A 71,827-nucleotide genomic window follows, 5' to 3' on the forward strand; every position below is an offset into this window, starting at 1 on the left:
GTGAGTAGACGTTGAGCTACCGGAGGAGCCCCAGTACCAGTACCAGGAGCCATCTTCTGAGCAGTTTGAGCAGCAGGAAAAGTTTGAGGAAGGCAAGTATAACATGAACAACACCTATCACCTTTAATTATAATTTCATACTGCATTTTAATACTGTATGCCTATAAGGAATTTCCTAGCCACTTTATATCCTTTATATATATCCTTTGAGTTGCATTTTGGTTAGTTGTGCTAGGTGCCGCGCTATAACACACTTGGTCCTTTTTAATTAATTTGATTAATGGTATATGCAACTTAATTCTGTGAGTGTCCCGTTTGAGGGGCTCACGTCTTGTTAAAATTGGTTTTATTAGAAACATGGTTTAGGGGGGCCAGCATGGTGCTTACTGCTTGGTTGTCCACTCTCCATAAGGACCGGTTCATAGAGCGACAACCTGGGACAACAGTGCTACCACAAGACTGGAATGGGACGGTCTTGACTTACTAATTAGGTCATTTTGGTTCAGGAGTAACTTACCGACGGGGCAGGAGGGGTGGTGAGCTTCAATGGTCCCCAGGCTACGAGGCTTGGTCCGTGTACCCCTCGAGGTGGTCACCATCGTTGCAGAGCCTGATTCCTTAGCGGTTACACCTTACCAACGTGATCCTTTGTAACGGCCTCGTAGTGAGTTTGCTAGTCATCTCACCTAAGGAAGTGTGATGAACAACTAGCGTAGCTCACGACTTGTGGGTAAAGATGTGCAACCTCTGCAGAGTGTAAAACTGGTATACTAGCCGTGCTCACGGTCATAAGCGGCCCAGATCCTTCTTTTGATTAGTGGGGTTATCTTCCTTTGACGAGGCAGGTTTCCCCGGGTGGCTTGGCTCGGTTTGGTTCTCAGTAGTTCATGATCAATTTTGATTAATTACTATGTAACTGTGCTATGGTAATTCATCAACTTGTAGTAATTAGCTTTAATAAAATTTTGCCAAGACTTAAAAGCTAATGCAGTCAGTCAGCCAACTTTAGAGCCTCATAGTTTGTGTTATACTTGTTGAGTACAAGTTGTGTACTCACTCTTGCCTACTCTACTCTTTTTCCTCTTGGGGATACTCTACTGCTGCTCAGTTCCTGCCGACGCGAGGGAGTTCACCCAGAGCTACCAGGAGTATGAGGACTTCTAGGCGTTCGTCTCCCAGTCGACGTCCCTATGGTGCCCAGCTTCCGAGAGACTTCGTATATGTATTCTACGCTTCCGCATACTCTATATCAGACATTTTGTCATTAATATAATAAATAACTTTCGTACTCGCTTTATTATGTCTTTTTACGTGATATGTGCTGTGATATACTGTTCATTCTGTTGTATATACGTGTGACTTGATCCTGGCATGTATATGATTGCTCGGTTTATGTCTTTTTATAAACCGGGTGTTACAGCCTAGGACAAGAAAGCTCTCGAAGAGAAAAATAAGTGGCTGCAAGAGATACACAAGTCAATCACAAAGAAATATAAAGGTAATATCCTTATCCTGTTGTCCTTGTGTTGAAGTAGTCGAACAAAGTTCTCTCCCTCATTTTTGGTTGCTTATAGTCCGTATGTTCACGCAGAGCTCAAAACTTTGTTAGTAACTAAGTTAGAGCTGGTGACTGACTTAAAGAACCTCGTGTACCGTCATACAGATGAAATGGATAAATTCAAAAAAAAATTGAGGGATACTGACAAGCAGCTCGCTAAGTCTCTGCAGCAGATCAAAGATATGGCTGAGGAGAAGGATATCTGTGAGAAGGAGCTCGGTGAGCTGAAGGCTGCCGCGCATGCTGATGTTGATATGGTAGATCCACCTAAGGAGGGTACTCAAGAAGATCGAACTCAGGTGGAGCGACTACATGGAACTCCACAGATGATCATGAGGTACCTCTCGGATACAACCCGAGAGTATGTGTCTCACGTACTCGGGTTGGTAAAATCCTATTGGCCACTGGCAAACCTCATCCCCCTTGGAGAAGGCATGACAGAAGAATGTACCGAAGAAAAATTTGCCATTCTTGTGGAGGTGGTGAAGCTAGTGGCTAACAGGATTGTGGATATCCTAGAGCAGGAGCCGAGCGCGGAGCCATGAATAGCTTATATCAATTTGAGAAGTCTTTGTACATGTTTGATACAATGTGACTTGATTGTAATATTTTTTCTGTTGGGATAAATTAGAAAACTCAGCTTAATTTCTGTGTATCTGATGTATATATCCTTTATTTTTCGCTCATGTGCTCTTTTGTGTTGCTTGTGGCATGAATACGACGTGCAACTTTCCTGAATAGGCGTAAACACAGTGATGATGCGAAATTGAGGAGTAGTCTGAAAAAGTTCCAATATGGCGATTCCTTAGAATCAAATAGACGTGGTGGTCTAAGGTCACTCTTTTGTTCTAATACTTCCGTGCACAAAGAATTTTAAGAACTTAGAGTGATTGATCCCCATATGAGGATAAACTCAGGTCCCTAGGGATTGAGCAGGCATGATGGCCTAAAAACTACTCAATTATCCTTCTCTTCCTTTGAAAAGCTGGGAATTCAGGTAGTTGTTGGCGCCTACCAGCGTCACCACCGGGAAACAGCAATGACGCCCGCAGACGCCAATTGGGGTGGCAGGTATTTCATGAACCACGAATAAATCCGCAAGTGCACGGAATACCGTAGTAGCATTTTACCCGGGAGTATACCGGGGTGTCATTTATATTTCCGCAGGAAAGGCGTGATGAAGGAGTATAGACTAGTTAATGAACTTTATCTAGATTGGATATTCTCTTGCATAAACAGGGGTAAGATATATAACATGGTAGGAGGTAGTATGACACACACAACTACCCTCATGATAAATAAAGAAAAAGAATATGCTATAGGTCGGGAGCAAGGGAGAAGTTAGAGCTCGAGTCAACTATGCTAGGCTAGCTATATCTATGCTATCTTATGGTTAGATCATCAGAGATTAAACTACACAACAGGGAGACTGCTATCGAAGCAACGAGAGAAGCCCGTACACCCCAGCGGCTTTATGCACCTCCTACCCCCCATACCAAACATGGAGGATTACTAGGGCTCGAATAGGGCTGTCACCACCTGCCGGCTACCTCTACAAACCGTGGGTATAGTTGACATCCAGCAACTCTTAGCTAATCTAGACACCATATCTACACCACGCGGAGCCCCTCCCTCCGGATGGATAGACATCACACCAGAGCAAACATATAAATACTGGAGCAGTTGATAGAGTTCTAAGGCCGATATATTAACCATCGCAACCACAGGACGATCATGCAATGCAAGCATTAAATAATAACACAACCAGATCAAGAAGCATATATTCGATAACTCAGAACATACTTCGAGCAGATATCGGTAACCATAGTCTAATTCTATTACATACGACCGAATATTACAAGATTGAGCTAGAGATGAACCCATACTAGAACTCCCGAGTAACTCCGGCGACTCGATGACTCCTAGACTTCTCCTAAACTCCACTAGGCCTAAAGACTATGCAAAATGTACTTGAGAAGAGGGGTGTGTGTGTGTTCATTCTCTACCGCTTCCCCTTGTATTTATAGCAGGGAGCCACTGGGTTTCTGCAGCTGATCCTCGGTGAACCGCCATTGGGAGCCAATGCCAAGCCTCCACGTGGTAGGTTGAGGCAGTGGGGCCCACGGGCCGGGTCGGCCGACCAGGGTGGTCGGCCGACCGGCCCATGGCGCCAACCGCCCCTAACAGCCGGGGGCAGGGCTGTCCTGGGCCTCCTTTTGTCTGATCATCGGGGCTTGCCTTGTCTTGACTGGATTTGAAGTGGTTCTTGGGCTACACTTTGTCCATTTGAGCCTGAATCGGCTTTGATATTTTCTATGATTTTATGTCGGGCCAAAGTGTGCTTGCAACCTGCATATTAGCTGAAAAACACATCTTGTATTTTCTAGAAGGTGAAGTGTAGTTTAGGGACTTTATTGGATAAAGATGTGTGTAAGAATTAAATACAAACTCTCATAATTTTCTGTTCAAGTTGACGCCTGGAAATGGTCGTTAGTGAGCGTCAACAAGATCCCCCAAGGTGTCATTTGCTCTCCCGAGCAAAGTAGGACAAATCAGGTTATTGATTAGAAAATCACTTTGACTCGTACTTACCTGTCATGTCATAGTCTGAAGCAGAGATGTTCATCTATAAGTTTAAATAAGTTGGCTATCATACCTTTGCACAAGTACCTTACTTCTTCATGGGGCTTCTTAGTTGTCTCCTCGGCTTGGGCTGTTAAGAGTTAGAATGGTGCACAAAATAATACTTACTTGTTCATAGATCTGAAAAGTTCCCAAGATGATTCTCTCGAAGCACTCAACTTTTATTATCCTCACCAGGGCAGTATCTGCCTTCAGTCTTTCCTACTACTACAAAGCTTTTGTGGGGCTCAGGGTAGGATGAGAACAGGGCATACTTGTATTCTATATATTGTAAAGTGAAAGAGAGGATCCATGAAAAAACAAGTCATGCAATCTCGATCAAAAGGTGCAAGTGTATGAATGGTTGGATGGATGGATATGGTTTACTCCTTAAGGTATTGGTTCTCTCTCTTGAATCATCCCCCTTTTTTGAGACATGGCTACCCCTCCTCTTTCTTTCTTTTTTTTTGGGTCATACTTCTTCGGCATGCCATCTTTTCTCTTTTTGGAGCAACCATAATCTAACTTTATTTTATTTCAGAGATGTTCTACAAGAGAGATTACCAAGACATGGAGCATTTATTGATGGAGAATGGATGGATAGTGGTGCTAATTCCCAGTGTAGGAATGTCGCAAATGGATGGGACGTGTACGTGCTTATGATCGAGAAAGCATGAAAAGCATCTCACTAGGGTCACACAATTTGACAAAACTCAACAGAACATCAAGCAGCATATATGTAAGGTTTTTCATGGAATGGAACATATGGCAGCCATGCATAAGGAGGAAATTTGGCATGCACTCATCCCTGCATGAGGGGGTCTACATGTCAATCATCCAGCCAAAGGAGAGGTCGGTGGGCCACTGGGCCTGGTCGACCAACGGCCCAGTGGGCCCCACCGCCTCTACCCTCCACTTGGCATCCCCTTATTGGCTTATTAACTCGGTTCCAGGAGGCATGGTGGCTGCAAGACCCCGGGCTCCCTCCTATAAATAGTAGAGGAGGAGGTGAGAATAGAGACACACCACACACAACACAACTCACCTCTCTTCCTTTGGAGCTTGGAGGTCCTCATCCTAGATGCTTTAGGCAGCCTAGGAGGTGTAGAATGGTTAGGAGGAGAGTGAGGAGGAGTCGGGGGAAGTGCCGGGTTTGTCGGCACTCTTCTCCGCTTATACCTCGACGGATGCTTATTCGGTTGTAAGTGTTCGAGACTTCCTTATATAGAATTAGAGTTTCGTTGTAAGTTATTTTTTCTACCTTATATAAGTTGAGTGTATGCTTAGAGTAGCATTTGATCCTAACTTAAGACTCCGGATAGCGAAGGATAATCTTGGCCAGGGTTAGGATCAGTAGGAAATAGCGTAGACGTGGTGTCTAGGCTAGATTATACCACTAAGTTGTCTGATAGTCTCACGGTTTGTTGAGGTAGCTAGCAAGTGGTGACAGCCCTATCCGAGTCCTACTAACCCTCCACGTCCGGATATTAGTTAGAACATACGACTGGAGCTATTGGCTTGTATAAGCCAGTCAAAACCGGTAGTTCGAAGTATAACGGCGAAGTATCTCTTCCTCTAAACATAGATTCTAAATCTTAGGAAGTCCTCTTTGTCCTATCCCTCCTACACCAGTGTGTGTCCTTGGATGAGTCTGAACCTGTAGATAGTGTACTCATGTTCCTCAATGGATATGATACCCCAGAATACTCCTGGGTGAAAGCTACAGCGGTATCCGTGCGCTTGCAGATTTTATTCATGACATTACAAAGTACCAACAACTATACTCAGTTGCACGCTGATGCTGGAAGGCTCGCTTCTGATTACGAATCCTGCGGTGTTCGTAGAGATCCACCTCATCTTGCTCATCTTCCAATTTGACGGTAACCATGACATTTGGCGGAGCAGGAGGAGGATCGTGGCTGATGGTAGTCTTGATCTCCGTTGTGACTACTGGAGTGGTATCCATGTGTAAATCCTTTTCCAAATAAATAAGAAAAGTATTTACTCATTAGCATATTTTCTAAACTATAGTTCTGGACTATACCGGCTAACTTTAAGATTACCTGTCATCCTCAAAGGAGCTCGGAGCAACATGCATGCCATCAGCAGATAGATTGAAAGAGCATATAAAAAAATTAATGTAGTTTAGTTTTCTCTTTATATGATTGCTTCATGAGATTATGTGTGACATAATCATTATTGGTGCTTCATGATATTATGTGTGACATGGCTCTGCTATTGTAGTTGTGCTCGGTAGAGATATACCAGCATGTTAAATGATCATTGCCCCTCTTTGATAAATGCTGCAACATGTTTCTCACTAGAGAACAATATGGTATTCATTAAGCAATAGCATGGTTTACAATAGACAATAATATGGCTCTCATTAGGCAATAACATTGCTTTGTGACAGTCAATGTTGTTACTAGTTAGGTATAAAAGTATTGCTCTCTTCTCTATGAGGCATAACACTATTTTTATTTTCTTGCATATTTATTCTGTGATATTTATGTTGCTTGCACATTTATTCTAGGGTGCTCGTGAGTTTACTTTTAACTAAAATGCTTACTACTGTAGGAGAAAATCTAGTTCTTCCTCATCCAACCTTTAGCTCCCTTACTCTCCACTACATGCAAACACATTTTCCTCTTTTTATGGCAGGTCATAAGTAGCTCAACATGAATGCAAATATGAAGTACAATAATGTTCTAAGAAGCAAATATGATGTGTGTTCAAGTATTAAGAAAGGAAGCAAATGTTGTATCTTACAGCACTATAAACAAGTGCTAAGAGAATAATACAGCCAATATTTACTAGGGTTTTCTAACCTATATATAGATCAATAGATGTGAACTATGTGCATCTTTTCTGAAATACTCCCTCCTTCAACTTTTATAAGGTACATATGCATATCAAGATTCAAACTTTGTAATCTTTGACCAATAATTTGACTATTAATTTTTTATTTTTATAATATAAGCTTTATATGACTAGATTGATAATCAAATAGCTTTACCATGAATATAAGTTTATAACCATGAGTGATATAAGTTTATAACCATAAGTGATATAAGTTTATAACCATAAATAATAGAAACATGCCATACAAAAGAGAGAAAAATACTAGAGGCCTGTTGCGTTAACATTATTACTGCTTTGCTGCAGTTTAATTTAGAAGAGGAACAAAAACAATCAATAAATAAGATTTTTGCGCATCCGGGGAATCAAACCCCGGTCAGTACCGTGGGAGGGTACTATGATACCACTACACCAGATGCGCTTGATTTATTTTGATATTGATAGTTTCTAAATGTTGATTTGCATACTGCCTCACATGCGCACAATGGCACATAAACAGACCCAGGGAGATGTTTCTAATTATTCATAGGAAAATGAGTCACCGGGTCTGAAAGAGACCGACTGCGACTTTCTTCACATGTGGAGCAACTTATTACTATAACCAGTGGCGGACCAGGGATCGGAAGGATCTGTTGTGAAGAAAATTAGATTATAGTGATCAATTTTTGTAATTAATTAGAGATTAATTTCGAAAGGGCCACCCCGAAGGGGCACTCCGAAGGGGCCATTACACGAAGGGGCCACTCCCGAAAGGGCCTGTCCTTTCGGGAGTAGACACCCTTTCACCCTTGTACATATAAATTGTATGGTCTAAACATCAATCAATACAATAATCATTCATTCTATTCTCTCTTTCGCTTTTCACTCTCAACATGTTATCAGTCACGCAAGGCTCTCCATCGAGCAATCTGTGTTCGGCGAACTCACCGAATTCGGCCTCCCAGGAACTCGGCGACAGGACTCGCTCCCCTTCCATGTTCACGCTGCTTCCCTGGGCACAAGTAAACGGCAAGAACAGAACTAGGCTACGAGGATTACACTTGAACGAGTAAGATTGGACTCTGTTATCTTCGTTTTCTATGCACCCAGAGGAGGAACGTACCGCCGTTCTTGAGGCCGACGGCCTCCTCGCTGACACCTTCTTGGCCGCCATCGGCGGACGACCCACGCCAGCGGCGCTAGCGCCTCCATCGCCATCATCGACGGCGCCCGCATCAGCGGCATCGGGGCCTCTGGCATCTTCATCCACGGCAACAGCATCGTCGACTCCTCCATGGTCGCACCACCGGCAGCCTCGGCGACAGCCTTGCCGATGCAAGCATCCCCGCGCATCAGCGCCTAGTGCTTCACTGCGGCCCTACTTCACCCGCCCGTGTCCTCCGTTGCGGGGTGGCCACGGACCACCATCCGAGCCTTTGGGGCGGGATGGGCGATGGCTTCGCCGGCGCTCGCATCTCTGCCATCGGCGGCGGACGCTTCTCCTCCATCAAGGACGGCGCCCACGACGCCTGTTTCTCCACCATGGCCGGCGCAGGGGGTGAGGGTCGAGGCAAGAAAGAGAAAAAAAAAGGGCGGCACACCCCAAACGGCTCTGGAGGACGACGACAGCGCCGACAAGGCACGCCAGCGGCGGCACCCATAGGCGCCAGCGGTGGCACCCACAGGCGCCAGCGGCGGCGTATCTAAGCGCTAGGCATGGCAGCGGTCGGGGCCGAGGGGTGCGACGGCGCTTCGGGCGAAAGGCCTCGGCTACGGCGGTTCCAGGGGAGGCGACGGTTTGGGGGCACCACTAATCGCCCCCTCTGCCCTTTCACTTGGGTCAAACCAGGCCGCCCGCAGGCGGGCCATGACGAGCCGAACGGGCTGCTCACAGGCCGCGAGCCAGACCAAGCCGCCAAGCCCATCGCCCCCTCTCTCATGCAAAATTGCAATAAGGCCATCAGAACTTTATTTATTCTCGCTTTTTAGCATTTTCAGTTATGTATATTTCTATTTGAGGCCTTAGATTGTTCTGTTTTAGTCCTTAGACTATTCTAAATTTGCATAATTGTTGTAAATATCTATCTAGACCATCAGATTCGGGTTATAAGTACCATTGTAATCTAAATATTACGATTAATGCAGTAATTGTACATATGTGATCCGTAGATTTCACATTGATTATGCAAATATTATTTGAACAATCATTGTATGTGCTATTTATTTTATTTGTATCATTACAAATATAGCACTTGATTCATGTTCTACATCATGTAGAAATATGCAAAATTAAAATTAAGGTATTTAAATCTGAATTTTGGAAAAACACAAGGTAATGGAGACCTAGGCATTGGCTGCGATGAATTCTTTAAGAATTTATTTGCCCTGAGACCACGCTTTTAGGCAGCAAATTATTTTCCCATTACTAAAGGTCTACATCTTATGATGATTATCTATAATGTGTATATCCAAAATATTCTGTATAAATAAATTTGTATATATTAAGACTATCAAGTTATTTATTCCCGCAGGAATATTATAAAAATAGTTACTCTATTCAAATCACTATACCTTAAATTATGATTCAAGAATCATCTTGATTTCATTATTTTGCATAAATTTACACACATAAAATTTGATTTACATCAGTAAATTAATCCAATACATGATCTTTCATGTAGAAAAATGGTTCATCTAGTAAAAAAGGATTTCATAGATTTCACAACTATCTGTCCTGGGCTATACATGTTAAAATATTGCTAACAAGCAAAGGTCTTATTGACAGCATCAATGAACCTATACACAAGCCCGTATTTCAAATATACCAAATATATAACATCATAATTCTTGAGACATCATCTTTACCCTATCTCAAGATATTGGAAAAGGATCCACACAAACTTTGGGTTGCACTCAAAGAATATTATGATTAACATAGGGCAATATTTTTCAAGCATGGCGCAAGTGGTCCCCACTTCGCATTATGAACTACAAATCTATCGCAGAATTCAATTCTGTAGTGCCCAAAATTTGTTGCAAACTTCAGTTTTGTGATCAAATTATAGATAATGCAGAAATAATCAAAAAACATTATCTATATTTTCCCTTTCAAATAGGTAATTGCAACAGTAATACCGTGGGCATAACAATGCCAAATATTCTGATCTCATACATGACCTACTATAGGTAGCAAAATATGATGTGCTCTTAATCAAGAACCATCAACTTCGCCCCGCAGGGCTCAGCACTACTATCAGAAAATAAATATAATGATCAGAATATCAAAATGAAATTTGGCGGCACGAAATTCAAAATGAATTTCAAGGAAACACCACGAAATATCACAAAAATAAGGGTCCTAGCATAGGCAAAGGCATTTTTTAGAAAAAATACTCAACATGACAACTTTCAAGTTTGTCAAATGTTGTGATTATCACAATCACATCACTGTTGACGCTCACTAACGACCATTTCCAGGCGTCAACTTTATCAGAAAATCATGAGAGTTTGCATTTCTTGCACGCACTTATATTCAATAAAGTTCCTAAACCACACTTTACCTTCTAGAATATGCAAGATGTGTTTTTGAGCTAATATGCAGGTTACAAGCACACTTTGGCCCGACAGAAAATATCAGAGCACCGATTCGGGCTCAATTGGACCAAAGTAGCCCAAGAACCGAAGCAAAACGAGTCAAGACAGGCCAACCCCAGCATGGCTCAGACAAGGAGGCCCAGACAAGCCCAAACCCTAGCAGTTGGGGGCAGTTGGCGGCCAGGGCAGGCCGGCCGACCTATATGTCGGCCGACCAGGCCCGTGGGCCCCACCGCCTCAACTTCGCCACGTCTCGCCTCCAGGATGCTCCTCTAGGTCGGTTTGGGGTGCTACGGCCGGTGGCTCCCTCCTATAAATACAAGGGGGTAGAGAATAGGACACACACACATATCTCATTTCACTCATCTCTCTTGCATTCCTTGCATAGTCTTTAGGCTTAGTGGAGTTTAGGAGAAGTCTAGGAGTCTTCGAGGCACCGGAGTTGCTCGAGAGTCTGGTATGGGTTCATCTCTAGCTCTCTCTTGTAATATTCGGTCGTTTGTAATAGAATTAGACTATGGTTACTGATATCTGCTTGAAGTATATTCTGAGTTGTCGGTTATATGCTTCTTGTCATGGTTGCATTATTATTCAATGATCTCATTGCATAATTGCCCTGTGCTGGAGATAGTTAGTCTTTAGTTCTTAGAACTCTATCATTTGCTGTATGATTGCTCTAGTGTGATGTTTGTCCATCCGGAGGGTGGGGGCTCCGCGCGGGACACTAGAGTATCCCTTACTAGTGTAGACATGGTGTCTAGATTAGCAAAGAGTTGCTGGATGTCAACTATACCCACAGTTTGTAGAGGTAGCCGGCAGGTGGTGACAGCCGTGTCCAAGCCTTTTCGTAATCCTCCATGTTTGGTATGGGGGGTAGGAGGTACATAAAGTCGCCGGGGTGTACGGGCTCCTCCCGTTACTTCGATAGCGATCTCCCTGTTGTATAGTTTAATCTCTGACAAGCTAACTAATGAGAAAGTGTAGATATAGCTAGCCTGGCACAGCTGACTCGAGCTCTGACTTTTACCTTGCTCCCGGCCTAGAGTAATCTTTATTCTTTTATTCAAGAGAGTAGTTGTGTGTGTGTCACACTACCTCCTACCATGTTATTATCTTACCCCTGTTTATATATGAGAATATCCAATCTAGATAAAGCTCACTAACTAATCTATATACTCTCTCACTCACTGCCTTCCCTGCGGAAATATAAATGACACCCCGGTATACTCCCGGGTAAAATGCTACAGCGGTATTCCGTGCGCTTGCGGATTTATTCGTGGTTCATGAAATACTGCCACCCAAACTTGGCGTCTGCGGGCGTCATCGCCAGGTGACGTTGGTAGGCGCCAACAAGCATTTTTGGCGCCGTTGCCGGGGAAGGCATAGAGTGGAATATATAGATAAAAGTTGTGAACAAAATCGAGATTGGCATTCGCATGCTAAACAGGCTAACTTGGCTTTGTTTTCTTGTCTTCGTTGATATGGAAACAAGGTAGTGTATGACCGGTTTCAACGTGCCGCAAAACTTTCATTCCAATCCAGAGTTATTTTTTAGGAGAGTTCGACCTCGTATCGTATCTCCTCAGATCTCACTCTCGGCAGTTGATCCAGTCATCGCATTGTCGTCAGCTCCTAGAGCTATGGCCCAGGAGAGACTTCGTGATTATTCTGCTTCGTCTGCTAGCCAGGTCCCCACCGGACCCGAGGTTAACACCGGAGGAGAGAATTTCGAGATCAAGATGGGTCTCATTACAATGGTGCAGGCCAGCCCATTCTGTGGCAAGGCCAACGAGGATGACAGCGCTCATCTCCGGCAGTTCCTGGAGCTCTGCAGTACTTTTGTTATCAAGGGTGTATCGCAAGATGCTATCCGGCTCCGTCTGTTTCCGTTCTCTCTCTTGGGGAGAGTGAAGCAATGGTTTTATGCTAACAAGGCTACTGTGGATACTTGGGACAAATGTGCCAAGGCGTTCCTCTCGAAGTTCTTCCCGACGGGCAAAACCAATGCTCTTCGTGGTCGAATTTCGAACTTCCAGCAGGCATCAAATGAGTCAATTCCAGAAGCTTGGGAGAGGCTTTAGGAGTATATTCTGGCGTGTCCGCACCATGGAATCGATAATTGGCTCATTCTACAGAACTTCTACAATGGGTTGACGCAGTCATCCCGTGATCATGTAGATGCCGCTGCGGGTGGAGCTTTCTTCTCGCTGACCATTTAAAGAGCTACATCATTAATCGAGAAGATGGTTTGCAACCAAGGTTGGAGCGATGATCGCCTCCAACCGCGCTAGCGAGGTATGCACTCCGTCAAGGAGGCCGACATGCTCGCTACGAAGATTGATCTCCTCCTCAAGAAATTTGAGGATTATTCCCAAGATAAGGCTCAGATGCATACACTTCAAGCCTTGGAAACTCGCATGATGTGCAAGGTCTGCGGGAATGTTGGACATTCAGACGATAATTGCCCGGAAACCCAAGAAGAAGCTTTATTCCTCAATAGCAACAATGGGTTTCGTCCACAAGGAGGTCAGGGGTGGAATTAACCACGCCCATATTACCAAGGAGGTAATGGGAATTCGAATTCTTTCGGTCCTAACCAGCCTACCTTGAGAGATCTTGTCTACGGCCAAGCGAAGATCAATGAGTCCCTTTAGAAGAAGTTGGCCATTATAGACAAATCTATGGAGACTATCCATGCCAAGATGGACGGATTCTCCACGGCTATGAAGAACCAGCTGAGTTTCAATAAGACGCTAGAAACTCAATTGGCTCAATTAGCTGCTGCTACACCTGCTGCTGAACTAGAGAAGATTCCAGGGCAACCCGAATCAACTCTAGAGAGTGTAAATGTCATCAATGCTATGTGGAAAGAGCCACTTAGCAGGACACCCCTCAGGTATGCAGAAAAGCTCACACGCCCAAGAAGAGGTGCGTGGGGCGAGTTAGCAGCCACAATATGAGAAGATCCCGGAACCCCGGTGATCAGCTGCTCAATCTTTGATTATGAATTTGATCACGCCCTTTGTGACCTTGGAGCCAGCATCAACATCATGCCCAAGGTGACTTTCGAGAAGCTAGGCTATCCATCAATCTCCCCTACCACTATGTGTGTTCAGCTGGCGGATTCCACGATAAGATATCCAGAAGGAGTTGTGGAAAGGTTAATGGTAAAAGTCAAGAATACCTACATATTAGTGGACTTTGTAGTCCTTGATATGGAAGGAGATCTTGGAATTCTGCTCATACTTGGGCGACCATTCCTCAAGGATACAAACACCAGAATTGATGTGGGGACAGGAAGAATCAGCCTCCGTATCATGGGAAAGACCATGAAATTCAAGTTCCAGAGCAAAAGGGAGGTATTCCTGATTCATGAGGATAGTGAGAAACAAGGGCTATGGGCAGAGCCCGGTTGGGATGATCAAGACTATCACCCCTCTTCCAAACCAGCTTGGGAGGATTGGGAAATTCATACTCCACCAACCGAGCCAGTGGAAGATGATCAGAAAATCCCTAATTTCATCACCAATACAGTATGAGAAGATCTGAAGATCGTCTACCCAGCATCCGAGGATCCTTTTCCTGCGCCACCTACGCCACCGAAGAAGACCAAGAAGGTGTGGCGCAAGAAGAACAAAACGTCATCGACCGCTACTACTTCTCCAAGTACGGATGAAACGACATCAACCTGATCAGGTATGGAGAAAGGTCCTGCTTTTCGACCCTAACCAAGAGCTAGCTTGGGGGAGGTCCCCTCCCCTAAGTCAATTGTATCTCTTTATTTGCTTTCAATAAAATCTGGTAAAAACTTCTAAAAACAAAATAAAAATTTACTACTTTATTTCCCATTTCCATGATGCGCGGTAAGAATGTTTTAACTCCCCTTGATAAGTTGAAAGGATGAGTTTTACTTTGCTCTATCATGTCTGTTGTGCCTAGTTTGAAAATAAGAATTCTCTTGAGTTTATGTTCGTTGGTTATACAAATATCGTGCCAATAAACCTGAAAGTTCCGTGGGTTGCATACGCTTGATCTGAGTCTAAGTTGTTGTGAGATTAGATATGGTAAATAAGGTTATGAAAGCTTGTTCTAGTAATGCTTGAAGTCTGGAGTTGTTTTCAAAAATAAAATTTAAAAAAGGCAAGTTCACCAGCGATATGCAATGTCCTACCAGAGCCATATTTCATACTCCATGAAAAACCCTTATACATATGCTACTTGATGTTCTGTTGAGTTTTGTCAAATTGGGTGACCCTAGTGAGATATTTTTCATGCTTTCTCGATCATGAGCACGTACATGTCCCATCCATTTGCTATATTCCTACACTGGGAATTAGTACCACCATCCATTCCACATTAATAAATGCTCCATGTCTCGGTGATTTCTCTCATAGAAATAAAGCCAGATTTTGGTTGCCCCAAAAAGAAGGAATAAAAGATGGCATGCCAAAGAAGCATGACCAAAAAAAAGAAGAGAGAAAAAGGGGCAACCATGTCTCAAAAAAAAGAGATAGGGATGATTCGAGAGAGAAAAGACATCACCTTAAGGAGTAAGCCATATTCATCCATCCATCCATCCACTCCTACACTTGCACCTTTTGATCAAGACTGAATGACTTGTTCCTCCATGGATCCTCTCTTTTACTTTATAATAAATAGAATACAAGTGTGCCCTGTTTTTATCCTACCTTGAGCTCCACAAAGACTTGTAGTAGTAGGGAAGATCAAAGGCAAACACAACCCTGGTAAGGAAATACAAGATGACTGCCTCGAGAGAGTTATCCTGGGAGCTTTGCCATGTTTTCAAAAATCTTTCAAAACAAAAGTGTCTCCAGATGGATTGCGGATCTATGAACAAGTAAGTACTACTTTATGCACCGTTCTAACTCTCAACAGCCCAAGACAAGGAGACGGCTGAAAAGCCCCATGAAAGAGTAAGGTAATTGAGCAAAGGTATGCTAACCAACTTATTTAAGCTTATAGATGAACTTCTTTGCTTCAGACTAAGTCATGGCAGGTAAGGTACGAGTCAAAGTGATTTTCTGATTAACAACCTGATTTGTCCTACTTTGCTCGGGACGAGCAAAGGGCAGCTTGGGGGATCTTGTTGACGCTCACTAACGACCATTTCCAGACGTCAACTTGATCAGAAAATCATGAGAGTTTGTATTTCTTGCACGCACTTATATTCAATAAAGTTCCTAAACCTCACTTTACCTTCTAGAATATGCAAGATGTGTTTTTGAGCTAATATGCAGGTTACAAGCACAATTTGGCCCGACAGAAAATCACAGAAAATATCAGAGCACCGATTCAGGCTCAATTGGACCAAAGTAGCCCAAGAACCGAAGCAAAACGAGTCAAGACAGGCCAACCCCAGCATGGATCAGACAAGGAGGCCCAGACAGGCCCAACCCTAGCAGTTGGGGGTGGTTGGCGGCCAGGGCAGGCCGGCCGACCTATAGGTTGGCCGACCAGTCCCGTGGGCCCTACCGCCTCAACTTCGCCACGTGTCACCTCCAGGATGCTCCTCTAGGTCGGTTTGGGGTGCTACGGCCGGTGGCTCCCTCCTATAAATACAAGGGGGGTAGAGAATAGGACACACACACATCTCATTTCACTCATCTCTCTTGCATTCCTTGCATAGTCTTTAGGCTTAGTGGAGTTTAGGGGAAGTCTAGGAGTCTTCGAGTCGCCGGAGTTGCTCGAGAGTCTGGTATGGGTTCATCTCTAGCTCTCTCTTGTAATATTCGGTCGTTTGTAATAGAATTAGACTATGGTTACCGATATCTGCTTGAAGTATATTCTGAGTTGTCGGTTATATGCTTCTTGTTATGGTTGCATTATTATTCAATGATCTCATTGCATAATTGCTCTGTGCTGGAGATAGTTAGTCTTTCGTTCTTAGAACTCTATCAACTATTGTATGATTGCTCTAGTATGATGTCTGTCCATCTGGAGGGTGGGGGCTCCGCGCGGGACACTAGAGTATCCCATACTAGTGTAGGCATGGTGTCTAGATTAGCTAAGAGTTGCTGGATGTCAACTATACCCACGGTTTGTAGAGGAAGCCGGCAGGTGGTGACAGCCGTGTCCAAGCCTTTTCGTAATCCTCCACGTTCGGTATGGGGTGTAGGAGGTACATAAAGTCGCCGGGGTGTACAGGCTCCTCCCGTTACTTCGATAGCGATCTCCCTATTGTGTAGTTTAATCTCTGACAAGCTAACTAATGAGAAAGTGTAGATATAGCTAGCCTGGCACAGCTGACTCGAGCTCTGACTTTTATCTTGCTCCCGGCCTAGAGTAATCTTTATTCTTTTATTTAAGAGAGTAGTCGTGTGTGTGTCACACTACCTCCTATCATATTATTATCTTACCCCTGTTTATGCATGAGAATATCCAATCTAGATAAAGCTCACTAACTAATCTATATACTCTCTCACTCACCGCCTTCCCTGCGGAAATATAAATGACACCCGGTATACTCCCGGGTAAAATGCTACAGCGGTATTCCGTGCGCTTGCGGATTTATTCGTGGTTCATGAAATACTGCCACCCAAACTTGGCGTCTGCAAGCATCATCGCCAGGTGACGTTGGTAGGCGCCAACAATCACTAAAAATTCAACACTGTTAGATATTTGGTTGACTTATTCTTGAAATCCATTGGTAAACAAGTTCAAGGAAACAAGTTTGAAGCACACTTCAACACTCGACCTACTAACAACAGTTGCTCCAAGATGTTCCTACGGAACACAATGAAAATGTTCTACAGAACAAAATAATGAGTAGATTCCACTATGTGGAACAACCTATTGACCACTGACGATATGATCGTAGAATTTTAATTCAACGACATATTTAGAGAAAACTTAATCTCTATAATTCCCAGCAACTTGATTACCAAGCCATATTTATATTGTGTCGTAAATATTTGTTTTCAAGGATTATCCCACAGGATCAATCCAAATAAAGAAGGAATTTATTTAGTGGACATGGTCCCACTAATAATATACTCAGGGAATTAAATACTTCCAAACTCTCATAAAGAGTAAAGGAAATTTCACACAAATCGCATGAAGCGATATTGTGATTATTGGTTTTGGTCGAGCCATATTAATTCGCCCCATAGTTATTCAACTACTGATCGAGGATGCGTTCTTGTATCCAGATTCGACTCATACTTTATTGAGTTATAAAATATATGTCACAATGCTTTCTATGTGGAAACTCATAATGACAACAATAATGAATATAAATTCATCATAAAATTGATAGATATATAAAGCAAATGCTTGAAACAATTCTTTCAGTACATCAAACTCATAAAAATATTGCATACAAGATAATTTTCAGAATCTTGATATCATCAAGATAAGGCATTATCGCCTTAATCATCCTAAAATTTGGATGACGTCAAAATTATCAGCAATTCAATTGGTCATCACATAGATAATTCAAAATTTCCCAAATCTTCAGATTTTTTTGTGCACCGCATGTGCCATGGGAATTGGTATTAAGAACCTCTTATCTTAAGATCAAGGTTGAACCACTACAATTCCTTGGATGCATTCAAGCAGTGGTCAATCCATCCATTAGCCGGACCATATTGCTACTTCATAGTACTTATTGATGCATCAACTAAACGGTCTCATATGTGTTTGTTATCCACATAAAAATCATGCCTATGCATGATTCATTTCTCAAATTATCAAATTAAGAGCAAATTATCCGGAATACCTAATAAAATCCATCATGATTGATAATGCCGCTAAATTCTCCTCAAAAGCCTTCAATTATTATTGTTTCGCTATAAGCATTAATGTGGAATATTTTTATATCATATATACATATACAAAATGGATTAGCTAAATCTCTTATCAAGAGATTAATTGACAGACCATTATCAAAGAATTGCAAATCACCAACATCATGTTGGGATCATTCGGTCTTACAAACCATAATTATTTTAAATTCATCTTACTGCAATCATAACGGCACCCCTCGTTACAGTAATTACGTGGAATCTGGCCTCAGCCAAATATTTCTCATCTGCGTGTCGGTTATGTTTCACAAATACCGATATCACCACCGCAGCATACATCTATGGGCATTGAGGATCCATACAAGATATTTATCCGTCATTCATAAAATATCTTGGATCACTCACAAGGGATTTATTCATTCATTTAGAAGTCCGTATGCTGATTACATTTTGAGGACAATTCCAGGCATTAGGGGGAGATTAATACCACATATAGAGAATGCCAGGAATTATAAATTATAGAAGAGTGTTATCACATTTGATCCTCATATCCACGTCTACACAAATAACATCTGAACCAATAGTTCAAAATATATTATATTTGCAATACATTGCAAATAACCTGCCAAATGCATTTACTCATCAGAAGTGTCATCAAATAATATTCCTACAAGTAAAGTGCCAGAAAGAAGTGAAATGTCACTCAACTCCCATAAGAGGGGGAGAAGTATGGTCACAAGCTAGGAATACAGCTTATTACAAGCATCCGCGGGAATAGGGGAAGACATCCTCCAAGACAATAAATGCAAATCAACATTATAAATATTGTTAGACACTTTATTTATGGATTTATTCGAATCCAAAGCCTATGAATGTTTTGCATTCAAAAGCCCAGTATATGTGCATGTAAATTAGGCACTGGGTCGTGGAACGCCCTAATTCTATAGTCGTGGGAAATGACATTGAATTTAAAAGGGTTAATTTCTCACAACTTATATATTGATTCTGATCAATCATATTAAGACTACAAATTTGTCGACATATACTCCTATTGAAAATTGCAATGCACCTTTAACTGGATCCAGACCAAAAAGTCCTAGGCAGAGTGTTAACAAACACTCAAATTGGGTCAAATCAAAAGGTGGCAATTAAGGAGAAGTGCTCTCATTTTCACATAAGGAAGTATCATCTACTTCTTATTATAATTTTCTTCAAGAAAATATGGTGGTGAGACAACGAGAGCTTGTAGCATATGGTTTCATGCAGAGACCGAGAAACATACCATCATGGTATGTGTGAGAATTATGTTCCCATATTCAATTATTGGCAGATCAATTAAATTTGATACATTTGGATTTATATATCCCTAGAGGATTTTGTATTCTAATCCAAAATGAAAAATCGCAACATATAATTACGTACAAGTCACCCTATGACTTGAGATAGTCAGATTGATTGTGGTACAACTGACTACATGAGTATCTCCTATAAAAAGGATTGCTCTAATCACTATGAATGCATATGTGTGTTCATAAATAAATTCCAAATAGAATTAGCATCATCTCAACACACAAACAACAAGCGTTCATTTATGACAGAATTCGAGATGAAAGTTGGCAAGACCAACAGATATTTAAGTTTTCAACTTAACCACATATATCAGTTTGTCAATATTCAATTAATATTAAACAATCGTATCCATCAAACACTTGTGTTCATTCAATCCCTAAAAATGGATCAATATCCATTTCGACCCTGGGATAGAAACTGAGTGCCAAAGCGCTATAGTATCGTACAAATTACAACAGGCCTGATATTGCTTTTGTAGATACTTTGCTAGTTAAAATTAGCGCAACTCCATCAATACCATACAGGTAGGAGTCAAATCAGATACACAGATATCTAAATGGCACAACAGATCTTGATTTGTAACTATCAAACGGAACACGACAAAAGTGGGATATCGAGATACCGGCTAACTAATCCCTATTTTACCAGAATATAAACTGATATCAAAGTACTAAAGTTTCATATGAATTATCAAAATAGATTCTAATGAAAAACTTTGGTCTATCATTCTGAAGCATTACATAAACATAAGACTTCTTTGAATGATCAAATTATGATTCCATCGAATCACTAAAACATTATCTATAATGATAATGGAGCTTGTAAATTTATTCGCTAAACATAGCATAGCTCCAACAAAATGCCATTGGACGTAAATTAAGAATATCTTCAGATATTTCCAAGGTATAATTGATCTTGGTTCTAGCCAAGACAAAACCATTGTTGGTTACACTAAAGCTGGCTACATGTCTATTCCCCACAATTCTAGACCTAAACAGGTTTTATGATTTTATATGGTGGAACAACTACATCTTGGAAGTCATCAAAGCTGACTCTTGTAGCTATATCCACTAATTATTCTGAAATAATTACATTATATGAAGCTTCACGTGAAATCATATGGCTTCATAGAATGATCACCCACAAACAACAGTCATGTGGCATTGGTTCAATCATGAAAACAACAATTATCTATCAAGATAATTTGCTTGCATTTATGCAATAGAAAGCAAGCTATATAAAGGGCAATATCACAAAATATATTGCTCCCGGAGAAATAGAAACCTTGCAAACCAAATCATGAGATTTGTAAGATTCAGGGGGGAGATTCTCTCTGAATCGTAACCAATACAACCAACCATAATCATCAGATTATATAATTGTACTCTTTTCCTAAATGAGTTTTTCCTATCAAAGTTTTTCTCATATATAGGTTTTTAATGGGCAATATTTAATGTCCTATCTCTAATTTTCCCCACCGGGGTTTTTAAAGGGATATTCAAGACATATTACATATATCATATCTTCAGTTTTCTCAGCAGAGTTTTTAAGAAGATATTCAAGATATTGTTTCTCCTCATATTTTCCCATCGGGTTTTGGGGGAGAATAAGTTCAAACATGATCAGCAAATCATAATCATTCAAACTTGCTATGAGTTTTCCTTTTGAGATTTTTCTCGTGTAAGTTTGCAATCAATGATATTCCATATCATTTTCTCCTTATATTTTTCCCACTGGGTTTTAAAGGAGTTTTTAATGGAATATCAACGCATATATGTCATATCAATATTTTCTCCTATTTTCCCAGAAGGGTTTAAGGAGTTTTTCCCATGACATATACATACATACATCTCCTAAATTTTCCCATAGGGTTTTACGAGGAGCTTTTCGATTGATTGCAAGACCACAAGAAGATCAAATTGATTAGAAGACCACAAGAAGAACAAATTGATCAAGGAGGAGTGTTGTGAAGAAAATTAGATTATAGTGATCAAGTTTTGTAATTAACTAATTAGCGATTAATCCCGAAAGGGCCACCCCGAAGGGGCCACTCCGAAGGGGCCATTACACGAAGGAGCCACTCCCGAAAGGGCCTGTCCTTTCGGGAGTAGACACCCTTTCACCCTTGTACATATAAATTGTGTGGTCTAAACATCAATAAATACAATAATTATTCATTTCATTCTCTCTTTCACTTTTCACTCTCAACAAGATCCTGAGGAGAAGCCGTCAACTAGCTTCTAGCCTTCCTTAGCACCCTTCAAAGAAAGAACTGGAGCCACCGGCAGCCTTTCCCCCTTCGGTAACGCTTTGCTCAATCGTCCGGACACTCCATCTCTCGTCGGACGCGGGATGCAACCTCGTTCAAGTGTTAATTTATTCTTCCAAATATTTCTTTTTTTATCAGAATACTAGCATAGACCGCACGTGATTAAAAAACCTAATTACTTTTCAATTCGAGAATGCATTGAATGATATATTAATTAAATTAATTAAATGGTTGAGGTTCAATGATATAGGAATAGGGATTAAGCGATTGAGATTTTCAGACATGAAGGAGGGATGACCCGCGGCTGCGGCAATGAGGCCTGGACTGTGTGGAGGAGAGGGGAGGGAAAAGGACTAGGGGTGAGCAAACGTATGCCATAGTGGGAGGTATGTGCGGGTGGGTAAGAGTAAGTGAAATATGTATGTGGTGAGAAAAAAATTATTTTTTAGCACAAATGTTTTTGAACATGCGATTTGCGTCTACTCTTCCTCCTACATCCCTCTACCCTAACACGTGAGTCAAAAAATAAAAAGTTTTTAGCATAAACGTTCTTGAACTTGCAATTTCTATGGCCCTACATTGGATCCTAACCCGTGAGTAAAAAAATCGCTTTTGCTGCTTCTTTTTTTATCCAAATTTGCAGCTTCTCCATATTTATCCTGTTTAGACTTGTTTCGACTAAAAATTAAACTTGCTTCGTCGATGTTGTGATAGGACACGGACGACGCGAACGAAGAGCGTGTCAGAATCTCCTTCCCAAACGCTACAACACAGGACTCGCAGCTTGTGTGGACCTGACACGTTGGTATTGAGTAAGCCTTTGCTTTCCAAGTCGAAGGAACACGTAGCTCCGAACAAAAGACATGCAATAGGTAACGTGGTACGGTGGTAGTCATCTATTAGGTGAGAAGTAGTATCAACCTGGGAGTCCTTTTTTTTTCGAGCGCAGGCCGCTATTTTCTTGCAAGACACATGGGCGGGTAAGCAAACTTGTGGTGAGAAAAATAATTTGTTTTTGGCAGAAACATCTTCTAACTCGCGATTTCTATGGGTCTCTATCCCCTCCCACCTTCCTCGGCCCTGATAGGTGGGTCCAGCGTGAGGGGTACGGTGGACCCGATTTGAGTGAGAAAAATTTTCAATTATTTTCGATCTTTATAGTATAGAAAAAAAATTATTTTTTAGCATAAACGTTCTTGAACATGCGATTTGCGTCTACCCTTCCTCCTACATCCCTCAACCCTAACAGGTGAGTCAAAAAATAAATTTTTTTTAGCATAAACGTTCTTGAACTTGCAATTTCTGTGGCCCTACATTGGATCCTAAACGGGAAACAGGACATTTGCCGTGTGCCAAAGGCACACGCACGCACGGCAAAACTTTTGCCGTGTGTAACACACGGTAAAGTGTCCACGGCATACGTCGGCCGGCAAAGGTCTTCTTTGCCGTGAGCTGGATATCGGTCACATGGCAAACACTTTGCCGTGTGGATTTCTCGGCACTCGGCGGAGTTTTTTGAAAGGAATAAAAAAAAGAAAAAAAAGTCGCCGCTGCCCCGCCGTCGCCGCTGCTCCACTGCCTCGGCCCCGCCGCCCCGCCATCGCCCCACCACGTGCCGCCGCAAGAGCCCGAGCCACCCCGCCGTGCGCCTTCGCGGGGCCACCCCGCCACGCGCCGCCCCCTGCGTGCCTTCGCGGTGCCATCGCCGGAGGAGGCCGCACCGTTGCCCCGCTACGCCGCCGCCAGAGGAAGCCGCGCCAGGCCTGGATCTGCCCACTGGCCCACGCTCGAGGATCCAGCCCCGCAAGCTCGCGCTCGAGGCCGCGCGCCCCCGCCTCCGCCACAGGTGGCCACCGACGCCCCGCAATGCTGCCGCCGGATCCGCCCTCCCCGAGACCGGATCCGCCCTCGCCGCCGCCCGCCGGGGACGGATCCGCCCTCGCCGGGGTCGGATCCGCCCGCGCCGCCGTTGCCGCTGGTGGCCCTCGCCGGCCGGTGCTGGAGGCCGTGCGCGCCGCCGCCGAGTCCGGCTGGTGCTGGGGGACATGCGCGCCGCCGGGTCCGGCCGGTGCTGGGGACGCGCCGCCGCCAGGTCCGGCCGGCGCTGGTGGTCGCCGCTGGGGCCAGCCATGAAGTGAAGGGAAGAGAGAGAGCGAGGGAGGGGGGGGAGAGAGAGAGCGAGAGCGAGAGTGCGAGAGATACGGGAGAGAGGAGGGCTGGCCGATCTTATCGGGATGGAGGGAGGACCTTTGTCGTGTGTCTTGATCCAGGACACACGGCTGACTCTTTGCCGTGTGCCCCTGGTCAGGCACACGGCAAAATACATTTGTTTCAATTAAATCATTTTCATAACGTGTTTAACAAAATTTGATTGAATGAATTTTAAATATTTTTGCTAAAGCCAATAAACATTTATGTTTGATGATTCTTTGAAACAAAACTATTATTTCATGTAGTTATAACTCAATTTAAATGTATATAACATGATCTGGTTTAACTGCAAAAAAAATTAAGAAACAGATCCAAAAAATTACCAAAATTTAGCATTAAGTAATCTAAGTTGGGTATTTCATAAACAAAAAGTTGTCACCTGAAAACCCAATTCGACTGTCACTTTGACTTGAAATCTGAATGATTTATTCTCTACTCTATGAATCTTCTCCGGATATGTTTGGATCTGTAAGGAGCATACGCTAAACGTGTGCGAAACCTTCTCAATTTTTTACCATAGACTCAAAACATGAAATTATGATATCATGACAAATTTTATGATTTTTAGACTTCATATGTTATTTATAGAATTTTAAAATGATTCGGCCTTATATTCCTGGTTATGGTTCGAGAAAAAGATGTTCGATATTGCCTCCCATTTCATAAATACGGTCTCAGATTGGACTCAATAATATGAATATGATTTTTTGATGGACTTTACTCCTTTATTCAAATTGTTTGCAGTTCAAATTGGACTTAATTCCAACACATGTGTTTAAAGAAATTAAATGACTAAATGTAGAAAAGAGACTAAAAAAAATACCATATGTTAGTATAAAGTACTATATACAATACGTGTATACCAAAAAATGTTGGGAGTGTGAAATCAATTTTTTTTGAAAAATTTTGCCGTGTGCTAAATACTATGCACACGGCAAACACAAAAAACACACGGCAAATATTCTAATTTGCCGAGTGCCTGAGCTGGCACACGACAAAAAGGGCTTTTGCCGTGTGCAGCAACTTTGCCGTGTGCCTCTCTGCCAGCACACGGCAAAAAAGGTTTTTGCCGTGTGTCCGATTTTGAGCACACGGCAATGTTGCTGCACACGGCAACTATGCCGTTTTCCGGTAGTGTTTGCTGCTTCTTTTTTTTATCCAAATTTGCAGCGTCTCCATGTTGATCCTGTTTAGACTTGTTTCGACTAAAAATTAAACTTGCTTCGTCGATGTTGTGATAGGACACGGACGACGCGAATGAAGAGCGTGTCAGAATCTCCTTCCCAAACGCTACAACAGGGGACTCGCAGCTTGTGTGGACCTGACACGTTGGTATTGAGTAAGCCTTTACTTTGCCAAGTCGAAGGAACACGTAGCTCCGAACAAAGGCTATGCAATAGGTAACGTGGTACGGTGGTAGTAATCTATTAGGTGAGAAGTAGTATCGACCTGGGAGTCCTTTTTTTACGAGCGCAGGCCGCTATTTTCTTGCAAGACACATGGGCGGGTAAGCAAACTTGTGGTGAGAAAAATAATTTGTTTTTGGCAGAAACATCTCCTAACTCGCGATTTCTATGGGTCTCCACCCCCTCTTACCTTCCTCGGCCCTGACAGGTCCGACGTGAGGGGTACGGCGGACCCGATTTGAGTGAGAAAAATTTTCAATTATTTTCGATCTTTATAGTATAGAAAAAATTATTTTTGAGCATAAACATTTTTGAACATGCGATTTGCGTCTATCCTTCCTCCTACATTCCTCTACCCTAACACGTGAGTCAAAAAATAACTTTTTAGCATAAATGTTCTTGAACTTGCAATTTCTGTGGCCCTACATTGGATCCTAACCCGTGAGTCAAAAAATCGCTTGTGCTGCTTCTTATTTTTATCCAAATTTGCAGCGTCTCCATATTGATCCTGTTTAGACTTGTTTCTAGACTTGTTTCGACTAAAAATTAAACTTGCTTCGTCGATGTTGTGATAGGACACGGACAACGCGAACGAAGAGCGTGTCAGAATCTCCTTCCCAAACGCTACAACAGGAGACTCGCAGCTTGTGTGGACCTGACACGTTGGTATTGGGTAAGCCTTTGCTTTGCCAAGTCGGAGGAACACATAACTCCGAACAAAAGACATGCAATAGGTAACGTGGTACGGTGGTAGTCATCTATTAGGTGAGAGGTAGTATCGACCTGGGAGTCCTTTTTTCGGGCACAGGCCTCTATTTTCTTGCAAAACACACGGGCCGGTAAGCAAACTTGTGGTGAGAAAAATAATTTGTTTTCGGCAGAAATATCACATAACTCGCGATTTCTATGGGTCTCCACCTCCTCCCGCCTTCCTCGGCCCTGACAGATGGGTCCGGCGTGAGGAGTATGATGGACCCGATTTGAGTGAGAAAAATTTTCTATTACTTCTGAACTTTATAATATAGATAGATAATCTTCTTCTGGCTAGACTCTCATGTGCGCTCCTCCATCTCGGTCTCCCAACGCTCGTACCTGCCGCCATGGCTCCAGCACCGCCCGGTCCCTCGCTACCTCGAGACCCCATGACGTGACCAGCGGCGCACGAGGCACTACGGTGAGGATGCCGGCAAGCAACAGGGCACGTGCAGGCGGCGCGGTCTGCCGCTACCTCCATAGCCAGAGGCGCATTCTGGGCACGGGCGGAGCTCGCACGGCAGCCAGGGGCAAGCTCCCGGCGCCTAGGGGTACGGTGGAGCGCGCCGGCAACACGGCCGGCTGGAGGCCGACGCTCCCCGCGGCTTCCCCCACGCTGGCCGATAGAGGAGCAGGCGGCGTCCATGGCTCGCATCAGGCATGTTTTGTTGTATTTTGCAAGCGTATATCCCAGTATATCCCACGTGTTTAATTATGATGTTTAGAAGAATATTCCTTGCAAGTGTTTCATGTGCATGTTGCAAAGTAAATTTAGATGTTGCAAAATAGATCTAGATATTGCAATATTTAATGATGTTTTAGAAGAATGTTGCTTGCAAGTGTTTCATGTGCATATGCTTTACAAATATGTTACAAGTGTTTAATTCGGACGTTGTATTTTTATTGAGATATTTCATATGGATTTTAAATATTCTATGAAATATGAAACAGTCGTTGCGACTTTTTTTTCATCATCAACGGATGGCTAACAAAAAAATTTCAACATATTATTTTATATCGCAAACGCTAATTTTTATGTTGCAAATATTAATTTTATATGTTGCGAATGCTATTTCAAATTACCTTCTCATCTGATGTCCGGACGCTAGCAACTCTGTTCCCCTTCCGTCCAGAACTGAATAGCGACAGCCGCCGCAGGCCAGACCACATCCGGTGTGGTGCTTCTGGTTCCCCTCACACGTTCCCTTCCAACGGCTAGATTGGATTGGTAACTATCCGAATCTACAGTTTCTTTATTTCCTTGGCAGGAAACCCTAATTTGACGCATTTTTCCCTAGTTATAAGATACAAGACTTATTAGTCCTGGGACCTGCTTCTCTGAGCAATTAACTGTTTAACTGAAAACCCATGCCAACGCTAGTTTAACCCTGCACAGAGGGGGATGATTTCACGCTTTACACAGCAAGAAGGGAAAAAAAGGGAAAGAAATTTCCCTCCTTTTTTTCCCTCGAAAATTTCACGCTTTACACAGCAAGAAGGGGAAAAAAGGGAAAGAAATTTCCCTCCTTTTTTCCCTCGAAAACGCACGAGAGCTGCGTTTCATTGTATTAAGAGGATGATGGAATAAAATTTCTTACAACGACGCGGAGGGCTAGCACTCTCGCAATATACTAGGGCATGCGGTTGTGATTTACAGAAAAGATAAAATAACCCAAGAGAGGTAGAGAGACGACCAAAAGACTTCTGCTCAACCGCATCTCAACAAGGGGCTTCGCATCAGCACGCAACCATGTCCCTTCTTCCTCAGGTACGGGAAGAGCTCCCTGGCCGCCTCCATATATATATATATATATATATATATATATATATATATATATATATATATATATATATATATATATATATATATATATATATATATATATATATATATATATATATATATTGGCTTCTCTTGGGGGAGACATGGGGCATGCGATTCACCCTCACTTACCGGCGCCACCACCTTCATCCTCCTGGGGCTTCGGTATAAGCGGCATTTTGACTTTGCGCTTGACCTCCCCGATGAAGCGCTCAAAGTACACATGTTGCTGGCATCAATGCGTCTAAGGTATACTCCCATTTTTCCATTGTACTTATGCGCAATTTCTCATATTACATATGTTTCAGTTTCTCTGAAAATTACCATTGCCTATCGTGTCATTTCTCATTTCCATGGACTCCCAAGTCCCACCCAGTAGGAACGGTTGGTTCAGGTGTTGGTCCTTTTCGTCAATCGCAGCTCATCATAATCATCTGATAGTATGATGACCACATTTTGAGGCATTTGGTTCTTCAGTCTTCATGCTTCCTAACTTTCTTTAATTGTGTTTCAAGGAGGGTTGTTGTCTTTGATCACCATACTATAATGGACTCATGTGCCTGTAGGTTGGGTTTAGGTTATCTGTGGGCAAAGGTTTTCATCATATTTCTTACTTGCCAGTTGCCACAACAAGTGACATTAGTGTGTCACCTGCCAAGCAGCTATCTTTCTGCCGTACATAGCACAGAAAAGATGGTTAATGCAATCAAGGGGCAGCTCATCTCCTGGTAAGCTCCTGAGAAAAAAGTGAATTTGCTGTTTCTTTCCCTTTTCGCTGTACAATTCACACACTTGATGTTCCTTCTTTCACAGTGATGTACCAATGGCGCAGTTCATTGTTAATCTGAACGCTTCGATGCCTGCATCAGAGAGGTTCATCGTGCACTGTTTGATCCCACACATTTTTGTTCATCCTCATGTGGCAGAGATGATCAGAAGCAAGATAGCAGAGTTCAGGGACCAGAACAGTTACGAGAAACCTCAATGATCATCCTCTCCCACATTTCCCATGTCACCCAACGTTCAGAGATTTCGGCTCAGTGTCCATGTAGAATGTCAATTAATAGATGCCATGTATCATAATGGTCTAGAGATGATAGTTGCTTGGCATTAGAAAATGCTGTGACTTGTTCTGTCCAGACTCCTTGAAGAGCCTTTTACCTGTTGATGCATTATTTGGTGCGCATAGTCTTAAACTTGGTTGCTGGTGGTGAAAAGGCACACCATGCATGATTGTCTTGCCTTAAGAGTCACCGTTGCCAACTCTCTGAAATTCCGTTGCTTAACATTAAGCCCATGCATTGGTACGTGCAACAGAGTCGACAGACGAAAGGTTTGGGAACAAAACTCATTTACTCATTAAGAAAAGTAACTATGCAAATTATTCCTCAATTTCTAAAAGGAAAAGCTCGACACTTCCAATATATCAATGGGCGGTTTACTTGCTATGCACAACCCTGCTATTAATAACTGAGAGCCACTTGAGAGGTAAACGTGATCAGGTTGAGATTCAGAAACAAAACACATTGTAGCCTCTAATTTGCTCAAGAAATGAAATCACATGACAAAGCTAAGTATCCAAAAAGAATTGTGGACCAACTACTTCAGTGTTCAAAATAGCACAAGACTTCACTGTTCAGAACAGCTCCATGATAGCACTTGCGCCCAGCGGTCTACATCTTCCGATAGAAATGCTTACAGCAACGGTTTTCAGTAGCCAAACATGAAAGAAATCAAGCCTCAGCAGCAGCCTCAGCATTGCGCTTCCGCGCCTCCTCAATGATACTGAGCTTGATGCCCTTGCCCTTGGGAAGAGATACCCACGGCTTCTTGTCCTTGCCAATGGTGAACACATTGCCCATGCGGGTGGCAAACTGGTGGCCGAGTGAATCCTCAACATGGATGGTCTCAAAGCTGCCCTTGTGCTTTTCCCTGCTCTTTATCACCCCAACACGCCCAGTGTTCCTTCCGCCAGTCACCATCACAACATTCCCAACATCAAACTTGATGAAGTCTACAATCTTGTTGGTCTCCAGGTCAATCTTGATGGTGTCATTGGCCTTGATGAGAGGGTCTGGGTAGCGGATAGTGCGCCCATCATAGGTGTTCAGAAAAGGGATGCCCTTCTGCCCAAACTGCACAGACCTCACCTTGCAAAGCTTGAACTGCAAAATAGGAAAAGATCTCAATGTAAGAAGAAACCTTTCTGTCCAAAGCTTAGCTGTAAAGTCAATAGATAACCTAGATAAAATTTTGAAACAAACCAATGGGAAAAACTATATTTCAGTAATCAAAACAAGAATAATAAACATGATTACATGAAGAAACTGCATGGGCACAAATGGACTCTACCAAACAAAAGGCTTTGGGGAAGCTACTGATTTCAGATATGAATCTAGCATAGAAGAAATGAATTGGATTTACTTCAATTCCTTAGTTAAAGAAACAAAAATAATCACATCACTCAACATGGGATAAAGCAACAAGCCACAGAGAAGGACAAAAGGCCTTGGATTTTTTTTTTCTTTTTCGAGTGGAAAGGCCTTGGAAATTTTGGTGGTGAGTGTGTGCTGTATTCTATGACTATGTTGACGTAGTTTGACTGCATGGAAGCATGAAAAGCAAGCAAAAACCACTTCTACTACAGGAGCCAGTGATGGATACAAACCTTAGCCTCATCATCCCTGATACTGTGGAGACGGAAGCGTCCCTTGGTGTCGTAGAGAAGGCGGAAATTCTCTCCAGTCTTTGGAATTGACACAACATCTGCAGGAAAAGTGTAATGCATAACTGAATCTGGAACTAGCAATGGACATACATTGTCATCATGCACCCAAAATTATGATCCGGCATGCATCTTACCCATGAATCCAGATGGATATGTCTTGTCAGTCCTGACCTTGCCATCAACCATAACTTGGCGCTGCATCAAGATTGAAATAACTTCACGATAGGTCAGAGCATACTTCAACCTGTTCCTGAGGATAAGGATCAAAGGCAAGCACTCCCTGGCTTTGTGGGGACCTGATGAAGGCTTGGGTGCCTGCACAACAGGAAAAGAAACAAAATATGATTGAGCACAGATGGAGCAGTAACCAGTAAGTGATTGGACATCATATTGCAAATTTAAGACACATACAAATGCTCCACCAAGCTTGTCAAGCATCCAATGCTTTGGAGCATTGAGCCTCTTCAGATGTTTCTTCAAACCCCTCGCCTGTATAAAATGGTAAGAAAATTAATAAACATTACAAGCACTAAAATGATGTTCAGTTTAGCTGAAGGTGATAACATGCACATGCACAAACAAAAAAGGGGGGGCACAAGATGCTGCACTTGGAATAAAGACTGAAATGGTTTTATACTCCTTGAACATCTTCGAATGGAACAGCCAAAAAAGCAAGTAGTATGAGATGTGGTTTTGACAGGAAGACAATTCCTATTGCTCCTTAGCAGAATGCATTATACAATTGGCAGTAATTAGCAATACTGGTGGACAGTAGCATTATAGCACAATTTCATCCCTTGACCAGAACATTAATTTCAAAAATAAAAGAGTCCTATCACATTTACAGATTAGCAATACTGTTGGACAGTAGTATGATTCACTTAAAAAAATTAAAAGCCTTAATAAGACTGAGCAGTGTGCGAAAAAGAAAATGCCAACAACCTGAATGAGAGAAAATTAATAGCATTGCACACAAGATCTATGCAGGCGCGGTTTAGTACAGCAAGGGATACCCGATCTATAAATCTTACTTGACTATGGTACTTCCTAAAACAGTTAGATCAAAATGAAAGTATCCTCCTCTGTCTACACGCCATCTACGAGCCAAACGCGTGATCTCATAATAAGCACTAAACAAACAAGCGAATCAAGAACTCGCACGTAGTAACCATACCAGGCAAAGCACAATACAATGCACATATTCCTAAGGCTGCCATGCGACTCGCCGAATCAAATCAAGAACAGACCATATATATAAGGAACCCCGAAGGGGGAGAAAACCTTCCCCATAAATCGGAGAAAGAATCGACGTAAAAAACTAGAGTGCAGTGTAGAGCGCAGAGGCCGCCGGGATCTTACCATCTTGTTCGGCGCCTAGGGTTCGTCCGCGCTGGAGCGGGCGAAGACGGCGGCGGCGGCGAGCTCGCTACGGAGGGCTGTGAGACGGTGATAAACCCTAGGGAATGCGACGGCGCTGGGTCGGGGCGAGAGCTTTATTGCCCGGGGTGAAGCTGGTGGCCGTGCGATGCGGCGTTAACGGCGCAGATCTGTATGTGGTGCGTCTGGCGCTCTTGGTTGGATCGGACCAACAAGGAGCCCATGCGTGTACTTGCTGGGTTTGCCACCAGCCCAAGAAGGTTCAAAAGGCCACAAGAAAAGAGGCAGACGGGAGAAGGCCCACATCCCCAGCCTTTGTATTATGAACAGAAATGTTAGGGAAGTACTTTTTTTTTTGAGATCGAAATGTTAGGAAAGTAGGGAACTGATGGAACAATTAGCGAACTCATAGCACAAAAACGAATTACTAGCAAGTTACTGATAGAACAAGAAGTTTCCTTGCGAAAAAAATACTAGCAAATTATGGAACTCGCACTACTGCTACCTTATATGGTTACAGAGAGAGAAAAGATGTGGCATTTGAGTGTTTTTTTCCCCTAACGAACCTGCAGAAAAGCACAGAGAAAAGGCCACGGCGCTTGATTTTTAAGGGGGCGAATACAGGTAGTCCCGCGAAGGTGGTCCTGATCTCCACCTATAACATGATTCTTTGATTAAATAATTTCTTCGATGCCATCCAAATTTATACGGAAACATATCAGATGCAAACTAATCTCTCCGTGCAAACCATGCAAACTTCAATCTGGGTTATCGGGTCAACATCCAAGGAGAGGGGCACAGGGGTGGGAGAGGGGATTTGCAAAAGTGTGGTTATCTAATTTAAGTGATGAATGTTGAGTACTCTATCCTACTTGTGATGAGTGAATTGTCAACCATGCGGTGTAATCGTGCGCTTGGTCTTTGGATTGCAGGTACACGGGCGTCAAGTGTCGACGGAGAGCTGCCGTGGAGGTGCTGTGGCCGATGGACCGTGAGGTGGACGGTGGTGAAGGGCAGCCGGGACCGGAGCTCGTGCCGGGAGGTTGCTGTGGCGTCCACTCCTGGATCGAGGGCGCAAGCGGCGACGGAAGGCCGGTTTCTTGTTTGCGCCACAAAACCAAGCAGGCGGACGGCGGTTGAAGACGCCAAGTCGTGGAGGCACGGGCGTCGGTCACGGAACTGATGGAGGTGACAGGCGTCGACGGCATCTAGGGCCGTCAGAAGGCCGAGGTGGGAACGGCGTCTAGGGCCACGGCGTGGAGGCGGGAATCTTCCCGCGCGTGTAGTTTTGACGGTTTTCTCAAAACCGGCCACCTACCCGAGTTTCGCGGACCCCCCAAAACCGCGAACCGGATCTTCATCGTCATGGCCGCATCGCGGAGAAGGCTTCGAGTCGAAGAAAGAAACTCCGCCGTCGGATGAGATCGTGTACATATTTCCGGTTTTGCCCCTACGGGCTTTTTAGTGTCTAGTTTGAGTCGAGGGTATTTTGGACCCCTGCGTGGGCACCTTAAATATCCCTCACCCTCTCCACTCTCTTCCCTTGCGCCAGCCATCTCTTCTCCCGGCGCCACTCCTCTCTCTCACCCGGTTCTCTCCCTCTCCTCTCTAGGACTAGGGATTTTAGCCATGGATTCTTGAGTTCTTGTACGGATATTGATCGGGAAAGGAGGCCCAATCCTCCTTGTGCCCTCCAGGGTTTTGAATTCAATTCAATCTCGTACGATTTGTGCCTTGTTTTGAATTATTTCGATTTTCCTTTGACAAATCTTGAGCATGAGATGACGAGTGGTTTTCTGATCATCGAGTGACTCTTTGTAGTGATTCTAATACATCTAACCTAGTGCTAATCCCCCTGGAATCACGAGTTCACTCGAATCGAAGTTCTTGGCATTCTCAAGAAAACCCCCGTATTTGCTCGGAATTCTTCGATTCCTCCCAAATCATGGAGTGATTCGTCGATTCCTTCCGTGGACATGTTCACGAGTCCTTTGTGATCATGCCTGCAAATTTTGAGCTCCTTTGGACTTGATTTGACCCTCCAATCATCAAAGTTTCCAAAGGTCGCGGGCTGGAAAAACGTTTCTGGACTCTGTTTTTCTTACCACCGGATGAACCGACGCATTTAAGTTGTACGCGCCGGATCAACCGGTGAGTAGTTTTTTCGTGGGTTAGGGTTTTCTGCTGTTCACAAATTGCACTGGTGCATATCTCTCGATGAGCATCGGATTAACCGGTGTATGTTGACCAGCGACCCCACGAGTGTGTTCTTAATCGTTTAACCGGCGCTTTGGGTTTGTGAGCGTCGGTTTAACCGGTGTTTTGAAGTCCATTTTGCAGTCCCTCTGGACAACTGCACCGGCGACTGAACTTGATTTTGTCGGATCATCCGGTATGTGCTAACACCAGTTCATCCGACGCCGAGACAATCACCACATTGGATCAACTGGTGCTCGTTTCTCTCTGCTACCGGCTCTGCTCATCGGTTGAACCGACGCTGTTCAAATCAGTGCGTCGGATCAACCAGTGAGTTATACCGTGCTGTGTCTTGCTGTTTCTCGCGCTGCTTTTCAGTGTTTGCTTCCGCGTTGGATCTTGTTTGTTCCTAGGGCTTTCTTGTGTTGGTGTAGTTTCTCCATAGCTACTCCACACTGTTCCTAGGACTCTAGGGTTGGGTGTGTACTTCGGGACTAAGCCGATCTTTCCGATTGCAAGAATTTTTAATCGGCTCACATTCACCCCCCCCTCTGGTCGCCTTTTCGGTCCCTCAATTGGTATCAGAGCTTGGTTGAGGTTTTTAGTACCTTAACCGGATCGAAAACCACTTGGCGACCATGGCGAGTCTTGGTAAGATCTCAGTGTTTACCGGCGAGGACTATGCTTATTGAAAGGTTCGCATGCGTGCCTTCTTGCAAAACATGGGAGCCGAGGTATGGGATATCACCAAGAACCAGGCGTACGAGGTGCTTGCCGTTCGGACCTCTCCTCTTCAGGTGTCCGAGCACGAGGCTAACGCCAAGGCTGTCAATGCCTTGTTCGCTGGCGTTTCTCGTGCGGAGTTCTCACGCGTCTGGGGTTTTCAGGAAGCCCACAAAGTCTGGATGTGTCTTGAGAACTACCACGAGGGCACACCTCAGGTTAAGGCTAGACTGTTCGAGACTCATCGGCGTGAATATGAGAACTTCACACAGGAGCCGGGTGAGAGCATTGGCGACATGTTCAGTCGGTTTCAATCGATTGTGAACAAAGTCAATGCTAACAGATCTACTGATACCCTTGACTACACAGAACATGAGAAGGCTCTCATGTTGCTCTACGCACTTGACCGCTCTCTGTGGGATCTCAAGGTGAATACGATCATCGAGTCTGCAGGCTATGAGACTCTGACCGTGAATGAGCTTTTCAGCAAGCTCAAGGCCACAGAGGTGGATAACCAGACACGAGCCAAGCTCAATGGTGCCCCTCCTTCCAAGAGCATTGCTCTTGTGACTGGCCCAGGTGGATCGAGCTCTAACGCTAACTCTGCTCTTGGCTTTTCTCTTATCTCTTTGCCTTCCATTACAAATGAGCAGTTAGAGATGCTGGGCGACGACGGCTTGTGCCTTCTCATCAACAAGTTCCAGCGTGTCTCATCAACAGGCAGAGGAAGAAGAACCCCGGGTGCTACCACTGCGGCGATCTGAACCACTTCATCACTGACTGTCCCAAGAAGTCCGGCGGTGGCCAGAACAACAACTTCGACTACTACCGCCACCGCCACCACGACGAGGGAGGCTCCAACAAGAAGCGTCGGTGCCACAAGCACCGCAGTCGTGACCGGGGAGGACGCTTTGACAAGGAGTCACTCAAGAAGCGCATCCAGTACAAGGCCAAGAAGCGGGAGAAGGCTTTCCTGGCGCAGCTCAGCGACCTCGACAAGAGCTCCGACACCGACCGCTCTTCTTCACCGACCTCCGATGACGATGACAAGAAGAAGAAGAAGAAGCGGGACAAGGAAGCCACCAGCTTCATCGGCCTTTGCTTGGCGGCCGATCGGCGCAAGGGTTTCTGCACCATGGCGGGTGAGGGCAATGGTGCTCGTGCGTCTCCAGGTGGACATGCTACACCGACGCACGACGGCTCTTCTCCTGGATCCGAGAGTGATTCAGAGGTAAACTCCACTATTGACCTGCTTGATACTGAGGTTAGGGAGTTGTACGCCACTCTCGACAACCAGAAGAGGCTGCTTAAGGAAGCAGCTAGAGAGTGTAGAAAGCTTAGGGCTGAGCTAGCTTGTGCTAGAGAGAAATCTGGTGAGGATGAGTGCGCTAGCTGCATATCTCACATGAATGATCTTGTTGCTCTCCGTGCGAAGCATGATGAGAACGTCGCGAACATAGATATTGCTAAGACTTCGCTTGCTGACGTGTCTCATGAGCTAGCCAAGGCCAAGCATGAGCTTGAACTGGTCAAGGACGCTCCCATAGTTAGTGATGTGCTTGAATGTGATGTATGTCCCATCTTTAAGTCTGATCTAGCCGCTTTGCAATCTAAATTTGCTACTGTTGTGTGTGAACTAGAGGAGATGAAGTCTAGGCCAGTTTTGCTTGGTGCCTGTAAGCTTTGTCCCACGCTTAGGTCGGAGCTAGATGAGAAGAATGCCTTGATTAAGTCTTTAGGGAAGACTAAGGTCGGGGAATCTAGCCCACCTATTGATTGTCATGTTTGCCCTGGTTTGATTTCTGATTTGGATAATCTTGCGGTAGAGAAAGCCAACTTGGAGAATGAGAATACCTATCTTAGGGCGATTCTGAGTTGGGTTTCTAGCAGTGAGCCGCAGTTGGGCATGATGATCAAGCAGTTTAAGCGTGGTGATGGTTTCGGGGTCGGTTACACATACACGAAGTCAGACTTTGACAAGCTGTATGGTAAGATTGGCAAGGCTGCTAGAGCTCCAAGTGCTCTAAACACTGCTAGCACGAGCACGCAGCCTTCGCTTGTTGACCCCGTGGATGGTGTGCTGAAAGAACCACAAAAAGCACCCCACAGAAGCAGGTTTGGGTTCCAAAGCCCAATGAGCTGAGGAATTCCCTCGATACGCTCCCTGCTGCCACAGCCTAGGTTGCCCAGAAGAAGTGGGTTGCTCCTCCCCGTCCGCAGGCGAGGCCTCCACCTCCCAAGAGAGAGGTGAGATACCACTGCGAGTACTGTGACAGAGAAGGTCACCTGGAGGAGTTTTGCTTCAGGAGGAAGCGGGCTGTGAGGCGTGAGCAGGAGAGACGTAACTCGGACATGTACTCTGCTCGGGTGCATGGTCCTCCTCGGTGTGGTGGTAGGCAAGATGCTAGGGCGCGCCGTGTAGGTGGAGGACAGGGAGACGGTGGAGGTTACCGTGCTCCAGCGGGTGGTCGCTTTGCCAGTCGTGCTTCTGGTCGTCCTCAGTACGGCTATGGACCACGGAACCAAGGCTTTGGAGGAGGTTACGATGCACCACGCTTTCCTCGCGGTGGTGGTCATCAGCCTCACGGTAGACGGGACAAGGGATACATCTTGCCTGAGTTTGCTAACCCTTCTGTAGAGCAAATGGCTCGACACTGGTTTGCTTCACACTTTGCTAACCCCAGTGTTGAGACATTTGCTCACCCTTTGTCTCACTACTGATGTGCAGGTTGGAGACTTGGAGAACAGGTGGATCATGGACTCCGGTTGTTCGCGCCATATGACCGGGAATGACAAATGGTTCTCCAGCTTCACCCCAACACATCACAAAGAATAAATCATATTTGGGGATAATGGTAAGGGCAAGGTACGTGGTGTTGGCGTTGTTAGAGTTTCTGATCGCTTCACCCTGAGAGATGTTGCTTTAGTTTCGAATCTTGGCTTTAATCTGCTCTCTGTTTCGCAACTTCTTGATGAGGGGTTTGAAGTTCGCTTCAAGGAGGGTTGTTCTCGAGTTCTGGATTCCAGAGGAGACCTGGTTTGCCGGATCGTTCCTCGTGACCGAGTTTTCTTGGTCGATTTCTCTAGAACTCCTTTTGGCCCTTCTTGCTATTTGTTGGCTGTTCCTTCTTCTGATCTGTGGAAGTGGCATAGGAGACTTGGACATTTGAGCATTGACTTGTTGTCGAGACTTAGCTCACTTGGCCTGATCCGAGGATTGCCCAAATTGAAGTTTGAAAAGGACCTTATTTGTCATCTGTGTCGCCACGGGAAGATGATTGCTACTTCTCATCCGCTTGTTAATCAGGTGATGACCACTCACCCTGGAGAGTTGCTACACATGGACACAGTTGGTCCTTCTAGGGTGATGTCAGTTGGTGGGAAGTGGTACGTTCTTGTGATCGTGGATGATTTTTCTCGCTATTCTTGGGTCTTTTTCATGAGGACCAAGGATGAGGCTTTCGAGTTTGTTCGAGACTTGATCTTGAGGTTGAAAAAGGAGCTACCCCAAGCCATGAGAGCAATTCGCAGTGATAATGGCATAGAATTCAAAAACGCTCGTTTTGACACCTTTTGCAGTGATCAAAGTCTTGAACATCAGTACTCTTCTCCCTACACTCCACTGCAGAATGGAGTTGTAGAACGGAAGAATCGGACGCTGGTTGAGATGGCGAGGACGATGCTCGATGAGCATAGGACTCCTTGAAAGTACTGGGCTGAGGCGGTTAGTACCGCTTGTTATGTGTCTAATCGTATTTTCTTGCGTGCTTTGATGCACAAGACTTCTTATGAGTTGCGATTTGGACGCCAGCCCCATGTTGACCATCTCAGAGTTTTTGGTTGCCGGTGTTTTGTGCTGAAAGAAGGAAATCTTGATAAGTTTGAGTCTCGCTCGTCTGACAGCATTTTTCTCGGTTATGCATCTCATTCCAGAGCATACCATGTGTTGCTTATTGATTCTAACATCGTCAGAGAGACTTGTGAAGTCACTTTCGATGAGACTGCACCGTGCAATGCTTCCGTCTTTGAAGTTGTAGGAGAAGATGAGCTCGGCACCTCCATCTTTGAAGATGAGGAGGAAGAAGCTACGGAGGGTGATGCTGAGGCTACCACGCGTGCTGTGGACCCAGTCGCCTCCGCCACAAGCTCGGACGGTGATGACAGCCCCGATCCTACTACGTCTACTTCCCGGGGGCCAGTCGAGCAGGTGACTCAGCCTTCACCAGCTACACCTGAGGAGGCACCAGCTTTGGTTGAGGAGGAGGCGACTTCGACAAGGGAAGCACCGTGACACATTCAGCGTCGTCACCCACCTCAACAGATGCTAGGTGACCTCAACGAGAGAGTCACACGGTCCAAGGTAACAAGTATCGCTGGCTTTGCTCATTCAGTGTTTGTTGCCTCTTTTGAGCCCAAAGATATTGGACACGCTCTTTTTGATTCTAATTGGGTCAATGCCATGCATGAGGAACTCGAAAATTTTGAAAGAAATCAAGTTTGGGTTTTAGTCGAGCCTCCACCTGCTTGTAATCCCATCGGAACAAAGTGGGTTTTCAAAAACAAGCAGGGTGAGGATGGGTTGGTTGTTCGAAACAAGGCTCGTCTTATTGCCCAGGGGTTTTGCCAAAAAGAAGGGATTGATTTTGAGGAAACTTTTGCCCCAGTTGCTCGTTTGGAAGCGATTCGGATTTTTCTTACATTTGCTGCTTCTAAGGGATTTAAAGTTTTCCAAATGGGCGTTAAATCTGCCTTCTTAAATGGTTTTATCGTAGAAGAGGTTTATGTGAAACAACACCTGGTTTCGAAAATCCCAAGTTTTCAAACCTTGTTTATAAACTTCAGAAAGCACTTTATGGTTTGAAACAGGCACCTAGAGCTTGGTATGATAGACTGAAAACATTTTTGCTGGCTCAGGGTTTTAAAATGGGATGTGTGGATAAAACTTTGTTTCTCATGCGGTCTGGCACTGATTTTCTATTAGTTCAGATATACGTGGATGATATAATCTTTGGTGGCTCTTCTCACGCTCTTGTCTCCAAGTTTTATGAGCAGATGTCCAGGGAGTTCGAGATGAGTATGATGGGTGAGCTGCAGTTGTTCCTCGGGCTGCAGATCAAGCAAACTCCTCCGGGCACGTTCGTCCATCAAGCCAAGTATACCAGGGACTTGCTGTGGAAGTTCGACATGAGTGACTTGTCACCTCAGCCGACTCCGATCAGCACATCGACGGCGCTTGATGAGGACTTGGACGGTGAGGCGGTGGACCAGAAGGAGTCAAGGAGCATGATCGGCTCTCTCCTGTACCTGACGGCGATGCGGCCGGACATTCAGTTCGGCGTGGGCCTCTGTGCGTGGTATCAGGCTTCACCGCGCACCTCCCACAGGCAGGTGGTGAAACGCATCTTCATATATCTGAAATTCACCCCTGAGTTTGGTCTCTGGTACTCTGCAGATTCTTCTCTGATTTTGGTGGGCTTTTCTGATGCCGATTTCGGTGGGTGTCGGTTGGATCGCAAGTCGACATCCGGCACTTGTTAATTTCTCGGTACATCTTTGGTGTCTTGGTCCTCTCGCAAGTAGGCTAGCGTAGCGCTTTCTTCCACAGAAGCTGAGTATGTTGCCGCTGCTAGCTGTTGCTCCCAGATACTTTGGATGAAATAAACCTTGCAGGATTATGGACTGAGTTTTGATAGGGTTCCCATCTTTGTAGACAACATGTCCGCTATTAGCATTGCAAAGAACCCTGTCCTACACTCCAGAACCAAACACATAGATATCCGGTTCCACCTCCTGCGAGACAATCATGAGAGAGGCCACATAGACTTGATCCATGTCCCTTCAGAGAGGCAAACCGCAGATATCCTAACCAAATCTTTTGAGAAGGACACCTTTGCTCGCTTGCGAGGGGAGCTTGGGGTTTGTTACCCCTTTTGATCGCTGACTTTTCTTTGGTTAGCTTTGTAGGGTTTATTTGTTCTTCTCTTAATTTTCTAGGTTTGGTAGTTGCATTGTGCATATGCATTGTACATTTCTGCATTTTGCATTGCCTCACTTGCACTAGCATTCTTGTATACATTGCTATGATCTCCTAGTGCTTACTAGTGTGAGTTTATAAACGTGATCATGAATAGCTTGCTCCACTATGTATATGACATCATCTGAGTTAAGCTATTTTGTTTTGAAAATTTGAAAACATAGTCACCCTGTCTTGGCTACTAGCATGTTAGGGCGTGTTGATATGCTTTGCTATCTCATTCATGCTAGTGTAGCCTTTCGTTCAGAAATTCATACTTGATATGATCTAAAATTGATAAAATTGCTTGAATTGTGCTTGAAATGGAATGGAAAGATCCAGGTGGGATTGCATGTCGCACTGATCGAGCTTTCGGAATGGCTCACTTTGCACTTGTGAGAACCCGGGCAAGGCTGTGTGAAGCGTCCCCTCATAAGAGAAGACTTAAATGTGATACAAAGCACCAGTCCCAGGAGGCTGATACCACATTTATTACATCAGATGGTTCAAAACCGTACAAACCTTGGAGGACACTCGATACAGATGATAATAATAATTAACCAAGCTACGACGTAACACCAGACCGCAAACCACATGGGGTCTATCACGGGCTCAGAGTACTGCGACAGCGGAGGCATCTCGACAGGGCCGGTTCCACAGGCAAGGTTGGGTGTAGAACGCTAACCCTACTCGGCGTCGTCTGGTACGAAGTCTGGGTCTTCTTCTATAAAAAGTAAAAGTGGGGTGAGTACAAATGTACTCAGCAAGTCCAACCACACCCACAGAGGGGTTATAACAGAATAATATGCATAGGTAAATCAAGGATAAGGTTACGATTTAATTTGCCGAAAAACGTCATTTTATGCAGGGGTTTATTTTACAGAAAACCTTTTAGAAATCAGTTTTTTTTGCATTAACACGGAGTTCAGGTTTTAAAACTGCTACCGGACTCCCCGTCCGTCGTAGCACACGGCACAACTGCCAGACACAATTCCAAAACAACTCACACCAGCCCATCCCAATGAAACACTAGTTATGTGACCACACCGTAACTCGCCCAATACCATGGGCACGGACTATTCGAATAGATTCTTAACCCTGCAGAGGTGTGCAACTTTACCCACAAGTAGGATACCACAACTCGAACACCGTCGTGTCGGTGTAGATCCCAACATAGCCATTACCCACCATAGCTAAGCCTGACTAGCCATCACGGGATGCACCAAGGGGTCATTGACCGCTCACTTAGGTATAACCGGGCATAAGTCACTCGGGGCTTATCCCTTTTCCTCAGTCACCCGTTGCTCTCAGCTCTCCTGATGGCTATCACACCAATTAGTGGGATTTATGCTACGCCGTTGCCTATTCAACGGTCGAGTGGTTTGCACGATAGTGGAGTTAGGTGAGATGACACACCAACTCGGTCCTTAGACACGACAAGATGGATATCTCCCTTCTTTGCCCTGCCACACAGGCATAGGCACACCAATAGGCAATTCACACAGAAATGCCGTCCATCCCGTCCATACTCATTTTTCGAAAATCCACATTTTATCCCTTCCCCCACACACACATTTTCTTTATCAAACAGATCATATTAGGAGTAAAATCCTAAGCGTTCTAGTGTCGATTAACGTCCAAGCAAAATTAGACATTAATCTAGGTGGTCAAGGAATGGTTACACAAATCAAGGGGTGGCTATCCAACCGTGTTTTCATGCAAGCAAAACATATGCAATTTTTATAAAACAGGCCATTGGGTTGTGTTTATAAAAACTAGGACCGAAACATGCATCGAAGGATGGGATTGAACTTGCCGTCTTCGTAGCCTTCGGGGAAGTCCTGTCCTTCGGGCTCGGGGTCGCGAAACTGGTCCTCGTTCTCCTGCTCACAGTACGGCTCGTTGACGGGCTCTCCTTCGTTCACTCCGTGGTCTACAACGTATACAAACAAGCACACAATCAATACTTTAGAAAACGAGGAATTATCGTTGAGCTCGAAACGGGGACACATAAAATATAGGGTATGGAGTGATAATTTCAAGTGGTTTCTGAATGACATGGTCAAGACTGGGTTAAATTAGGCATGGTAAAGTTTCGGTTTGATCCGGGGTTGTTTGGTACATGAAATGATAGGTTTAGTAAAGGTTTGTTGCCGGATAAGGGGTCGAGGCTTAGTTGTAATTATTCTTGAGGAGGTAGGGGCCTGGTTGCAATTTTCTAGAAATATCTGGACTATTTTGGGAAGGGTTAAGGGCATAATTAGAATTACGTTTATATGTGGAAGGGATTTATTTTGAAATATGGTAAAGGGTAGGGTCTCCTTTGCAAATGGTACAAAAGGTGGGAGGACTCTTAAAAAAAAAGAAAGAAGGCCAGGGGCCTTTGGGCAAAACTGCCCTGCCTTCTTCCTCTTCCCCCGTGCTGGAAAACAGAGGAGCGGGGAGGGCTTGCCGGCGGCGGCCCGACCGGCTGCTCTGGGCGCGGATGTGGCCTCGGGGTTAGGGGAAAATGGGGAGCGGGGCGAGAGGACCCGGTCCCCTGCCGCGGCTCGTCCTGCGACGGCCTGCAGTGGCCCAGCCACGGTGGCCGGCGACATTAGGCGGCGGCGGTGCTTGGCCGGTCGCCCTGGGCCATGATAGTGGATGGGGAAAGGGGGAAAATGAAGTGGAGAGGTGTGGGGCCCGATCCCCGGCTTCACCTTGAGCTGAAGTGGCGTGTGAGGGCGGATCGACGAGGCGGCGGCGATGGAGGAGCTAGGCGGCGGTGCTGCGAGCTAGGTGTGGGGGCCGGAGGTGGTGGGGATGGCTGTGGGGTGGTGAAGCGGCGTCGGGGTGCCTTTTATAGGCGAGCTAGGTCAGTGGAGGGGAGGGCGCGCCGGCGAGCGGCGACACGGGCGCTGTGCAGCACTGGCGGCGCGTCAACGGCGGGGCGCGCTTGCGTGCGGGCGACGAGGTGATGCGACGCCTCGGCGCAGGCGTCGACCGTCGCGGGCAGCGCTGTGCGGAGGTCGCCGGTGCTGTGGGCGAGTACGGGCGAGCGGGACCGGCGGCGTGGTTCGGTCGGCTCCGCGGCGTGGGAACAGGGAGTAGGGAGGTGGTGGTGTGAGCACGCACGGGCGGCGGCGTGGCTCATCTCCGCGGCCGGCGTTGTGGTGAGCCCGGGTCTGCGTGTGCGCGGGCGTTCGTGTGGGCACGCCCCGTGGGCGGTGTGCGCGGTGAGCAGCGGGCGGCCGGGGCAGCGTCGAGCTGGTGCGGCCGAGCGGAGCGAGCGCGCGTGCGGAGCAGAGCGGCCGGGAGCGGGGATGGGCAGTGCGGCCGGGCGGCGCACGGGAGCAGAGAGGGAGGGGCCGAGCGCGCGGGGTAGGAGGAAGGAGAGAGAGAAAAGAAAAGGGAAAAAGAAAAGAAAGAGAGAAAAAGAAAAAGGAGAGGAGAGGGAAATGGAGAGAGAGGAAGGGCGGGATTCGCGCCGACGCGATGCGGCCCCGGCCGGCCACGCGCGACGGTCGCGTGCGTCGAGCGCAGGCGGGATTCGCGGCGTGGTCCATGGCTGGTCGGCCACGCGCGCGTCGCGCGCAGAGGAGGATGATACAACGGGTGTTTGGGACAGAGAAATGGTCTCGGGATTTGGGGTTTAGGGTTTTAGAAGGATCTCGAGCTCAACGACGAGACACAACTTTAGCGCATGATTTATTTTAGTCAATTTTTGGGATGTTACAAACCTACCCCACTTAAAATGAATCTCGTCCTCGAGATTCGGCTGGTTCCTAAATAGGTGGGGAAATTCCTTCTTCAGATCGTCTTCGCGTTCCCACGTAGCTTCTTTTACTCCGTGTCTGCTCCACTGAACTCTGCAAATCCGTACTTCGGAGTTTCTGGTCCTCCTAGTTACAGTATCCAGAATCCGGACTGGTATTTCCTGATATCGCAAGTCTGGCTGTAGATCTATCGTTTCTACTGGCACATGCTCTGCCTCGGGTACCCTCAAACACCTTCTCAATTGCGAGACATGGAATACTGGGTGTATATCCGACATTTCTTCTGGTAGCTCCAAACGGTACGCTACTGCTCCAACTTTCTTCAGAACTCGGTATGGTCCAATGTACCGAGGGGGCAATTTCCCTTGTACCTGAAATCTTCGGGTTCCTCGAATGGGTGATACCTTGAGATACGCGAAATCTCCTGGGTTGAAACTTATTTCCTGTCTTTTCTTGTCCACATAGCTCTTTTGTCGAGACTGGGCCGCTTTTATCTTTTCTCTAATCTCGGCGACTCTTTCTTCCGCTTCTTTTATGAGTGCGGGGCCGACTAGGGCACGTTCTCCAACTTCTGACCACATCAGCGGTGTTCTGCACTGTCTTCCGTAGAGGGCTTCGAACGGTGACATACCTAAACTTGTTTGGTACCTGTTGTTGTATGAGAACTCGGCGTAGGGTAGACTCTGCTCCCAATCTTTGCCATAGGTAAGGACACACGCTCTCAGCATGTCTTCCATAATCTGGTTTACCCTTTCTGTCTGGCCATCTGTCTGCGGGTGATAAGCGGAGCTAAAATCTAACTTGGTGCCCATGGCTTTATGCAAACTTTTCCAAAATCTAGAGGTAAACTGGGTCCCTCTATCTGAAACGATTCGGCTGGGCACACCATGCAATTTCACTATGTTTTCTATATAGAGCTTGGCTAACTTCTCCCCGCCATAGTTGGTTCGTACGGATATGAAGTGAGCTGATTTAGTAAGTCGATCCACTATTACCCATATGGAGTCATGTCCTTTCTGGGTTCTGGGCAAACCTACTACAAAGTCCATCCCTATTTCATCCCATTTCCAGACCGGGATGGGTAGGGGTTGTAACAACCCTGCTGGTTTCTGGTGTTCAGCTTTGACCCTTTGACACGTATCACAGCGGGCGACAAATCGTGCAATATCCGCCTTCATTCCATCCCACCAATATTTTTGTCTTAGGTCCATATACATCTTGGTGGAGCCTGGGTGAATGGAGTAGGCCGAATTGGGGGCTTCATCCATTATTATCTGTCTGAAATCTCCTTTCTGGGGCACACAAATCCTATCTTTATACCATAACGTTCCCTTATTATCCACTCTAAAGTCTGGTGCCTTATTTTCTCCGGTCTGTCTCCGGATTTCCATCAGTCCCTTGTCCGATCTCTGGGCTTTCCTAATTCTTTCTTCTAGAGTGGATTGAACGTTCAGCACTTGGCTGGAGCCTCAAGGGACAATGTGCACATTTAATCGTGCCATTTCCTCTTGTAAATGGTCATTCTTGGGCCCGTAGGATTTCCGACTTAGGGCATCGGCTACTACATTTGCTTTACCAGGGTGATAGTGGATTTCCAGATTATAATCTTTGACCAATTCCAGCCATCTTCTTTGTCTCAAGTTCAAGTCTGGCTGGGTGAAGATATACTTCAGACTTTTATGGTCGGTAAAGATTTCGCACTTGTTCCCGATCAAATAATGCCTCCAAATTTTAAGAGCATGCACTACGGCTGCAAGTTCCAAGTCATGGGTCGGATAGTTTTGCTCATGAGGCCTGAGCTGGCGGGAAGCATATGCAACGACCTTCCCGTCCTGCATCAGTACACAACCTAATCCTTGCCGGGATGCATCGCAATAGATGACAAAATCCCGATGAATGTCCGGCAGGGTTAGCACTGGGGCTGTCGTCAATCTTTGCTTCAACTCCCGGAAGCTCCTTTCACACGACTCCGTCCAGGTGAACTTCTTTTCTTTCTTGAGCAGCTCTGTCATGGGCCGGGCTATCTTAGAAAATCCTTTAATGAATCTCCGATAATACCCAGCTAATCCAAGAAAACTTATGATCTCACTCACGTTGGTCGGTGGTTGCCAGTTGGAGACTGCTTCGACCTTCTCGGGATCCACTGCTACTCCTTCCGCGGTCAGAACATGACCAAGGAAAGCTACTTTCTCCAGCCAGAACTCACACTTGCTGAATTTTGCGTATAACTTATGCATTCTCAGCTTTTCTAGAACTACCCTCAGGTGTTGCTCGTGCTCCTGAATACTCTTCGAGTAAATAAGTATGTCGTCAATGAAGACTACGACAAACTTATCTAACTCGTCCATAAACACTTTGTTCATGAGGTTCATGAAATAGGCAGGTGCATTTGTCAGTCCAAAAGACATCACTGTGAACTCAAACTTTCCGTATCGGGTGACAAAGGCTGTCTTCGGGATGTCGCTTTCCCTAATCTTGAGCTGAAAATATCCGGACCTCAGGTTAATCTTGGAAAAGTACTTGGCTCCTTTTAACTGATCAAAAAGGTCATCGATCCTAGGAAGGGGGTACTTGTTCTTGATGGTGACTTCGTTTAGTGCCCGGTAATCTACACACAACCTCATACTTCCGTCCTTCTTCTTGACGAATAGAACCGGGGCTCCCCAAGGCGATGAACTTGGCCTGATGAAACCAATCCGTTGTAGTTCCTCTAGTTGTTTCTTTAATTCTGCCAACTCGGAGGCTACCATCCTATACGGTCTCTTGGCTATGGGGGCGGTTCCAGGAACAAGATCAATGACAAATTCTACGTCCCTATCTGGTGGCATACCGGGAAGTTCTCCGGGAAAGACATCGGGGTACTCGATCATTCACTACAGGGACTTCTTCCAAGGTCTTGGTTTCCATACTGAATACCATCGGGTTTGCTCCACTTTCCCGGGTGTGGCAGGTCACTCGGACTCCCTCTGGGTTTGTTAGATGTACTACCTTGTCCGTACAACCTATGAGGCCATTGTGTTTGCTTAGCCAGTCCATTCCGAGGATCACATCTATCCCTTCTGACTTAAGTACTACTAGGTCTGCTAAAAACTCTACCCCACTTAAATTGATCCTTACCCGTAGACAACCCAGTTGACACCTGATGTCTCCTCCGGGCGTCCGGGTTAATAGGGGTGTTTTTAGTAGTACTGTAGGTATTTTATGTTTCTCCACAAAACTAGAGGATATGAATGAGTGTGATGCTCCAGAATCAAACAGTACTGTTGCAAGAGTTGAGCTGACTAGGTACTCACCGAGTACTACGCCCTGGGCTCCTTGAGCTTCCTGTGCGTCGATGTGGTTGACGCGGGCTCGTCCAAAAGACTGCTGTGGTTGCCTCTGCTGGTTGTTGTTGTTGTTGCTGTTGCCGCGGAGGGGCACTCGGTTGGCACCGGTCAGAACTGGCTTTGGACCATTCACCGTGTTGGAGAAAGCTGAAGTAGCAGGCTTGTTCTTGGCATAGGGGCAGTCGGCAATGAAATGACCCATCTCACGACAGTTGAAGCAGGCCCTCACATTGCTGTTGTTGGTGGTGACCTGGCTTGCATTACTTTGCGGGGCCCTCATGGTGTTCTGGCTCCTGATCTGGGTGTTAGGGGCCCGTGGTCCTGTCACTTGAGACTGAGTTCTGTACTGCATCGGGGCTTGGGACCTTGGTGCGTTGTAGCTGAAGCTTCTGGGCTTCTGAAAAACGATCCTGCTAGCGTGACTTACTCTCTAGGAACTTGCGCTTGTTCTCTTTCCTTTCATCAATCTTAGCCCTCTCTGTGAGGATTGCCTTGTTCATCAAGGTGTTGAAATCAGGATAGATCTGAGGGGTGAGCAGGGTCCTGAGTTCTGGGTTTAGTCCCTTCTTGAACATGTCCTGTTTCTTTTCGTCGTCGTTCACTTCTTCGGGTGCATAACGAGCCAGCTCCATAAACTGGTGTGTATACTCTTCCACCGTCATATTCCCCTGCTGAAGTGCGCGAAATTCATCCGCCTTGCGCTTCATGGTAGCTGAGGGGATGTGATAATGGCGGAATTCCCTCACGAATTCGTTCCAAGTGATGGTGGAGGCATCTCGGGCAGCAGCGCAGTAATTCTCCCACCAGGCTAAGGCAGTCCCGGTGAGTTGATGTGCAGCCAGAAGAACTTTATCTCGATCCTGGCACCCAAATGGCTCGAGCTTCCTCTGGATCACGCGGAGCTAGTCATCTGCATCCAAGGGGTTGCTGGATCCGGCAAAAGTGGGTGGCTTGGCCCTCAGAAAAGCTGTCAGCTTGTCATTAAAGGTCTGCTCTCGTGGCTGCCTGTTCACTAGAGCATTGGCCAGTGTCTCCAGTATGAGAGTCTGGTTATGGATTATTTGTGCCAGATCTATGAAGGGTGGTGGTGGTGGTGGCAGCTGTGCACCAATATTTTCTCCTCTGCCCTGACTCACTTCTTGTTCTTCCTGAGGCTGGTTTTGCCCGTCAGGGTGTACTCCTGCATCAGCGGCTGCAGGGTCCCTGACACGGGAGGCCCTTGTGATGCTCCGGGAAACCATCTGCAGATCGAGTGGATTGGGACTTAAGATTAGGTGATGTTTAAGTTGTTTAATTCGTATTTTTGAAAAGGCAGTATCTTTCTACTGCCGAAAAGCACACAAGCACACAACAAACCAAACAATAAGCACAACAACTTTATTACTGCAAGGGGGGGGGGGTACAACACGGGGCAATGCCAAACGCGTACTACACGTCCGGGTACACAACTTCAAAAGAAAAGGGGGCACAGATCTTCTTCGGACCACACGGCTTCATCCCTTGACGGTCGCTAGCACTTTAGGCTGACTCATCGGCTTGAGTGGGTTCCTCCCTCGGAAGGGAACTCACGACCTCTGGGGAAATGAGTGGTCCTGGCTCGCCGTCCTCTAGATCTCCGTTTTCCCGGGGTTGTGTCGTGGCTTCTCTTGCGGCGGCGGCCGTAGACCTGCCAGGGTTCTCGGGTGGGGCTAGTGGGTTTCCAACGAGTGGTCCCCATCCTAAGACGGGCGTTCCGAGTAGAACATGGTCTTCTCCTATTGCCGGGACCGGGGTTCCACTACTAGCCCATTCTTGCATACGCCGGTCTCGGGCTTGCCTGAGGCTCTCCTGAGTAACTGCTTCACTGCTGACCGCTGCTGCGGCTCTTGCCTCGGCTTGGACTACTCGGATCTACTGCAGTCTTAGCGCGAGCTCTCATTGCTCGGCTCGATGGGTCTGTTCCCTCAGCAAGTTGGGTTGCTCGTCAAAGAGCTGATCCAAGGAGGCTAGGTAGGTAGCTACTTGGTATAGGAGGACTTCTTCATGGTGGCGCCGTTCCAGGCTTCTCATTCGAGCTTCCCAAACTGGAGTTCTGATGGCTGGTGGAAAGAACCTCATTGGTGTGGGGGTGAGGTGTCCTTCGAAAATCCGGCACAGGTAACGAAGTGCTTTCCTGATGGCTAGGGGATAGGTGTCCTGGTGCCTAAACCCTGTAGCAGTCACTCGCCATGACTGGATGTCGGGGTAGCGGTCACTTCTGGCGACGATTAGGATCACCCTGCAGCGGAGAGTGCCATGATGCTCGTACTCTCTGCTGTAGTACCTTGGGCGTTCCGTGACTCCAAGGCTTTCCAGGGCGTTGATCAAGAGGCTGGGGAAACCAGGTGCAGCTTGGCAATCGCCCTGGGTCCATCCTTCCTCAGCCATCTAAAAACAAAGATAGGGTGAAAAACTTGCACAATTATTTGAGGTACACAAAAGGGGGTAGATGACATTTATTACGGTAACATGGTGGGGTACAACTTCATGGATACACGATTATAGGGCAAGGTTCTAGCTTGGGGGGCTACTCCTATCATGGGGACTCTTCCTCAATCCTAAAAGAACGCTTCTTCAGTGGAAGATACTGATCCGTCATGTCATCCTCGGTCTGAGTTCCTTTATCCCAGTGAGTTTCTTCAGGTTCTTCTTCCTCGGTCTGAGTACCAACATCCCAATGGGTTTCCATGGGTTCTTCTTCCTCAGTCTGAATGCCTACATCCCATTGAGCCTCTTCGGGTTCTTCTTCTTCGTCTTCCTCTATCCATCCTCCTATTCCCCAGCGAGCCTCGTACCTCCGCATTCGGGCTTGGAGAGCGGCTAGAGAATTCTCGGCGCGTATGGCTCTTGCCTTTTGCTCTTCCAGTTCTGCCTCTTTTTCATCCATTTGGACTTGGAGGGCGGCTAGGGAATACTCGGCATGTACGGTCCTCGACCGTTGTTCATCCAACTCCTGGGTTGCCTTTTCTGCTCTATGGATTTGCTGCTTCAGTTGTGCTGCTTGCTCTCGGTAGAGCTCATCCAGGCCGGTGAGATAGATGGATAGATGAGATACTGTGTCTTCCAGATCTTCTTCTTCCCTTCCGAGTCCTCTCATCCGGGCGATCCAGGTGCGTCCTCTTCCTTCAGTTGGCAGGAAGAACCCCATGGGAGTCCGCTGAAGGTGATGTCTGTAGGTCATTCGGAGCCGTCGCAGGGCCTTACGTTCGGCTTTCCGATAGGTATCCGGGAAACGGAATCCAGTGGTGGAGATGAACCAAGGGTCCACATCAGGGTAGCGGGTGCTCCTTGCTATGAAGATCATCAGGTCACACCGAAGAGTGCCCTTGGAGTCGTACTCTCGGTAAAGAAACTCTGGCGGATCCACAACTCCAATGCGTTCCAGGCTGAGTATCAACAACTTAGGAAGGCCGGGCTCTGCGAAACAGATTCCGCCGATCCATTCATCGTCAGCCATCTGGAACAGGGCAAGAACCAAAGGTAAGTGTTCGTGTGAGGAAAGGATTGAGGATAGAAAAGTCCTAAGGTGAAAGGTCCTGAAAACGGGTTTCGCTCCTAGGGTCACGTCCTACGGCCAACCTACGGCTCTGATACCACCTGAAGCGTCCCCTCATAAGAGAAGACTTAAATGTGATACAAAGCACCAGTCCCAGGAGGCTAATGCCACATTTATTACATCAGATGGATCAAAACCGTACAAACCTTGGAGGACACTCGATACAGATGATAATAATAATTAACCAAGCTACGACGTAACACCAGACCGCAAACCACATGGGGTCTATCACGGGCTCAGAGTACTGCGACAGCGGAGGCATCTCGACAGGGCCGGTTCCACAGGCAAGGTTGGGTGTAGAACGCTAACCCTACTCGGCGTCGTCTGGTACGAAGTCTGGTTCTTCTTCTGTAAAAAGTAAAAGTGGGGTGAGTACAAATGTACTCAGCAAGTCCAACCACACCCACGGAGGGGTTATAACAGAATAATATGCATAGGTAAATCAAGGATAAGGTTACGGTTTAATTTGCAGAAAAACGACATTTTATGCAGGGGTTTATTTTACAAAAAACCTTTTAGAAATTAGTTTTTTTTGCATTAACACGGAGTTTAGGTTTTAAAACTGCTACCGGACTCCCCGTCCGTCGTAGCACACGGCACAACTGCCGGACACAATTCCAAAACAACTCACACCAGCCCATCCCAATGAAACACTAGTTATGTGACCACACCGTAACTCGCCCAATACCATGGGCACGGACTATTCGAATAGATTCTTAACTCTGCAGAGGTGTGCAACTTTACCCACAAGTAGGATACCACAACTCGAACACCGTCGTGTCGGTGTAGATCCCAACATAGCCATTACCCACCATAGCTAAGCCTAACTAGCCATCACGGGATGCACCAAGGGGTCATTGACCGTTCACTTAGGTATAACCGGGCATAAGTCACTCGGGGCTTATCCCTTTTCCTCAGTCACCCGTTGCTCTCAGCTCTCCTGATGGCTATCACACCAACTAGTGGGATTTATGCTACGTCGTTGCCCATTCAACGGTCGAGTGGTTTGCACGATAGTTGAGTTAGGTGAGATGACACACCAACTCGGTCCTTAGACACGACAAGATGGATATCTCCCTTCTTTGCCCTGCCACACAGGCATAGGCACACCAATCGGCAATTCACACGGAAATGCTGTCCATCCCGTCCATACTCATTTTTCGAAAATCCACATTTTATCCCTTCCCACACACACACATTTTCTTTATCAAACAGATCATATTAGGAGTAAAATCCTAAGCGTTCTAGTGTCGATTAACGTCCAAGCAAAATCAGACATTAATCTAGGTGGTCAAGGAATGGTTATCACAAATCAAGGGGTGGCTATCCAACCGTATTTTCATGCAAGCAAAACATATGCAATTTTTAAAAAACAGGTCATTGGGTTGTGTTTATAAAAACTAGGACCGAAACATGCATCGAAGGATGGGATTGAACTTGCCGTCTTTGTAGCCTTCGGGGAAGTCCTGTCCTTCGGGCTCGGGGTCGCGGAACTGGTCCTCGTTCTCCTGCTCACAGTACGGCTCGTTGACAGGCTCTCCTTCGTTCACTCCGTGGTCTACAACGTATACAAACAAGCACACAATCAATACTTTAGAAAACGAGGACTTATCGTTGAGCTCGAAACGGGGACACATAAAATATAGGGTATGGAGTGATAATTTCAAGTGGTTTCTGAATGACATGGTCAAGACTGGGTTAAATTAGGCATGGTAAAGTTTCGGTTTGATCCGGGGTTGTTTGGTACATAAAATGATAGGTTTAGTAAAGGTTTGTTGCCGGATAAGGGGTCGAGGCTTAGTTGTAATTATTCTTGAGGAGGTAGGGGCCCGGTTGCAATTTTCTAGAAATATCTAGACTATTTTGGGAAGGGTTAAGGGCATAATTAGAATTACGTTTATATGTGGAAGGCATTTATTTTGAAATATGGTAAAGGGCAGGGTCTCCTTTGCAAATGGTACAAAAGGTGGGAGGACTCTTAAAAAAAAGAAAGAAGGCCAGGGGCCTTTGGGCAAAACTGCCCTGCCTTCTTCCTCTTCCCCCGTGCTGGAAAACAGAGGAGCGGGGAGGGCTTGCCGGCGGCGGCCCGACCGGCTGCTCTGGGCGCGGATGTGGCCTCGGGGTTAGGGGAAAATGGGGAGCGGGGCAAGAGGACCCGGTCCCCTGCCGCGGCTCGTCCTGCGGCGGCCTGCAGTGGCCCAGCCACGGTGGCCGACGACATTAGGCGGCGGCGGTGCTTGGCCGGTGGCCCTGGGCCATGATAGTGGATGGGGAAAGGGGGAAAATGAAGTGGAGAGGTGTGGGGCCCGATCCCCGGCTTCACCTTGAGCTGAAGTGGCGTGTGAGGGCGGATCGACGAGGCGGCGGCGATGGAGGAGCTAGGCGGCGGCGCTGCGAGCTAGGTGTGGGGGCCGGAGGTGGTGGGGTTGGCTGTTGGGTGGTGAAGCGGCGTCGGGGTGCCTTTTATAGGCGAGCTAGGTCGGTGGAGGGGAGGGCGCGCCGGCGAGCGGCGACACGGGCGCTGTGCAGCACTGGCGGTGCGTCAACGGCGGGGCGCGCTTGCGTACGGGCGACGAGGTGATGCGACGCCTCGGCGCAGGCGTCGACCGTCGCAGGCAGCGCTGTGCGGAGGTCGCCGGTGCTGTGGGCGAGTACGGGCGAGCGGGACCGGCGGCGTGGTTCGGTCGGCGCCGCGGCGTGGCGTGGGCGCACGCACGGCTCGGGTCGTGGGGCTGCCTTGCAACGCGTGGGAACAGGGAGTAGGGAGGTGGTGGTGTGAGCACGCACGGGCGGCGGCGTGGCTCGTCTCCGCGGCCGGCGTTGTGGTGAGCCCGGGCCTGCGGTGTGCGCGGTGAGCAGCGGGCGGCCGGGGCACGGGACTGCCCCTGTGGGCGCGTGCGGCCGGGGCAGCGTCGAGCTGGTGCGGCCGAGCGGAGCGAGCGCGCGTGCGGAGCAGAGCGGCCGAAAGCGGGGAGGGGCAGTGCGGCCGGGCGGCGCATGGTAGCAGAGAGGGAGGGGCCGAGCGCGCGGGGTAGGAGGAAGGAGAGAGAGAAAAGAAAAGAGAAAAAGAAAATGGGAAAAAGAAAAGAAAGAGAGAAAAAGAAAAAGGAGAGGAGAGGGAAATGGAGAGAGAGGAAGGGCGGGATTCGCGCCGACGCGATGCGGCCCCGGCCGGCCACGCGCGACGGTCGCGTGCGTCGAGCGCAGGCGGGATTCGCGGCGTGGTCCACGGCTGGTCGGCCACGCGCGCGTCGCGCGCATAGGAGGATGGGACAACGGGTGTTTGGGACAGAGAAAAGGTCTCGGGATTTGGGGTTTAGGGTTTTAGAAGGATCTCGAGCTCAACGACGAGACACAACTTTAGCGCATGATTTATTTTAGTCAATTTTCGGGATGTTACACTGTGCATAAATGAAACGAGTGCTTTAAGCTTCTGATTGCCTTTGGCATAGGCTTAGCCTTGTTGCTAAGTAAAGCGTGACAAGCTTTCAACCCCTGGCATTAAATTGCTTGATATAATTTGATTGCAAAATGAATGTTTACAACATGCTTTGGATGTTTTTGGCTCACCTGTATGAGTTTGATTAGCACTGTCTTTCATTTCCTACTTGCTAGTGCTAGATCAAGGGTGATGCTTTTATTTCTCCTAAACTGGAACTTGCCTAGCTCTAGACTGATTTGATATACCCTGTTGAGTTAGATGCAGGTCTTGTTTATGGATGCACACATGCTTGTGACTAGTTGTTGCTCATATCATTGTATTTCTGAATGCTTTCACTTACACCTCCTGCATTGCATTCATTGCATAGCATATATTCAGGGGGAGTCTCAGTTTCCGGGGGAGCTTTAGGTCTGTTTAGCATTGATGTGTGCAGTGCCAACAAGGGGGAGAAGTTAGTGATCGAACAAGAGGGAAATTGTTTGATTTTTTCTTGTTGTGCACAGGGCTTTGAGAGTGCATACATGTGGTGAGAGTTGCACATGTGAGGGGGAAATGCATTTCAGTGGGAATTTCTGCTTTGTTTAGCTCCTGGTTTTCCCTTCGTTTCTGGCATGACTGTGTCGAGCCCTGCCTCTGTCTTTGAGGAGTCATGCTTGTGTTTGATCGATTGCGTCGAGCCGTTGCCCTTGTCTGAGGGAATCGATCTTTGCTTGGTCAAGTGACTTGTTCTTGCTTCTTTCGAGCTTTTGTCACTTGTTCGAGTTCTCTCTTGCTTCTTTGTTTTTCACTATTTTTGTTTTAATCTTGGTTCGTTTGTGGTGTGTTGACAATGCACTCATCAAGGGGGAGATTGAGGAATGTTGAGTACTCTATCATGCTTGTGATGAGTGAATTGTCAACCGTGCGGTGTGATCATGCTCTTGGTCTTTAGATTGCAGGTACACGGGCGTCAAGTCGACGGAGAGCTGCCGTTGAGGTGCTGTGGCCGATGGACCGTGCGGTGGACGGTGGTGAAGGGAAGCCGGGACCGGAGCTCGTGCTGGGAGGTAGCTGTGGCGTCCACTCCTGGATCGAGGGCGCAAGCAGCGACAGAAGGCCGGTTTCTTGGTTTGCGCCACAAAACCAAGCAGGCGGACGGCGGTTGAAGACGCCAAGTCGTGGAGGCACGGGCATCGGTCTCGGGACTAATGGAGGCGATGGGCGTCGACGGCGTCTAGGGCCTCGCTGCGAGCGAGGAGGCGACGGGCGTCGGGCGGCGTCTAGGGCCGTCAGAAGGCCGAGGTGGGAACGGCATCTAGGGCCTCGGCGTGGATGCGGGAATCTTCGCGCGCGTGGAGTTTTAGCGATTTTCTCAAAACCGGCCACCTAACCGGGTTTCGCGGACCCCCCAAAACCGCGAATGGGATCTTCATCGTCATGGCGGCATCGCGGAGAAGGCTTTGAGTCGAAGAAAGAAACTCCGCCGTCGGATGAGATCGTGTACATATTTCCGGTTTTGCCCCTACGAGCGTTTTAGTGTCTAGTTTGAGTCGAGGGTATTTTGGACCCCTGCGTGGACACCTTAAATATCCCTCACCCTCTCCTCTCTCTTCCCTTGCGCCAGACATCCCTTCTCCCGGCGCCACCCCTCTCTCTCACCCGGTTCTCTCCCTCTCTTCTCTAGGACTAGGGATTTTAGCCATGGATTCTTGAGTTCTTGTACGGAGATTGATCGGCAAAGGAGGCCCAATCCTCCTTGTGCCCTCCGGGGTTTTGAATTCAATTCAATCTCGTACGATTTGTGCCTTGTTTTGAATGAATTCGATTTTCCTTCGACGAATCTTGAGCATGACATGACGAGTGGTTTTCTGATCATCGAGTGACTCTTTGTAGTGATTCTAATACATCTAACCTAGTGCTAATCCCCCTGGAATCACGAGTTCACTCGAATCGAAGTTCTTGGCATTCTCAAGAAAACCCCCATATTTGCTTGGAATTCTTCGATTCCTCCCAAATCATGGAGTGATTCGTCGATTCCTTGTGTGGACATGTTCACAAGTCCTTTGTGATCATGCCTGCAAATTTTGAGCTCCTTTGGACTTGATTTGACCCTCCAATCATCGAAGTTTCCTAAGGTTACGGGCTGGAAAAACGTTTCTGGACTCTGTTTTTCTTACCACCGGATGAACCAACGCATTTAAGTTGTATGCGCCGGATCAACCGGTGAGTAGTTTTTTCGTGGGTTAGGGTTTTCTGCTGTTCACAAATTGCACCGGTGCATAGCTCTCGACGAGCATCAGATTAACTGGTGTATGTTGACCAGCGACCCCACGAGTGTGTTCTTACTCGTTTAACCGGCGCTTTGGGTTTGTGAGCGTCGGTTTAACCGGTGCTTTGAAGTCTATTTTGCAGTCCCTCTGGACAACTGCACCGCGACTGAACTTGATTTTGTCGGATCATCCGGTATGTGCTAACACCGGTTCATCCGACACCGAGACAATCACCACATTGGATCAACCGGTGCTCGTTTCTCTCTGCTACTGGCTCTGCTCATCGGTTGAACCGACGCTGTTTAAATCAGTGCGTCGGATCAACCGGTGAGTTATACTGTGCTGTGTCTTGCTGTTTCTCGCGCTGCTTTTCAGTGTTTGCTTCCGCGTTGGATCTTGTTTGTTCCTAGGGCTTTCTTGTGTTGGTGTAGCTTCTCCATAGCTACTCCCACTATGCATAGGACTCTTGGGTTGGGCGTGCACTTCGGGACTAAGCCGATCTTTCCGATTGCAAGAATTTTTAATCGGCTCCCATTCACCCCCCTCTGGTCGCCTTTTCGGTCCCTCATTAAGGGTGGGCGGTTAATTGTTAAATTATTTGATCTCTCATGCCCCTTGGATGTTGATCCGGTGACTCAGATTGAAGTTTGTATAGTTTGCACGGAGAAGTTGGTTTGCACCTGATATATTCCCAATTTATACATATCCCTTTTATGCCATCAAATATAATATCACTTGCTTGCTATCGGATTTAAATTTCAATCCCTCCGGAGCTCGGCAATTAAAAGTTCAAAATATGAGTCGCGTCACTTCAATCATCGATTTCTACTTTCTCAATCCTCCGTCATCAGTAGTAGTTCCCCTCCGGGAGCCCGGCCGCCTCCGCCGCCGCTGTCATTTCTGGCGTGCCGTACGCCGGCGAGGGTGACGCGCGCGAGGACGACCAAAGGACCCTCTCCATCGTGGAACAGCATGGACGCCCCCCCACAGAATCTGTTAACGAGACGACGACGACGACACGCAATGGAACAGCTAGCAGTGTCGTCATTGTTGCTCTCACCGCTGACGACGGCGTGGCTTGCGTCAGCTGTCATAGGAGGTGGCTGCTAACTTATTCTAACTGAAGCCCCAAATGAACCAACTTTATTTTCTATAATTGAAGCGGCTTTCGATCGAGATAGAGATGACTCACTAATAATTTACTCGGTCACTAATTAAATTAAGTCTATCACTTGTCCCCTACTAATCTTCTAAGGTTAGTCTCATTGGGGGTTTTATAGAGAGTTTCATGACATTAAATACTATCAATTTTTATTGATATGACAAGAAGAGAGAAGAATAGAGTTTCATAGAATGTGAGGAGAGTTTCATCACCATAAAATTCATCTGGCACGGTTACCTAGTTCTCATTCTAAGTGTCTATGAAACTTCCACTGAAACTGACCTAATTCTAGCTCCCTCGCTACGCTTGGTATAAGATGCTATCTGAAAGAATGTGTGCTGATCCCTTAATTTTGTACCGTCGTGCAGCATGATCATTATGGTGTTGCGGTGGGAGATGGTTGTGTTGCGTTGTTCATCGCTGCTGCTGCTGCTGTGGAGAAAGCCATTTTCGTTCGGAGGGGGACGAGTGGATTTACTAGAGGCCGGGCAGGCTCGTGCAGCAATGATTCGCGAGGGGTCTGAACATACAAAATATTACCAGATTTGGGTCAGCGATTAAATTTTAAATTCATGAAGAAAAAGGTATATTTCCTTTGTCTTAATTATTGGGAGTCTGAGTGCCCGCAATAATACTAGTGTGCTGCCCTCAGCCTAATGACGCAAGGCGAACGACCGGTTTGCTACATCACATGGTTCTTCTTTCAGGTGCCTTTTCAGGGCGACCCCATCGATATCATACTAGGTGGACAAAATGCTTAAAACCTGCGAGCTTACTTTAGCCTCATTATAGCCTCAAGCCTTCTTCACTCTTAACAAACAGAGCCCCTGTTGAGCCGCTTATGAGGTGAGCCACAAGATGGATCCTAAAGCTAAAAGGTCAATATTGTTAGCTCGCTTGCCGAGTTGTGATGATGACCAAGATGGGCTCACCTTAAATTGTACCGCCACGAGCCTAACAAACTACCTCCTAAGACCCTGTTTGGCGGAGCTCTAGCTCAAAAAAACGATAAAAAAAGATCTATGGATTTGTTTAGAGCTAGATCCTGCAATGATCAGGATCCCAGGCAGCCCCTCCAACTCTCCAAGAAATATTGGATCTAGAACCACAGCTACGTCCAGAGCATTTAGATGAATTAGTTTGACTATTTTAAATGAAATATAAACATTTAAACCAATTTAACTTAGTCTAGGAATTGCAAATCCTACTTGGACGTTAGATCTACGCCAAACAAATCCTAAATAAGCCAGCTAATGCTATGCGTTTAGATGTATTTCACTGAGCCACTACCGTAGTTCGGAATTTTAGCTGAGTCGCTGATTTTCGGTAGAAATCAGTCTTACCGGTGGTGAGAAGTAAATAGTTATTCCGGCATTAATGATAGTTTTTTTGAACAAAATCGTTTAGAGTTTTGAATTCCAATAAAAAATAGTGAAATTTTTAAAAAATGTCCGAAAATCAACCTACCAGTCTTAACACCCCCCCCCCCCACCCCCCGCCCCCAAAATACTGGTACCCCTCCAAGGAAGTAGGGGTGGGCATGCATAATTATGAAGTTGAAATCCGGCCCGATGCATTCAAGGGCCAACTCAAAATATCTGAATGCCTATTCTTCAGTTTTGGTTCAAGGTTACACCCTTTAGTTCATCTAGATATGGCTTACTTTGACCATCAAAAGTAGATTTTTAATCTGTAAAGAGGGGCAAGAGTTGTTCTTTAACTATGGAAATTTCATCCTTCACTTGTCACTTGTAAGATTGCCAATTACTATACTAGCTCTACAATCGGCTTGCGAATTTGTCATTATTCTTGAACTTTTGTGACTCTTCTGAGACTAAAATGCTATATTGCTATGCACTTATCGTGTGGTTTCAGTCGATTTGACAAAGACCGAAAATTAAACTAAGAACTCAAATAACTGAATTTTGGCCTTCGGTGTATTGTAAAGACCTGTCGTGCTTCCTTCCACGGGTTAAACCAGTTGACAAAATGCTGTCGTGCTTCCTGCCATGTTAATAAGATAGCAGATCAATTGACAAAATCATATGCACTTATCCTGAGATTTCACTGCCTCCTATGAGTACTTTAGACCACTAATATTATTCTTTTATTGTGAATTTTATTTTAATGTTTTGTTAATAGTTTTAATTTTGCACAGTAATAATTAAGAAGTACTTTTTCCCATACGAATCCAATAATATATAACTTACATTGTTATTTGATTATTAGTGTTGGTCAAAGTACGAGTTGTTCGGGCAGTCAACCTACTCCTTATGACCACAGTGACGGAGGGAGTATATAAGCTTTCCGCAAATTTACTCTTAGAATCCAACAGCAACCACTGCACATTTGTGCTTGTTGATCGCGAGACCGGCCATGATCAAATTGTCTACCAACCCTAGCCTCATGATCCCACCGCAATGTCGGCAATTGCGACGGTTAACATCAGCTTCTGCCGTCTACGGTTGCAGAGTTTGTTTCATCACCTCCGGGCTCCGGGCAGCCTTGTCCCTCATGACCATTTCCTTTGCTCTCGACCTCTCTCTTCCCGCCCTAAATCCCCGCCCCCGGTGCCCGTTGCTGCACCGGGGGTGGCCGTCGTCGCCGAGGACGACGCACCCTTGTTCCTTTGATGGCGAAAAGAGTTGCATCAGCCCCTCATCGATCGATGGCACTCGATTCCGAGCGAGAGGAGACAGAGATCGAGACATGACAGGGAATGATTACACACTCGCGCCTCACCACTCCATGGCTTCATGTCCTTTGTCAGCGCTTCGGGAAGTGGCTGGCTGCTACTAGCGCAGCGGCAGCGCCAACCGCTACCAGCCTGGTGACGATCCGGAATGCAGAGTACTAGCTGTTGGCTAGCTAGTACTGTTGGCAGTACGCGCAATTCGCACTCGATTGCACTGTGCTGCTCGGATTCTGGGCGAAAATCATGGTTCCGGTTCGGGCTGCATGCGTGCAATCCTCCTGCTTTCTCGGCTCGCCATGTGATCCTAGCTTAAACATGTCGTAACTGAATTGGTTTTATGTGGATATGGAACTGAATTCAGGAGGAGGAGGAGGAGGCGTCTGTAACTGTGTAAGGACCTGTGCCTTCTGAACTATGGTGGTTGCTTGCATTTTCTGTGGAAAAATTAGCTGCATAAACAACCAAGAGATACAACAACGACCATAGTTGCTGCCAAAACTCTTGTAAGTACACTACAATTTTCATACAAATCTTCAAGAAATTTATTAGTGCTGAGGCAAAAAAAAAATTATCAGCTGTCGTTTCCTTTATTTTCTTTTTTAACTCTACTGCTGTACGTATATTCTTTGTGTTCCCAGATTTTCTAATATTTTTCTTGGGTGGCAAACAGCATCGATTTAATAGGAGCGGCAGCAAAGATATGTATGCGTACAATAAACAAATGAAAGCCCAATCTATAAGTAAATATATATAGGTAAGAAATCTTGTAGTTCCTACACACTATAGATCTAGATTATTCTCGCCCTGAGATGATGACGATACTAATAAGAAGATAAAAGCTCAGAATCGTTTTGCCTGTGTGTTGGTGGAGGTAATAGGACCCAAAGCAGTCAGGCGAAATGACTTTTTTTTCCTCTTCTCGACGAAGACACATTAATAATCTGCAGTAATATACTACCATGCATGCATGATACGCTTGGTATACGATTCTCTCAGCAAAATATCTGAAAAGTATGTGATGTTGCTTCTTTGCTCCAGCTGAAAGAAACAGCGGGGCACAATATATAAACTGTAAAGAAAGGAATAAGAAAGAAAAAGGCGACAAACTAGATTTCTGCTGAGAGGTTCCAATCATGTTGATGGCCCCAGTAACCAAGCAATTAGAGTAATTCTATAGTACTCTTCTACCACCATAGGAATAGGCAAATAGCGGCCACCACCGTGCTCACCATTCATTAATTAAATATGTTTGCTTTGGGTCCTCTCTCCTCTGGCTCCCCGATTGTCCGAGGCCATCCTCCAAGTTCGGGAGTCGGCCAACACCTAGAAAATCTACTTCTAAAGCCTTGGAATGAGCCGCAGCTCAGGTTGCAAGTGCTCCGTTGAGGAGTGGCTGGTCGTGAGTTCAACCCTTGCTCGATTCAAAATTCATACGGATGGTTTCAGTGATCACTTCAAAGACGCGATCTGGGATTTAAGTGTAATGGTAATTGTAAACATAAGAGGCGTCAGTGATCACTTCAAAGACGCGATCTGGGATTTAAGTGTAATGGTAATTGTAAACATAAGAGGCGTCCAAAAATCCGAAGGAAACCCTCAACCCAAGACGGAACATAATATGGTATTTCAAGAACCCGTTTGGATCGTGGGGCTGAACCAGTTCCTATCACCTCGAATATAAAAATTACTCCATACACCTATGCCTGGACGGGACAGTGGGACACACATGTGAAACACCTAGGCGTCCCAAGATCCTAGCGTAGCGCCCCGCCTGCTCCCCTGTCGGTCAGTGCGCCGTGTGGCAGGTGGTGGAATCTCCTAGCGCGCTCTTCAGTCTCATCATCGAATCCATCCATCAAACCTCAGAAATCGCACTCGTCTTTCGTGGCAAATCCGGCCCGTTTGAAACACGGCAAATTTTACACACGCATCGATTGATCAATACACACGTGACGTCTATCATCAGAAGCTCTTTCTGCCGGCGTCGAGACGTGCGCCCGCGCGCCGCGGCGGCGGCGACGCGGCGGCCGGGCGCTCGGCGTCCGCCTCCTGCCTGCTGGCCCTCTTCGACGACGTCGGCGAGGGCTCCTCGAAGTCCTCCAGCCTGAACGCCGGCCTCCACGGCGGCTCCGCGGCCCGCAGCCGCTTCCTCCCCCCGCCGGCGCTGTCCCCGTCCACGTCGCCGGCGCCGTACGCGCCCCGCATGGCCCGGATGCTGTCCAGGAGCGCGTAGAACCTCTCCACCTGCGCGTCGTCCTCCTCCTCGCCGCTCCCTGCCCCTGCCGCCGCTGCCGCCGCGGGCGCGTCGTCGGCCGCAGCCGCGGCGCCCTCGGTCACGGGCAACGGCGCTGCGCCGGCGTTGACGGCGGCGTCGGTGCCGGCTGCCGGCACTGGCAGCGCAGCTTTCCTCCCGCCGCCTGCCTTCGGGGCCCCGGCGTCCATGGCGACGCTGTGAGAGCTTGCTGCAGGTCGCGGCTAGCTCAATCCTAGCAATGCCGTACGTGTTCGTTGAGCTGGTTGTTGCTTCTGGCAGCGGAGAAGGTCTGGCCACTGAGGTCTCGAGGAATGGCAATGGAATATATAAGGATCCTGCCAAGGGGAAGCGGAAGCGAGGTTGTGGTGCGCGCTAGCACCACGTCACGTCAGTCGTCAGCGGCATGGCGCACGCGCACGCGGCAGGCTCTCGCGGTCTTGCTGCTGAATTACTACTACTAGTAGTTTATATATTTTACTGTTCCGGTTACCAATTACAGTAAACCAATAAAAGAATATTAAGCGTTGAAAAGCTTCTAGATCTTCTCGGGTGAATCACTCGCTAATTGCTCGGTAAATCCCGAAGCAAACACGCGCATCTCGATCGCATTGTGCACGACTTCAAATCGTACAGTACTGTTGCACGGGGATGGATTTCTTTTTGTTTTTGTTTCTGTTTCTGTTGACAGCGACCAAACAGGCCGGTCCAGCTCTCAACAGCAGAATTCGTGTTAAAGGAAAGGGATACATTAACGAGGAACTTATTATGCTCAAAGTTGTGTTCTACTTGTTGCTGATTGGGGAGATCGAGCTCCTTATAGGCCAGCTCCAATGTCCTTCCAAATCAAAAATACCGAACAGTGCACACTCTAAGCGCCGGTGTTTGTGTATCAGAGCTAGAAATCTTCGGCGAGGCGACAAGTGAGGTGGTGCCCAAGTGCCCAACGGCGGATGTGTCGAGGCCCCCGCACTTTGTGTTATCGCGGTGGCGACTACGAGACAATCTGTGTGTGGTTCGGATCCGGTGTTTTCACCCCCGTCGGATGGTGTGTGGTGTGGCAGCGGTACTACAGCGGTAGGTCCCGCATAGCGGTGGCCTTCTTCGGTGTGGTGCGATCTTTCTCTTGTTTCTCTATCGGCGCGGGGCCATACCCAACGGTGACTTCATGAGTTGGAGAAGGTTGTTTGTCGCGGTGGTTAGGCTTCGTCTCTGCCTCCGTTGCCCAGCGGAGTGACTTCGTCCATGTCGATGTTCCAATCCGACCGAGCTGAGCTGTCTCGCGGAGACAAGTGGTGTGGCTAGCGTCGACGTCCCAATCCGACCAACTTGAGTTGTTTGAGTTGTGTTGTATTCGGCGTGTGTTGATGCCCCAATTCAACATGTTGGTGTTGTTCTTTTTTTCCTAGTTGTGGCCTTCCAGGGCTATAAGTATTTTTTTCTGCTATATCAATAGAAACGCACTCATATCGAGTGCTGTTGGTAAAAAGAAAAGCTAGAAATTGAACTCTAGGTAGATTTTGAACTCGGCTGATTAAAATATTATATTTTTTACCCGCACTACGCTTGTACACTGCTCTCGGCTTCCACTCCACCGGACACCAGCGTCTGTAGTTCTTTTATATGTTTATTTAGGTTCCACAGTACTCGAACGATGCTTGCCGTCTGATGTTTTTTTCTCTCTCAGAAATGGACGGGACGCTGGAGCTGCCCCGGCTTAGAGGGCGATTGACGAGGACATTGGAACAACGTCGTCTTCTGAGTATGGTGTGGCAAAGCCAGAACCAGAATATTGTGGGTGTGGCAGTGGCGGCGTGGAACATGTGGATATGAGAACAGAGTGCCGAGGTGGCATTGAGGGTGGGTGCTCGAGCTTTAATTTATGGGATGGCTCGTTCACATCGCAGGCGATGCACGTGAGCTGCGCATGAAGAAGCGGCGGGCGGAGCCCGAGAGTGACATGGTCGAGAGGAGGAAGGAAGAAAGGTCGGCAGGGATGTAAACGGATCCAGTACGGACGTGTATTATTGATATTATATTTATTTTTATATTTGTGTTCGAATATGGAGTTGTATATAAATAATGTTAGTTTTTGCCGAATAAATTTGTAATAGATATTGACATCATAAAATGTAATTTTTGAGCATTCAGATACGGATCGATTATAGATATTAAATACTCGAGATCGGATATGAACAGATAAAAACTCTTTCAAACCAGATCAAATTCGAATATAATTAGAAAATATCTGTACCATTTACATTTCTAAAGGTTGGGATACTACGAACCACTGGATCAACTAGATAAAGATCAACTAAGTGAAATCTGCTCATTCTAATGCAACAAAAATGAAAATAAATCCAGCATCGTTTGTGGAAGGACGTTTGAAGCATCGTTGAGCGGGCATCACACTAACAGGCTTTTAGCTTCGAAACAACATTTTTTTTTTGCTAGCCGAAGCCGTAGAAAACTGATCTCGAGGTCGTATTACGTACTCCTACCTACTTCAGTCAAATGCAATCTCCCAAGTACCCCCTACAGTTTGTACCTCATTAACTTCCACCGTTGTCTTCCCACTTTGTGCAGGGAGCGCGTTATCGCCTCTTTCCACCAGCGCGCAATCCCAAATCAGACATTTCCTTTTACTCTCTGGTCCCGCCGCCGCAATACCAGGCCCGCGCGCCGGAAGGAGGGAGGCGCCCGCAACAGCCGCGGCACGCCGCATCCCCCCATCGCCCCATCCACTGCGACTCGCCGCATCTCGCATCCATCCATCCAGTCCCCATCGCCGCATCTCGCCGACACGCACAGGAGGGCAGCCGTGGCCGCAGCAGGACCCTCGCGACTTGTGTCCTCCCTCCCCGATCTGCAACTCCTTCCTTACATGTTTGCAACTTTTTTTCGTGCTCTTTCCTTCTCATCTGCTCGATCTAATCCTCCTAAATCTGCGCAAATCTTCCCTATGATCTTCGAATTGTAGATAATTTTTTTATGTCCTTCTATATATTAGTGCAAATTTGTTGCAATCCACACAAGTTGCTAGCAGTTTTGGATGGTGCCTCTTGACTAATGATCAGTAAATAAACAATTAGGACTTAATTTCGTCTAATAGATCAACAGGATGATGCCCCCTTACAAGACTCTTCTGAACATATAGGTTTATGGATTGCAGTCATAAGATGGCAACTTGTGTTCATTTTTTTGTGGCAACTTGTGTTTCCTCAGACTGCAGCTTATCTACATTTTGAGTTTTTTGTATGGCAATTTGTGTTCATTTTTTTTGGCTACAAAAAGAAACTTGTATTGTGCTAATTAGTATTTGTATGCCTTCCTATATACATTATGAGTTTCCTTGCATGACAACTTATACTTAATATTTTTGTTTTTTAGGTGCAATATGACTTGTAGTGGGGTTTTTGATCTAAATTCTGCACCACTACAAGAGCATGATTTCCTTGCAGCCCCTTCAGATCTTGAGTTGCAGCAAGTTTCTGGTGCAGCTTTCCCACCGATGTGTGTTGCAGGTGGTGCAGGTGCACATGTGTCCAGCAGCAACTTGACTCTCCCTGTAATATCCAATGAAACCCTTCATCTGTCAAGCAACTCAGCTCCTCCTGAACTGGCAACTCAGCAACTTAGCAACTCAGCATCAAAGGTGCTCCCGGTTGAATCTGGTGGTGTGACAGTTCCCACGGCTGAGACAACCGCAGATGGAGTTGATGTTGAGGATGGTGTTGAGGTTTTATCCACTCCGCAGGAACCTTTTGTAGGCATGTCTTTTAATACTTCTGATGCTGCCAAAGACTATTACAATTCCTATGCCCGTCATACATGTTTCTCTATAAGGATTGACACATCCCGTGAGTCGAAGAAGGCTAATGAAAAGACAAAGTATATCTATGTTTGCCAGAAGGCTGGGGTCAGCAAAAAAGAGAAGGTTGCTGATGATGGGCCAATAACTGAGAAAAAGATTGTGAGGCAAAGGCGCAGGGATTATGTAGATAGGACGCACTGCCCAACTCGCATGATTGTGAGGAAGACATCCCCTGGACACTGGGAGGTTGTGAACTTTGAAAGGGAGCACAACCATGAGCGTTTAAGAAAATTCTCGCTCACAAAATACTTGAAGTCCCACAGAGACATACCAGCTGAAGAGAAAGAGTTCATCAAGTTGCTCCATGGATGCTGCATCACGACAACTCGTGCTTACCAGATAATGGCTGAGTTGTATGGAGGTATTGAAAACTGTCCATACACCGAAGGTGATGCTAAAAATTTGCGTGTTGAGTACCGCGCTAAATATAGAGGTAAAGATGTGAAGGCGACGCTTGAGTACTTTGAAGAATTGAAGAAGGAAGATCCGGAATTCTATTATAGTTACACTCTTGATGAGTTTGACGGGGTTGAGAATCTGTTTTGGGTGGATGGTGCAGCAATGATAACTTATGAGCTGTATAGTGATTGTTTGTCCTTTGACACTACTTATTTGACCAATGCCTACAACATGCCATGTGCTCCTTTCATAGGTATGTATGTCCGGCAAAAAAAAATGCTAGTTTGCTCATTGATGATTTTCATTTATTGTTATTTATTGGAGTCCAGAAAAATACTGGTTATCACACTGACTATAATGCTGTATACTCTTTGAACAATTTGCTACTTTGAGAAAGCACAAGTTGACACACTAGTTGCACATAAGTTGCCATCTTTATTCTGCACCAGTTGATAGCCTTCAGCTATGAAAAAAATACTAATAATTTGTATTGTGTTAACAGGGATTGACAGGAATGGCATAACAATCTAGCTGGGTTGCGGCTTTCTGAGGAATGAGAAGACTGAGGGTTTTGTCTGGCTGTTTACTGAATTCAAGAAAGCAATGGGCGGCAAGGATCCTGCAAATATAATAACTGATCAAGATATTGCGATGAAGGCTGCTATTGCAGAGGTATTTGTCAGTTCAGTTCATAGGAATTGCTGTTGGCACATTATGTAAAATGCTAGGAAGACAATGGGTGCTTTCTTGGATAGCAAGGGGGATGGTAAGCAAGAGTTGGTGGATGACTTCAAGGATTGTATTGACAATAGCTTCACGCCGTCAGAGTTTGAGCAGAAGTGGCAGGCTTTTCTGGATAAATATGAGCTCAACAATGATGAGAGGTTCCAACATTTGTATGACAAGAGACATTGTTGGATCCCTGCGTATTTCATGCATTGTTTCTTCCTCTTCCTCCAAACAACAGCACGGAGTGAAGGCTTCAATGCTGTCCTGAAGCGCTATGTCAACCCAAAGAACTCGATACTAAACTTTGTGCAGCAATATAAGAAGATACAACAAAGGATTTTCAGCAAGCAAGATTTGTAAGAGGCGGCCACAGCCACGAAGGTCCCACGCTACTTGATGGGGCACCCTATGGAGCATCAGATGAAGAAAGCGTATACTAGGAGGTTGTCCAATGTGTTTCAACACGAGCTGCAGCTAAGTTCGAGCTACTATGTTGTTCGTGTTGAAGGGGATGACTTGATAGATGTTGTTCCGTACAGGCGTTGCCCCGATCTGTTGTATGAGACACGGACATTCAGGGTCACGTCGTCCAGGGTGGAGGGCTTGTATAGCTGCACTTGTTGCAAGTTTGAGAGAGATGGAGTGCTTTGCTGCCACATATTGAAGGTTTTTGACGCCCTTGCAGTCCACGAGGTGCCTGATCGGTACATTCTCCCTCGATGGTCAGTTGAGCTAGTGGTTGATAGTGGGGTGGAAGTTGCCGCTAACGAGCCTCTTCAAGAAGCCCAGATTACAGACCACGGGAAGCATGTTATACGTTACAGCAGGATGTGCACAAACTTTAATAAGATTGCGAGACCTTTTATGGCTGATGACGAGGGGTATGGCATAGTATCAAAACAAGTGAGTGCCCTATAATCTAAGCTTGTTGCTTTGGGGAAAAGGAGAGCGTCAAGTGTTCTTCCGGGGCTGGAGTGTGAACAAGTTGATATTGAACAACCCGCTGCGCCAAGGCCGCAGAACAAATCGCGCAAAAAAAAAACAAGCTCATCAACCGGAGGGGGTGGGGATCCAAATCTGTCACAACAGCCTAATGGTGCGTATTGTCTTAACTGAACATAGCAACTTATACTTTCTTGCCCCTAGCAACTTCTACTCATTCAGCCTAGCAACTTGTACTCCTTGTTCTAGCAACTTGTGTGTATTACTCCTAACAACTTGAAATTGTTTTGACTTTTCAGGCTCGCATGTTGCTGGTGCTGAGATTGGGGACCTACCAATAACAAAGAAGTAAGGGCGTCCAAGGTCAAAGAGATACAAGACATGGCTGGGGTTACTTCCCCCAAAAAACCACTGTGTGGCTATTGTGGTTCAACAGAACATACCACATCAACTTGCCCCGCCAAGCCGGCAAGAAAGCAAACAAAAGAACTCTCGGATAAATCACTAAATGAGGTTGCTGCTGCATGAAAAAACAAGATGTGTTGCAGGGGGATGCATCTAACATTTTTTCCACTTCCTTGTAATTTATTAAACTGCAATTAGTGATTTATGATTTTATTAAAGCATTGTGTGTGGTGATGTAATAATGAATAGTTGATGCTTTTGTATATTTCAAACTTGCTATATATATGGATAAATATACTTTTAATAGAACTTTGTGTATGGTGGCGTATGAAAAAAAAAGATTGGAAAATTGCAGCTTGCATGTTGAATTAAGTTAACAGAAATACAAAAAAGTGCAGATCTGATGTACAGAAGTTGATATTTCAAAAAAAAGATCTGTGCACAATTTGCTGTTTTGACTTCAGACAAGTTGCCTGTTGGGCTGGTCACAAGTTGCCACTGTAAATACCTCCATATATTACATAAGTTGCTGATCTCAAAGGATACCTCCATATATTACATAAGTTGCTTCTCACACAGGAAAGTGGGGGGTAAAAAAACGATCAGCATATTCGAGCATTGTTTAAAACCACAGAGAACATCTATATACAGAGTGCATGCATCATGAAAAAATCACAAGTTGCTGTTGGACTAGCCACAAATTACATACAAGTTGTCCGTTGAACTGGTCGCAAGTATATTACAGAATATCTGAGCATATCTGAGCATCAATTAAAAATAAAATGGGAGCATCTATATACAGAGTATATGCATCATGTGAAAAATACACACATCTCTCCTCCCCTTCCCCACTCCGCTCCTAGCCTACTGACTTACCATCTTTCCCTTTCCCTTTGAGAATAGTTCGGTCTTGTTCTCTAGCTTGTTGGCCGGGCTATGAAGCCACACATGAAGAACTCGCTTCTTCAGCTTCATTTCATCAAACTCCATCATATTTGGGAGGTTGTGACCATCCCGGTGCTCTATAGCCTTGAGGGTGAACAGACCACAGTCATGACTGAGATTGAGGGCACAAAAAGAGAGAGACAAATGTTAGATAATGTAGAACTTACAATATGTTACAATATCTACAGTTTGGAATTCAGTTTAGGATAAAAAGATAAGAATGACTTGTGCTTACATCCCGAATTGCTTGTACCCCTCAATGAACTGCGTCTCGAAGTTGTAAATGGAAGGAATCTTGCACCCCTGAACCTTAGATGTGTACTTGTTCCATAGGGTAATCACTTTTGCACGCACCTGATTAGCTTTCCATCTCAATTCAGCATTGTCGCTGTTCCTTAGAGAGTCGATGATTTGAAACTTCTTATCTGGAATATTTACAGCAAATGCGAACCAGTGGCCATCGCCGCCCGGCTGCGCTATATTCTCTTGGTGCACGGGAAAGAGTATCTGTAGAAAAATCAGTTGAATAACTCACATGATAACAGAAAATAAGTTGCTGGAAAAGAAAATCGAGTTGCTGATAAAAAAAATGCTACTGAACTGCGCAAACATGCTAATCCAATTCAATTTCTGTTATGCATTCGGTTAAAAACATAATGGGAAACAAAAATGGCGCTGTGAATGGGAAGTGATATGCAATATTCAGCAATTGAAGCAGTATGCTGTGAGTCTGTGACCTCGACAAATATCTAACTTTAAATATTGCTATCAGAAAGCTACCTAACTCTGAATGTTGCATAAAGAAAATATGTCAACTTTGAATATTGCTAACGCTGTGAATGGGAAGTGATAACAG

At 46.1% G+C, this 71,827-nt stretch overlaps 3 protein-coding genes and 1 non-coding gene across 4 annotated transcripts; 2 read left to right on the top strand and 2 right to left on the bottom strand.

Moving 5' to 3' along the window:
* Window positions 1-7,389: 7,389 nt before the first annotated feature.
* On the bottom strand, window positions 7,390-7,460 carry TRNAG-CCC. The gene has a single exon. It is a non-coding gene; the product is annotated as a tRNA-Gly (tRNA).
* A 20,823-nt stretch (window positions 7,461-28,283) lies between these two features.
* LOC120698923 (general transcription and DNA repair factor IIH subunit TFB5-like) lies at window positions 28,284-29,366 on the top strand. The gene is made up of 2 exons (XM_039982705.1): window positions 28,284-28,914; window positions 29,000-29,366. The coding sequence occupies exons 1-2, from the start codon at window positions 28,733-28,735 to the stop codon at window positions 29,172-29,174; spliced, it is 357 nt and encodes a 118-aa protein (XP_039838639.1). The 5' UTR covers window positions 28,284-28,732; the 3' UTR covers window positions 29,175-29,366.
* A 266-nt stretch (window positions 29,367-29,632) lies between these two features.
* Window positions 29,633-32,423, bottom strand: LOC120698922 (40S ribosomal protein S4-like). Its single transcript, XM_039982703.1, has 5 exons — window positions 32,274-32,423; window positions 31,326-31,403; window positions 31,049-31,229; window positions 30,855-30,952; window positions 29,633-30,351 (listed from the first exon to the last, which is right to left on the bottom strand). Exons 1-5 carry the CDS (start codon window positions 32,274-32,276, stop codon window positions 29,920-29,922), a joined length of 792 nt encoding a protein of 263 aa, XP_039838637.1. The 5' UTR covers window positions 32,277-32,423; the 3' UTR covers window positions 29,633-29,919.
* A 35,011-nt stretch (window positions 32,424-67,434) lies between these two features.
* LOC120701404 (protein FAR1-RELATED SEQUENCE 5-like) lies at window positions 67,435-68,943 on the top strand. Its single transcript, XM_039985464.1, has 2 exons — window positions 67,435-68,203; window positions 68,453-68,943. Exons 1-2 carry the CDS (start codon window positions 67,450-67,452, stop codon window positions 68,479-68,481), a joined length of 783 nt encoding a protein of 260 aa, XP_039841398.1. The 5' UTR covers window positions 67,435-67,449; the 3' UTR covers window positions 68,482-68,943.
* The last annotated feature ends 2,884 nt before the right edge of the window (window positions 68,944-71,827 follow it).

The sequence above is a fragment of the Panicum virgatum genome, chromosome 3K (genome assembly GCF_016808335.1).
Source record: "Panicum virgatum strain AP13 chromosome 3K, P.virgatum_v5, whole genome shotgun sequence".
NCBI classification, from domain to species: Eukaryota; Viridiplantae; Streptophyta; class Magnoliopsida; order Poales; family Poaceae; genus Panicum; species Panicum virgatum.

Bases quoted from the DNA above. Each gene is read 5' to 3' on its own strand.
- LOC120698923 (XM_039982705.1), top strand. From the start codon at position 28,733: ATGGACTCATGTGCCTGTAGGTTGGGTTTAGGTTATCTGTGGGCAAAG. The intron at 28,915-28,999 runs GTAAGCTCCTGA...CTTCTTTCACAG, and splicing joins AAGGGGCAGCTCATCTCCTG to TGATGTACCAATGGCGCAGT.
- LOC120698922 (XM_039982703.1), bottom strand. The intron at 31,230-31,325 runs GTATGTGTCTTA...CCTGTTGTGCAG, and splicing joins ACAAGCTTGGTGGAGCATTT to GCACCCAAGCCTTCATCAGG. The intron at 30,352-30,854 runs GTTTGTATCCAT...CCTATTTTGCAG, and splicing joins TCAGGGATGATGAGGCTAAG to TTCAAGCTTTGCAAGGTGAG.
- LOC120701404 (XM_039985464.1), top strand. From the start codon at position 67,450: ATGTCTTTTAATACTTCTGATGCTGCCAAAGACTATTACAATTCCTAT. The intron at 68,204-68,452 runs GTATGTATGTCC...TTGTGTTAACAG, and splicing joins GCCATGTGCTCCTTTCATAG to GGATTGACAGGAATGGCATA.